Consider the following 72,089-nt stretch of genomic DNA (forward strand, 5'->3'; position numbering starts at 1 on the left):
AACTTTGAATAGTTACGGGTCTCTGTAAAGAACTCACTATAGACGGCGCCACGGTTCGCTTAAACCGAAAATAAAAATCATCATATCAAAAATTTCGCTCTAGCGGGTACATCGTTCCATAGCTTAATTGGCTAGAGCGCCGACACGGTCAGTCAGAGACGCAGGTTCGAATCCCGCTGGAGCGGTCAATTTTTGATATGATATTCAAAAATGTTTAGAATTCCTAATGTGAGGGTAACACAAAAATAAAATCGTACATAATAAATTTATTGTTATTGTTTTTTGAATCTTTTAATGGTGTACACTAAAGAATATTAATATGATTGTTATTTTATTACCCAAAATAACGTTTAATGCGGCGTTTGTAAATTTCTAGTAATTTAGATCGTAGTTGGTCTAAACTTTCCTTACTAAGCTAAATAAATCAATAATTGCGCTTCATTCATTGTGAAAGGTTTTGTACAAAAATAAATTTTGAGCCCTAACCATAACCATTGACCATATGTATTAAAAATATACAGTCACATTATATTACAAGCTCTTTATGACGTTCAGAAACATAGTCCCATTTGCTTCAACCAATAAACTATACGCAAATATTTGAAATGCACGAAAGTTTATTAGATTTTAGCCACACCACGTCACTATAACTTTTTGTGATTATGTTAGTTTGGAGGTTAGAGGCAGCGTGTATTTTTTTTTTTTTTACTCATTTCACTAAAAGTTAGATCCTTTTACCTCAGTGATGCAGTATAACTAAAATCTTTTATATCTTCAACCATTCATTTGTCTTTAACAAGGGTCTTCTTATTGTTCTAGTCTGGATCTGACAGGTTACTCATTTCTACACAGAGCATGATAGCAATCTATTATACCGATAACTCATTCTGGCAAGCCTTTAGACTCTAATAAATTTACTATCAGGTAATTCTTAGATTGATTGATTACTATTTATTATCAATTGTTTGCGTTAATAGTGGAAACAGTTAGTTTACGTGTTTAGTTGAGACAGAAGTACACATACGCATATCTAACAACATTGTTTATGTATATAAATACAATCATCCTCTTAAAATGTAAATCAATCCCTTAGTGATAAAACAATTTTCGTTACTATTGTATTGAGAGCCCCTTATACTAAACTATATATAAACCCTCTACAATATTGACAATCCTTCTGGTGAACTGATCTGGTGGAATATAGCAACCACATTAATGTGTCTGCCTAATAAATATTAATAGGCAGGCATCTTTATTGTATTAATGAGATCTGCGTGGCGTTAATACTGAGTGTATTAAATTTACCGTCGAGCAAAAGAAGGGCAGAAATGTTAATTTGTTGATAGAGAAAAAAATATTCAGTTGGTTTAAAAAAAATAGTTTCAAGTGTGAAATTAAAATTTAAAAATTTCAATTTTTTAAATAAATTTATTAAGTACTTACGTAGTGAATTTTTAAAGAAAAAATCGTCTTTACAACGCACTGAACTGTATTGTGACTAATGATGGTTAACTAACTATCGGGTAAAATATACAGTACACAATCATAATTTTTGAAAGTTAAGTTAATTGTTGTGATTTTTTGCAAACAAAAAAATCTACTTCAATGTTTTCTATGAAAATGACAACTTCAACGTAGTCAAAGTCAATAAAACAGGCATTTTTAGGTAAAACACAAAAATTACTAATAAAATCTTTCTCGAATTTGACGCCCAATATTCGGGACAGCATATACACTTCAGCCTATCGCAGTCCACTGCTGGACATAGGCCTCCACAAGTTCGCGCCAAAAATGCGTGAACTCATGTGTGTTTCTCATTGTCACCACGCTGGGCAGGCAGGTTGGTGACCACAGGGCTTTGTCGCACCGAAGACGCTGCTGCCCGTCTTCGGCCTGTGTATTTCAAAGCCAGCTTTTGGATGGTTATCCCGCCATCAGTTGACTGTATAAGTTGCAAGGTCGTAGTGAAACTGAGGTATCCCTTAGTCGCTTCTTACGACACCCACGGGAAGAGAGGGGGTGGCTATATTCTGTACTGCCGTGTGGTTACACACCCGAGACAGCATGACAGGTATCGATTATGAGGTAATTTGTACAACATACATATACAAAATTAATAAATATAACGTCATATTCAGAACCTTCTCCTTTTCTGAAATTGGTTCGTAAAATTATTCAAGTTATTTGTAACCGAATAGCAGAACTATAACCATGATAATGGTTCTGTCGGGACCCAACTACTACAAGTAAGTAGAATTTCGGTAAGTCTGTTTACTTAGTAAAATAAATATCATTGTCGTATATAAGATCAGGGACTCGTTTCTCGTAATCAAGATCATAAAAACAATATTTCGATACATTTTCGGCATTACCTGTAATGTATATTCACATGATATATGTCTGTTGCAAATTATTTATCAAGCAATTTACCAATACCGCGACATCTATAGCATCGCACCCAAGCTTTGCTCTATCGACAACAGTATTTTATATTCTAAAATGTTGATAACCACATATGTTTGATTTGCTCGTCGATTCGAAACAGTCAATAGACTTAGATGATGTAATAAAACTAGTTATTTTCAAAATATTTTTTCTTAGTTAGACGACATGTTACAATATGATCACAGGCTCACAGAGACGTATAAAAACATAGATAATTGGAACCTTAGCACATCCACAGATAACACATACATAGAAAACCTTCCCCTTAAAATATACACCATAGAACAAAAAAAAAAAACCATACATACAATATACAAAATTTATAAACAATAATATTTTTACGGTTTGGCAGTACTACCACTGCACTGCAATTATTTCGCTTCTTAAAATGTTTAAATATTAGTTTTATTCTAGTTAAAAATTATAAATACGAATTCTGAATCGTCTCCAATATTAAGTTCTAAGAGAGGTTTTTAAATATTGACAATAGTTTTACTTCTTTTGTACGAAATTGGTAGACATTCCACTTCTACTCTTTCCTGGACAATAATGAACCTACTAAAAAATTAAGTCTCCACAGGTAACTTGAGAATAAGTTCTTAATGATCTTAATAAGAAAAGTCCCCAAGAAATGGAAGTTTATCATTTAAACGGGACGAAGACTTTGGAATTAAATAAAATTCATTATTACAAATATACCTATTCGAGTATCAACAAAATGAGAACATAACTATGTTTCTTAACAAATAAAAAGAACGAGCGTGCTTTAGACCACACGACCACCGACTTTAACTTCTACAGTAATACACGAAACGTAACTCTCTCTCTCTCTATCTTTACTAACTTACACCTCCCTCTCAACTTCCGTTCGTCTCGTCCGAACACACTTTTCGTAACGCTCCCGTCACGTGTTCACCAGCTTTCTTCCCAAGTCAAGCGCCCGTAAAGAAGTTTTACTTCAAAAACCGACTTCGACTTACATTGACAACATCATCGACGTATGTAGTCGAAAAATAGACAATTAAATAAATACTTATTATTGACAATAAGTCAAAAAATACTGACACTGACACTAGACAAGCACCAACTTCGAATACATATTTTATTTTTAAAGCAACTAAGCATTAAGTTGCTTACTTTAAGAACAGACGACCGTTTGTGTATTGTGTAGATATTTATTTATATTATTTATTTATTATATTGAGTCAGTCACTTTACAGAGTGCTTCTGGGTAATATGACGTATTTGTGCTCGTATGAGGTGATACACATAGAAATTATTGTCAAATTCAGAACCTACATTTTTGGCTTGTCTAGTGATAGTAACACAAAGGTTATAGTTATTTCAGTATATTTTAATAATTAATAGTGAGAATAAAATACAAAGAAATAAAATTCATTAATGTTTGTATCGAACATTCAAGCTAAATTTGTCCGTACAGACGTGAATTAATTTAAATGTAATCGCCACAGTTTATTCTATCTAGATCGTAGAACGGCATCCGACCGACAAGAAAGCGCCTCAAGACTCATTTACAATTCCAATTAAGGACAATTCTCATTTACTTTTGTCTTTAAAGCCTAACAAATCAAAGAGTAACCTCCTAAATGCAACCCCATTAAATACCTACTAAAATTTTAACCATGATTTTAAAAAGTCTTTTATTTTTCTAATAAAATTTTCTATGTGTGTACATAAGTAGATATTGTCAATTTATATGAAAAGGAATATCAAGCTCAACAACTAAGTGTGAAGTATATGCAGTGCACCGTGTATTATATTCCTTGCGATACTTTCGTAAACCACAGATATTTTAATATAGTAATAATCATATAGTTCAAATTATTACTCGCGCGAACAAAAAAAAAGAAGCTACTATCAATTGATTTTTTGGGGTCATTCGTTTGTCATTATGGGGCAGTCTGGTAAATATGAAAAGACTTGCTGAGAGTAACTCGAAAAATAAAGTGCCGTAACTCCAAATCCAATATGGCAGACTTCTAAGCATGGTATACTAAGTTTTTTTATGCTTTCCTACATTAGGCTATCAAATGAAAGATTTGCTGAGAATACCATATAGAATAGGAAAAGCAAAAGTTTATTTTATTCTTTTTAGCACATTTAAAATAAAAACATTTTCTTTTACTTTTAATTTATCGATTTTGATTTTTACAGTAATGCAGCAATCGTCGTCCAAGCAAGCCGAATATCCTCTAACCTATAATAATAAAGAAATCGGAAATAGTCGAAAACTGGATATCGAAATTATTTGATAACATTGATTGCTTTCGATAAAAAGCAAATTTGTCAAACGCAATGACATATACATTACTTTTTTCCAGAGTAACGCGTATTAGTGCGCACTAAGGGCTTTATCAATACTTATTTTCTTTTGCTATTCCAATTTGATTCACGTTGTCGATGTGACAATTTTCCATCACTCAATATGATTGATTTACCATCACCTATTTATTTATTTTTATTTGCATAAAATGAAACTATATTTGGTTATTAAATAAAAACTTATATAAAAATATTATTCACTGTAAAGTTGTTGACTCTTATAACAAATCATTTTTATTTATAATTATATTATTTATTACCTTGTATAGATAGATAGATCGATTGATTGATAAAGATCGTACCATCCCATAGGCCTCTTTTTTTAACTTGAAGTTAATCCACCACTCTGCTCCATTGCTTCTCCACTGTGGATTGGCGAATATAATCCGACCATTAGTAACGATTGCTATTTGGTGTCTATGGTAACAACCGGGACAGACAACTTAACGGTCTCATTGAAGCACAGTGGACGGAAACACATAAATAGAAACCCGCGACGTTTGATTTGTACAAATGCAAATATCAATCCCGAACGGGAATCGAACTCGCAACTCCATCACTACACCAGGGCGGTGTTACCTTGTGAGCGACAGAAGCTAAAAACTATTATGCCCTTTCTGAATATAACAGACATGCAAATATAAAATCACCAAGTACCCGTTGGTCTACCGTTTTTTAAGAAAGTTTTCAGGGCTATCATCTGTGATGTCATGCAACAGGATAAACGGGTTAATCAACATAATTATGTATTCGCTTACTCAGTATGAATGCAAAAAGCTACCTTAGTGGGTAGATTACGTTAGTAGTTAGATTTAGATTACAATAAAACTGAGAAGTTGTTTTCAAACTTAAACTCACTTATACATACACTATCACACATGCTTCATATACATATACTAACACACACAATCACTTATATTGGTTACATATTTGTAATAGTTTTTCAGAACTACTCTTTTCCGCGTACCATTTAAATACTAAATTCAAATTTTTGTACCTAATTTACATACGGTCCGGATGTGGAGAGACTGGAAATCTCTAATACAAGTCTCCTAATATAGTCGCCAGTCTCTCAAACAGACTTTGCTTATATTAACATTGTAAAATTTGTACTTTGTATCTGTTTTGTGTGAGAGAGGAAAAAAATTTTCTTTAATAATATTTTTATGCTCCTTGCAACTGAAACGGTGCAAGTACTCGGACTCGTCGTACCTCGTTGACACCTATGTGACAAACATGTCCACCATTATTATTACTACGATATTAACAGATACGATATTATAGATAAGAAGACTTACCTGACTTACCTGACTTACCTAACCCCAGCCTTTTCAGCCTTCCGGTATCGACATTTCCATTCGTCAAGCGAGCGCAAACGAATGCATCGTTTGACGAACATAATCGGGCATTTCTCATAGTCAAAACGCTTTTTGGACTTCGTCGCTTCTTTGGAAAGATACTCAGTCATCTTCGCGCTCGTTGCTCTCCAAACTCACATGGGCTTTAATCCCAAACCAACTCACACATTTGTTTTGGAGTAAAGCCTTCCCCAGGTATCCCCGGGCTTGGATAGATAGCCTAGATCTGCAGTGGCGACAAGGAGATAAAATAAATTCCGACCTATCTAGTAGTATCTTCAAATCAAGAGTGAAAAGGCATCTTCCAGGGAAGCGCGCACCATCTTAGGCTGCATCTTCACTGACCATCAGGTGAGATTGCAGTCGAGCGCTAGTCTATATATTAAAAAAAAACATTTGAAACACAGTATTATCCTTTTTATAACTACAAACTCTCTAAAGACTAACGGGCTAAAATAAAAGTTTTTGGAGTAGTAATAATATAATATCACTTATTTCTAATGCTCCTAGAAATATATAAACGTTGAGAAAGTTACGTTTATGGTACTTTATGGAAAATATGGGTAGAAAGCTAAATAATATTTTCCATTAATGTCATGAAAAGGCTGTTTTTTGAAATAATCGAGGCACGACCTGTATCCACGTGTGAAAATGCGCAGTAACATTTTATAAGGGATCTAAATGTGAGCAGATGGCACAATGTGAATCGTTGATACCTCCCGCCCGGCCGCAATCTGCTATAACATTTTATGCAAACACCGTGGGATGATTTCGATTATATTATATCCGACAGCGAGTAAGCCGCGTCGATATTGTAAATAAGTACTTTGACGTTTCAGAATCACGTTCGTACTTTAACTGTAATAAATGTAACATTTAGTTTTAGTCTACCTACAATAAAAGCTCACATTTTTCGAAATAGATAATCACATTTTGTATTTACTTCGAAATAACATTATAGCTCTATATATGTCTAGCAGATGTTCACAACTTTGTCTGCGTAAGGTTAAAACAAAAATGTATGATTAACTTATCATTGATACATGATATGATATGATATGATGTGATATGATATGATATGATATGATATGATATGATATGATATGATATGATATGATATGATATGATATGATATGATATGATATTTTTTATTTATTTTTATTTTTTATTCATTTATTTATATATACATACATATTTTTATTTCAACAGTAACAATGCCATTAAACCCATAATGGGTTTGTCTTGGCATATAATTATATGATGTGATATATGATATATATATATATATATATATATATATGATATTATATTATATTATATGATATGATATGATATGATATGGTATGGTATGGTATGGTATGATATGATATGATAAACTTATTATTACTTTTATTATGAACTATGTGTTACAAGACTTCCGTAAATGTCAGTTTAATGGTAAAAAGTTTATAAGCTGTAATTAGTAAACTGTTACTTGTTAAGTGTGGATATGTATTCTATTAAATCTCGAGAAAGAAAAACATGCTAACTTTCTAAGATATGTGTCACCGAATTGATTTAAACAAAATTCAACGTGAAATTTTAAAGTGTTGTAAGTCGAAGTTTAATTACACGCAATACGCCCACCATCTACAATTAAAAGTTATAAAAAGGTCAAATACCATATCATGTAATAAATAAGGAACAAGTAAGCGTGTATGTATAATTGCTTTGGCGTGGCAGTATAGGTTTGGCTACACGCAAAAGAACACATTTTACTTTGCGCGATTTAAAAGCATAGTAAAACTTTTAGCAACGGCACTACGTCTAAAACGAGCACAAGTTCGTACAAATACTTACTGTGCGAGTTTACATTTCATAAATTACCCATATGCAACTAACGCAAATTTGTTTACATTGATATGATATGGTAGAGTATAAAATTTCAAACACGCTATTAAATTTCCTTTAACATTAAACCTAATTGAAAATAACACTCATTTAACTAGCCCGTTGCCCAAACTGCGCGTTTGTAGTTTCCCTGCTTTCTGTGGCGCGGTTTGCGGGTTCGATTCCCGCCTGAGTCTGGGTGTAATATTTGTATTTATATATTTATATATGTATTATTTCTATCTATATTTATAAATAAAGAAATAGTTATAACAGTCGGCTGTTACCTGTAACACGAGCATTAAGTTGCTTTACATAGGAACACACGACCGTGTGTGTATGTTATAAGATATTTATTTATTTATAACTAGCCTAAATACATTAATATTTTATTTAGACAGAAAATTCTCTTAATATTATGATATTAAGAATTCAGTATAAAGAAGAAAGAAAATTTGTAAATTACAAAAATAATCACTTTTAACATATATATACATAATGACAATAGAAAGAATCTTTCCCAAAGATTATTAACTAGCATTAAATAACATTTAACCGTATGAAAATTATGGACCTACAATATTTCTTTCAACAATTCATAAAGAAATGGATAAATATAATTTACCAACATCTTCAAAATGTTTATAAAGCAAAATGTACCTACTACATAGTAATCAATTCGGTTGTCAGCCAAAAGAATTACTACACAATTTTTATCCATTATTTTCCAGTTTATTCAATAAACATGGAAAGATAGAAATAACATTTTGATTAATTTTATTAATTATAATAAAGGATTTGAAGGATTATAAGACATAATAATTGTCTTAAAAAATTAGAAGATAACAGAATCAGGGTCCCTCTTTTAAATATTTCTCATAATAACTTGTCGAACAAAACGCCGTGTTAAAATTACAGACACATTCAGTGATAAAATACCGCTTCAGCCTGTAATATCCTACTACTGGGCATAGGCCTTTTTCCCCATGTAGGAGAAGGATCAGAGTTTAATCCACCACGCTGCTCCAATGCGGGTTGGCGGATATATTCCCTACTATGAGTAACGATCGCTATCAGGTGTACATGATAACAACCAGGACTGACGGCTTAACGTGCTCTCCGAGGCACGATGGGGAGACCCACTAGGACAGCACAAACATCCAGACCACGGCAAACACCTGTATGGCCAATACAAATGTTTGTCATATGCAGGGATCGAATTGTGACAAAATACACGTAACAGAAATAAAAGCACAGGATTGTTTTAAAGTCTTCCGTGAAATGGACCAATATCCGTATGATACATATCTTCTATCAACCTATCGCAGTAAAAAAAAACAAGCAGTGAATACTTCAATACGAACATTTCAATCAACTATCGAAATGGTCACATGATGTTAGTCTGGTAATAAATCGAAAAAAAAAAACCAAAAACATCTTTATAATTAAGCTCAACCCAGAATACAGTCTTTGGAGATATACAAACAACTGCACATATCCATCAATGTTTTCACAATCCTTTTATTGATACCTGTGGCTTTAGCACTATCAACATTGTTAAAACTGAGCGTTACCTGTTATTGTAGTTAGTAACCTAAGTTGGAAAGATCATATAAACAGTGTGTTCGACAAACTACATGTTCTCATATCAAAATTAACCATAGGTAGATTCCAAATTTGTTTCTCAATACTTTTTCAATTTTATAAAACTTTGGATGAATCCTATACATCCTACGAATTAAACACCTACGGTCTTACTTTTAAATCACATATCGATCTTGTCTACATCTTCAATGGATAATATTAAATCAATTGTACCTATACATAAGAGATAAAAACAAAAGCCAAGACCCGATGTTGTTTGACTACAGCAAAATTATATCAATATATATGAAAATAAAATATATATTATTAAAATAGATCAATATGTTAATTTAAACATTTAAATAAACACAAGTCAATAAATTAGCAAGAAATATTAAAAGCAAACATTACAAATCCTTAGACATACGAATAAAAAAAAAACACTACGTACGCACGGGAATTTTGTTTTATACCTCTATGCAAACAAGCGTACGATCCACCTGATAGTAAATTGTTACCGTAGTCTATATTTCTTTGCAACACCAAGCGCTTTGCCGACCCTACCCTCAGGTGGTACCCCTGACCCTTCTCTAGAGCTGACCTTAAATAAATATTTTTTAATTTTGTCACTTACACTTACGGATCGCTCTTGGAATGTAATAATTATCGATTTTCTAAAAATTATAAAGTGAACCCTAATTTCCGCAATATACATACTTTAATTACGACAATAACTATTGGAACTCAAAAAAGAAAATCATATATTATCATAGAACAGCAAAATTCAATTTTCTTTAAAATAAAGCCATCAATTAGTATCTAAAATTGAAATCGGTATTGAAACACGTTGTTTTAATTTCCGAGCCTCAGAGGCTCACAAATTTCAGATATATTTTTCCCCTGGAACAGATGTAATCGAATGTCATACGCGGTGGCCCGACAGAACTATTCACAAACTGCCAGCTGCCGCGCTCCTAGCTTTGATTTATGTGCCAGTTCTGTCCAACTTTCTGCACCTTGTTCCTGTAACATTTGTACATGACGTTCTAAATATACGGCAATAGACCAAGAAAGAGAAACCAATAAGAACAAGACAAATTGTTTGGAATGTCTTCAAAAGAAATGCTTTTAGCCATTTTTATTACTAAGCTTGGACAAATGTGGCCTGTAGTAGTTAAACTATAAATTTTAGTAATAATTTAGAAGCGAATTAATAATAACTAACGCCAAGAAGGTACTAATAAAGGCAAGACTTTGTATACTTGATATTCTCGTTCGCAAGTTATAAACTTAAATAAGACGTTCGAGAATATCTTTTATCATCCCAAGCATAGGTAGCGGCGCATGGGATACTCATAAACTCATTAAAAGTTAGACACCACATCCTAAGCCGTAGCTATCCATATAGACGGCAGTTTTAATCGGGACCGCTCTATGGCCCATTAAGTTCCACGACTAGATTATAGCCAACCTGGGATTGCTAAATGAAATTCTAGATACCGGCCGGTAAGTCCCCAGTTTAATATAACTAATTCAAACATAAAGTTTTAGCTTAATTGTGTGTCTATTAAAAACTATTTGTTTCTAAATATTTACACTTACTCTAATACTTTTATATTTTACGCTTATTTGACTTCATTTATAAACGTTTAATTGAAAATATGTTTGACTAGCTGACTATGCGAACTTCGTACCGTTTTTTTTTCCTATTTGCACGGTATGAAAAAAAATGCGTAGTGAAATAGTCTGAAAGAACAAAACAGCGGCGATGCTGAGAATGACGCTTTACAGCGCTATTAAATGTTTATGCTAGACATAGGTGTAATAGCATCATCACTCATCACTTCAGCCTATCACAGTCCACTGCCGGGCATAGACCGCTACAAGTTCGCGCCAATAATGGCGTGAACTCATGTGCGTTGCCCGTAATAGGTGTAATAGCATTCCAGCATTCATTATACCAATACCAATAGCAAGCATCAATTTATGTTTTGATTTTAGAGTTTAATTATTTTATTTTATTATTATTTGATTAATTCAATTCAATTTTAATTTTTAAATTTCGCGGTAATCATTCATAAGGAGTAAGCTCAGTGTGTCACAGAAGTCACGCGTTGGAGATAAGACATTCCCTTTTTTGTGATTATATTTTCGATTAGGTGTAACGTAAAATAACGAACGCGAAGAGAAAAAAATTATTCAGTTCGGTGCAGTGGTTCGGAAACTACACGAAGATTTTGGTGATTAATTCGAAAATTCGAATCTTACTTAAAAGACATTATGATTTGGTACAAATGTTATAAAACCTTTTTGTATCATTACCCCTCTAGTTCTAGTGTATAAATATATTTAGCTCCTACATCATAATCAAATTACTTCGTTACGTTTTTAACTTTTTATAAGAATATTTAATTCAATTCGTTGTTCTCTAAAAATGTTCCTTCAAAGCTATGACTGTGTAAAAATACTCAATAGATACGAGGAGAGAGAAAAAAAACGAAATAATTAATCTTATTAAATATTATATCAGCACTAGCCGATTTTATCTCCAATGCTAATGTATTGAAGCTTCTAACACTAATTTTGGCCTTTACATTATTTTACCATGCTAAGATCCAGAAAGAAGACTTTAAAAATTCTACCACTTAAAGGGTAAAATAGAGCCTGAAAGTTTCTTTGAAAGTGAGTAATTTTTATTGCGGTTATATTTGAAATTATTTTGTAGTAAAAAAATAAAGAATTTGTTATTTGGCCCTTTGATGCTACTATAAGTCTAATTTTAACGTTGCTGAGAATTTTTAATAAAATAAAAATTCCATAATTTGGTTTAATTTAAAGCTATCTACATGATATCGGAAAAGCCACAGGTGAAACTAATATATATACGTTTGAGATGACGCAAAATTTATTTTATAAAACACTAAGAAATTTTCACTAATAAGAAAGTAAAAAAAAATCACTAATAAGAATGTAATAAAAAAGTAAAAAAATGACGCTGTCATTTTTTTACTTTTTTATTACATTATAACACAACCCTGACCACTCGAACATTCGAAATATAAACTTTAATCAATAGATTGAACGACTAGAAAAGAAAAAGAATGCACTCGAACGAGGTTAATAGGAATGCTCGTTCCGTTGTTTATTTTTTTTGTTTCCTTTTTTTGTTTTTTTATTAGGTTGATATTTTTTAATTTGTATTGTTAAATTGACTACAAAAATTATATCCATGTATGTATACGTATATGTATTAGAATACATGTTGCAGTTTTCTCCGTAACCATTTCTAGATAACATACAAATTCTTTCTTTGAACTTTGCATCTTCATCGCTAACAGCTTAGTAACAAAAATATATGGAGAGATCTTTATAATTTTACATTCACACTGCACAATTTTTATGTAAAAAAAATATCACAAATATCACATATATACAAATATTTATTTCTAGTCTGGTTGTTAATACATACACTATGCGCTGCGCGCATAACATTGCATTTTAACTTTATAAGGCGTAAAGTTTATCTAGCTGGAGATAAAAGAGATTTAAATTTAATAATAACTAGTATTTTTGACTCGTGTTTTTACAAAATATTATTGATCATCAAAATAGTTTTTACAGAATAAATATCAACAATAACATGAATATATCCAATCTTAGGGATAACGTTTTCTTATTCTTTTTAGCTTTCTTTATTTTAGTTACTTGAGCGAAGTTAGTAACTATTTTCTGCCTTGTGGGGACAATTAATTGTCAATTTTCGTAGACTTTACCGCTCCCATTACGCGCATATGGATAAAGGGGAGGCTAGCATACCAGTTCAATAATTTATTCATCGTGTAAAGCGTTAAGGGGCGCTACGTTAATGTAACTTAATATAAAATCCCCTTGAGAATTCACTTCAAAAGGAAAAATTAGGAAGCAAATTCAGTTATAATCGTTAACATCATCATCATCATCTTAATTTTTTATTATACATTTTAATTTCTTTACAAACTCTGTATCTACACTTGTATATATTATTAGTCACATTTAACAATTGTTTACAGAAAGTATACGAGTAAAATTTTGATGTTTAGATACAAATAAAGATTTATTTCATTGTAAATGCGAGAAGTCTAGAAATCTTAATATTAATTTTTTGCTTCTTCAAGTAAGCATTAAAACCCGTTTGGAGCTATGCTTTTTCATATAAGTATGTACATATTAAAGCAATACTAGGACTACAACTAGATTCCTAATGTATATTTTATTGTTAAAAAACTCAACAGTATTTTTTTTTCTTTATTTATCATTGTATATCTTTATAATTATAAATTTTGCGTAACAATTTTTTAGTGAACAATCTAATAATGAGGAGACAGCAGTGGACTAGCATAGCCTTTAAGTTTATAGACTTTCACGTCGACAATTTTTAATGAATTATTTCTTTAAGAGCGTTTGTGAAATCGTATCTTTTGATTTTATTAGTTTTTAGATTGGATGTTGTTAACGTAATACAAAAAAATCAAAATCATAAATTAGATAATTCAAGTAGGTGTGAAAACATGTTTGTTCCAATATTCAAATCAAGTTTACTTAAATTTTTAGTAAATCAATTATAGTGAATGTAAACCTACCCTCTAACTGGAATTTGAATTCTGCAGAGTAGAAGCAATAAACTCCGCTCGTACTCTTTAAAAAACGGGTGTGCTTTAGACCACACGACGGAAGTAAAACTTACGAAACCTAACTCTCTCTCTTTTTATCTTCACCAACTTATATCTCCCTCTCAATTTCCGTTCGCTTCGTCTGTTTACACTTTTTGTAACGCTCTCGTTACGCATTCACCAGCTTATTCCCTAAGTCAAGCGTGCGTAAAGAAGTTTTCAAAAACTGTGAATCATTAAGTCAAGTCTTGTCTGACATATAGCGCCACTAAACCCACACACCTTTATTTATTATTATAACCTTGAACCTAGTAATATACTTTTATTATCATTTTTAAATATTACATTTATTAATTTGATACAAAATAGAAGAGTTAGCAATGTTATTAGTATACGTGAAGTTTTGTGATGGCCTACCTCGCATAGCAGTGGTCACGCAAAACTCGTCGTACCAGCATCCATGAGGCGAGGAGAACTGTACAACTATGTTAAATTAAACGTAGCAAAAGCCAGCGATATCAAACCGCAGCGCGCTTGTTTTCCGTTGTAGCAATTCTTGTTTACACTCAACTTTAATATCGTAGATTTTTCTATTTGAAATTTGATTTTTTACGAAATTTGAATTTCGATACTAATTTTCATTGTATTATTATTATATATTTATTTCATTAATTGTTTGTTTACACTTTTAACTGGCTTCTAGTTTCTATTCGAATTTATTCTGCCCCGTTCTTAACAATATTTGTTTCCAAATTGTATTGTTGTAGTGTTTGTAAATTCAGATCATAAAAGAAAAATTGACCTTGTATTAAGAATAAAGTAAAGCCTTAATTATGACGTGAATAAAGTACAAGTGTCTTAAAGGTTATCAAACCATCAAAAACAAACATATTTAATAAGGACAATTAGGGTATGATTGAGTCTGAGTAAGGTCTACTCTTATCTAAAATAGCTATAAACGAAAAAATCTGCATAAACGAATACAGTGCCTTGTCCATGAAAAGAGCAACGAGTTCCTCCCGGCGCCGATTTCTCAGTTTAAAGGTGCGCCGTTGACTAAATGGAACTGTATAAACTCATCACCTCCTCAGCACCGCCTCTTTCATGTAGAGGGATTTTGCTCGTTCATTCACCTTAAATTGGCGTCATTGCGAAAGGCAAAATAGAGTACTCTGAAAAAGATTTTCCGACAAAGAGATGCTATAAAATTTTTTCAATATCCATTTAGTAGAAATAAGAAGGGATTATATTCACAAGGAAACCTTTTAATATAGATAAAATTCACGAAAACAGCATGAAATGGTTGTGGTTAAAACCGAATTGTTATAATTCCTACCGATATTTTTGATTTCTGTAAGCTTTTTGTAACTCGTTCGACGAATACTCATATCGATATTCATACTTTTTTACGTGCAGTGCATAACATAAAAGTTAAATTGAAAAGATGATATTATCTATAATTACACTAAATTTGTATTAATTAATCATCTTAGTTTGAAATGGATTTCGTGTCTCAAAAAGATACACGATAATGTTTCATACTATGATCGATACTTTTATTACAGGCGAATCAAAATATAATTCACGTTAGACCGCTAAGGGATAATATCACAACGCAAACTAACTTGGGTCTCGCTAATTCCACTGAACTACTTAAACATGTTACACAGGACTAATATTAGAGCCTTTTCTGCCTATGTATTTCAATACGGTCGCGTACGTGGCATGAGCGGACTAAACCGGAACCGAGAAATAAGCCTTCGGGCGCGACTCACTCAATTATGATTTAGATAATTCTATGTATGCAATTAACAAAGTTTTTTTTCTCTAACAACTTTGTGAAATATATTTCTCTCGTACCGTAACATATCCTGATGATTTATAGCAATAGGTACTTAAGACGTTACCAATATATATCATTTTTATTTCTGTTTTTAATATCACATCTCCACGTCCTTGTATTGTTTACAATAATTTTTAAACTTCTGACCGCTTATTACTTTACGTAGTTATAAATTTAGATTGACTTTGTTACGTCATTAATATAGCACTCTAAACTTTTTTAATTAAAATATTTTCTCCCAAAAACGTAAAATTTAAAACAAAATGCCGCTGTACAAAAATGGAAGTAAAAATTGTAATAGATAGGAAAATGATGCGGAACGGTTACTGTACCGACCCCAAGAGCCACGTAAACTAAAGGGGTGTCGACAGTTTCCGAAATCAAACATCGTATGTCCCCGAAGAACAAACAGTCAACCAACCTATCATTCAGTTTCAACTTGCCTGTACCTTAGAGACTGCTTTGTAGTTTCTGACTTTCTATGAAGTTATTTGTAATTGAAGTATAACTCGGAAGTTTTGTTTGTTTTTCTTTATCTATATCAACGATATGTATATAAAAACGATAAAATAACTTTTATTGAAAGTTATAATACAGCACAATCATCATCATTACAGCCTATACAGTCCAGTGTTGGACATAGGACTCCACAAGTTTACGTCAAAAATAACGTGAACTCATGTGTTATGCCCATAGTCACCACGCTGGGCAGGCGGGTTGGTGACCGCAGTACTGGCTTTGTCGCACCAAAGACGCTGCTGCCCGTCTTCGGCCTGTGTATTTCAAAGCCAGCAGTTGGATGTCTATCCCGCCATCGGTCGGCTTCTTAAGTTCCAAGATGGTTGTGGAACCTTGTTATCCCTTAGTCGCCTCTTACGACACCCACGGGAAGACAAGGGGTGGCTAAATTCTTTAGTGCCGTAGCCACACAGCACAAGATATAATTTAATTCTAATCACATTTACATTTAACTTAACGTTTAACTTTGTTCACAATTACTTAAAACACGAGCAATATTAAGTTCAAGTTTCCTTATTACGTTTGCTAGCGGTTTTTTGCTTCAGCAAATAAAGATTAAATTGGTGCACAGTAGTCAGTCGAAGCGCAATTGAAAAAGTCGTAAAGTCGAAATTAAAGAACCGTAGTTGATGCAAAAGTTACCACTAACTTTAGTCGTCAGTCTATTTTCTGCATCAAGAATTGTTAGCGCGCGTTCGGATAACAATTAATTTATTTCAAGGTTGATTCAACTCCTTTATGTCTCTTCATTTAATTTATCAATTTCGGAAAAAAAATTAAACATATAGATATTTTTTTTTATTTTTTTATTATTTAGTGCATTATTTTAAACAAAAGAAACAAAGACCAAATTCCTCAAATGCTGTTATTTCCCATCAATCTCTTTTGCTCAATTGTGTTTGCTGGCAAACGAAAAAAAAACAACTTTAATTACATCAACAAGTAATACAACGTACGTACATGCAAACCTACCCAGTGAAAAGTAACATACTTAAAAAATACAATCGAATTGAGAATCTCCTTCTTTTTTGAAGTCCGTTAAAAGCTGCCTCACTCAGAGACGACTTCATTCCTGTAACCGTTATTTAATAATAATAATAATATTTTGTATCGAACAAACTTAATAATTACTACATTAAATACACACCGCGCGATAAAAAGTAATGTTTGCTAGCGGTTCATAAACACATAACACAAAAGCTTCTTTACCTACTTAGTAGAAGGATGCGGAGTGTAATTAACCACGCTACTTCATTGCGGAGTTGCGGATATACTCGTACATTCATGTAAAACCTAATTTTCGTCTAAATCATGCAAATTTCGGAAGACGAGATTATTTGTATAATATTTTATAAACGTCTTTATATATTATTTTAGTACGCGATATAAATGTTTCACAACCTCCGGTATCTTATACAATTCATCAATAAAATCAAACACAATCGCTTAGTAAGCTTGACAAAAGTTAATAACCGCAGAACCGCAGTTGTTACCACAACGGCTAAAGATACTATACATACATATACATCTTTAACAGTATATTATAAACAATTACTCTAAAACTTACTAAACTCTTAGAAATGTTTTAAATCATTATGAAAAATAAAAATTACTTGTAAGAAAAATAACACTCAACTTTTGATCATCGGGAAAATGTTAAGGTAAATATTCAATTGATATTGATTTAAACACTCCTTACACAGCGCTACGAACAGTAAAATAAGAATAAAAGAGATAAACGAATAAATTTAGCTCAATCTTAAAAAGAAATGTAAATTTAAATTAAATTGTTTTTATGATGATATCAAATCGTCGATGTTTAAAGAGGAATTTGGGTCACGTCTCATGGATTACGTCTTATTTCCCGCCTCGCTTTTTCTTCATTTGGAGCTAATCCCGGCTTCGGAGTTTCGACTTCGCCTCAGCCTGAGATCCTCGCGTAGCGTCTCATAAATTTCAAGGTTAAAGATTATTTAACTTATTTTATTAAGTTTTTATATAAACAATATTGTTAAACTCGAATAAATTTGATAATTGTAAATCGACTCGTACACTTGGTATACCAGAAACCACAACGCATAGAAACCGCTTACACGCAGACTCACTTCTTATAATAATGAGTACGGAATCAGTTTTAGTAGTTCAATGTTGAATATGTACGTACATTTTCCGATTTTTTTTGCAGTATTCTAAATATAGTTGTTTAGTTTAGAGTTTAGTTGTTTTTATACAAACACTATAAAAATTAATGTATAAAAATGTAGGCTATGTTATGTATACAAATATAGAACGTCGAAATCTACCCGATGAGAATGTCGTCGTATCTCATAGTAAGCTTGGCGGACTAAGCTGCAAAAAGGGACTGATTTGCATAGGACAATAACAAATTAAAAGACAACGTATCTCTGATCTGAATTACCTCTTCGCGGTTAAGGCGGATAGCGGCCCAATTACGAGTAGATCTTCTGCTTTTAAAGAAATTATTTTAATTTCATAAAAAGAAACATTATACTAGTAAATAATTAGTCCTTACATACCAAATATTTAAACTAAATTTGTACAGAAAAGTGAAAATAAGAAATGACCCCGAATGAACCTGTAAATTAATTCAGAGAAACTAGGTGAGAAGTGAAAACTTTTTTCTACAAAACTTATCCTGATATTAACGGTAACAAAAAAAAAAACGCCTACATTCATTCTAGCGTCAAAAGCTTTGAAAGAATGACTCAAAAATGACGTCGCTCCTTCTCAACGTCTTATAAACAATCAATCACTCGATCAATCAAACTGCACTCTTTACGCATACACATATAACATTTTAAAATAATAATAATAATTAAACTAAAATGATTTTTGGATTATCGGATGACGGGACTTTATACTATACTAACTATAAAAAATTTTAGAAAATGATGTTAATTAACTGTTTTAAAAGGAAATGATATCGAGAGTTGTCTCCACAAAATAAATTCATAGTTATGCTTGCCTCGAACGGAAATCAATTGTCTCATTGCATAAAAAACGACTCCTTCCTTTGATACGCACTGCTGAGATTCGTAACGCCAGCCAGCCTTTTTCGCTTTATATAATATGGAAATAAAATATACTTGCGTATTCTACGCTGTAGCCATCGAAATATACATAACGATCTAAGATAAAATAATATTTGTTACATTGTGTTTATATGTGTGTGTGCGCGCGTGTGTTGTATATGTAAAAGACGACAAAACTAAAAACGTATTTCATATTATGATATAATCACGTAATATATTAATCCACTTACACACGAAATTCTCCAGAAACCTCGTAATTTCAGGATATGATTAGTATTCTCGTGTAACAAATTACGGCTAGTTGTATTTTAGTGCTAAAATGTTATCCGACATTCCTGGACCGCCAGAATCCTACTAAAATGCAATTAAAGCTGGGCATCGTGCTGGGTTCGTATGTGACAAGATAAGTATTATTAAAATTTATTTAGAGTATACAGATTCATACACGTATATTCTCGTACAAAAAAGTTACGTAACGTTTTAGTAAACTATGTTTCTTCCAATATTTAGACGCCTAAATTTACTTAGTGGTTGTTTGTAAAGGGCAGAATTCTAATATGATTTGGGTATTGGTTTTAGAAGTAAACAAATAAAGTAAATACCTCCTTTGTTTTCACCTTTGATCAACTTTGAATATCCATCCCCTAACATCAATTTAACTTTGTTTGTGTGTATCTCCTTCATTCATTGAATAATTGTGGATACACCCATTCATATGGAAACTTAAACAAAGTCTGTCTTCTGGGATTCTATTTTATCACACCATTTTTCGTCCTTTTTAATAAAAATATTATTAAATTCGAAAGAAAATACATTGCTAGAAAGTTTACTTTCAATTTATCTATATTTCTTGATTAATTTACTTTACATTATGCTGCCCCTGCTTACAAAGTTTGTTCTGCCTAAAATTAATTTTAAAATTGAATTCTATTCGATTACTACAAGAAGCCATTCCAAAGGAAAACAGTAAACCGTACTAGAATACAGCTACTCCTTGTTTACCTTATTAAATAACTACTTTTTTTACATATTTAAAATGGATGAAGCTGTTTTATTAATATTTTATTTATAAATGTTGCAGGAAAAATCGATATAAATAAAATTGTGTTTTATACTTGTTAACGTCTGAATTATTCAATATTATAATTTAAAATGTGCATTACGTTAGTTTTAAGTTTCTATCAGTTTACAATTTTCGGGTCAATATATTTTATTTATTGTTACTACAATATTACTAAACTCACGACGTAATAAAAATATAACTTAGACTTTAGAATATAAAACTATACTGTTGTATAATTTTAGTAAAACTTATAATTATATTGTTAAAACTTGTATACTGTCTAACTTCTACAATTAAGGCTTAATTCAGAATCTCAAAAGCTGTAGAATTTAATTTTAAATTACGTGAAGGACTGTTTACATGGGATGAAAGTAATGGTCGCCTTGAGCGTTATATTTAAACAAAAATAATGATGTGAAAGTTACATCTACACAAATATAAGTTGAGTCAGTAGTTTAAGCGTGCAATCGAAAATATTAGTATAAAAACAAAACTTCCCTCATCGTGATGAAGACAAACTTTTTCTTGTGACTTTGCTCGGGTGGACTCATATTTGCCCTGTTTCTTTCCTAATATAATGAAAACATGTTTCGTTACTTTTACTACTACAAACTTTTTGTTTATTAAGAAACTATACATCATTCTCTCTTAATAACTAGAGCGCTGAGATAGAGCTTATGTTCGCATGTTTACATACGATCTAGCATTAAATAATTCACAAACATACAAAAATATATAAACTCTAGTTCATGACCTATAAATCACTCGGCTGTATAAGAAAACTGCGTGACAAACTCATTTTTTAGAAAAACGTTCTGAGAAATGTATACCTACATGTCTGCGGTGGAACAGCATGACGGGTTGCGCTCCAAACGTTTTACAGCAAACGCAAAAGCAACAGTTAAAATGCAGCTACTATACAGTATATTTTAGTACCTACTTTATTTAAATTGACAAAGCTGTACACTCTTGTTCTCACTTTAAACTGATACATGGACTAGCTTAGGCACTTTCGCACACTCACTCACACACACACTAACATACATACACTTAAACTCACACATACACTAACTAACCCACATATACTTGATTTCTTATTCAGCATCTCATGCTTTATTACTTTTGTAAGATTGTATCTGTTGTAAATATGTCTATCCCTTCTTATAGAACTTGTGCCAAAATTATATATTGTAGCATAGGGGAGGTTGGCTGATCATCCTTAACACAGTTTATATCTATAATCCTTATAGGATAATCAGTCTGAACTGCATTTTTTTTGTGTAATTAAACTTCTACATAAGTGAATTTTTGTAATTGTTACAATTTGCTTAAAATGTTTATTTTTAAATAAAGTTATTATTATTTTATTTTTATGAAGTGTTAAAATAAAATATATACTATTTCTATAGTTTCTAGTGAAATCGCAACTTAAAGAGACTGACTTTTATTCAATCGCCTTAAAGGACATTATGTTGGAAACTCTCATATTTAGTAACTACTTAATGATTTTATTTATATAGGTATATAAATTAACTACTTAATGATTTTATATATGTGTGTGATTTACATAATGAATTTGATCATTTGACGATAGCAAAATGGTTTTGACTAAGGTATGGTAGAGTTTGTGAAGTTAGGACTTGTATAGTTAAGGCATGTAGTGATAGAAACTTGGCTCTACAACAGATCTGATAACGTTTTGTCAGAACGAGCCATATGGTGTCGTCTTGTCAACATTTTACATGAACATCTTTTGGGATATTATATTTACAATGAAAATAGATTTAAACTTTAGTAAAATAAAAACAGGTCAATAGTGATACCACGAGGAACGTAACATTTACTTAAGAAAACAAAAATATAAATAATGATGTCTTACACTCAACACACCCATCAGCTATCAGCTGAATCACTGCGCAGAAGCGTCGTCATAACTAAAATGTCCTAAATGTAGCTTTATACTCGTAATAATTACTCAATATCTCCATGAACCAAGGCCGTTAAACACGACTAATAGTTAGTAACTTTCTTAGATTTATTACTTACTCGATCAAACTTAAAATAAATCACAAGATTGTGATACATTCACATATTATGTGAAAAATAAATAAAAATAACTAGAGGCAATACGGTGACGCTACAATATGATCTACACATACCCGCCGGCTAATAGGCGTCTCATAAAGGGCGAACAAAGTGCTTTATGCAAAATCAGTTTTGTAAAACTTAAAACACACAAGTGTTATAGAGCGTAATCAATTACATTCAAAGTCATATATTTAATATAATAAAAGTCTCCATAATTTTTATTTAAGTTTCAGTCTTCAAAATATGTCGTTTAAGCTAGCTAAAATAAGAGCGTGAATGTCAAATATATTGTAATATTAGTACAATATATAAAAGCGAATATATGGGTGTCGTTTTTGAGAAAAATACAAAAAAAAAGGATTAATGGCTTTCACATTATATTGCCGCACAAACTGGGTTCGCTTATTTCTACCCTAAGCGATTTTTCATGAGCTATACCGCGTTAATGTGTACAAACGCTCTTGGCTTCGGCGGCATACTATACTCTTTAGCAGGAAATAAATTATGCTCACAGTTGCTACCGAGCGGGAGATCGTTACAGAATTCGTCTAGAGATAATTCCGTTATATTCGTTTCAGTTTTAAACGGGACTATAAGTTGCTTTTATATTATACAGCGAGGGAGGTAATATTCCAAACAGCGGGAAATACGTATCTACTTATTTTTATAAAAAGGAAAAATGTTTAGGTAAGGATTTTCTACAATATTTTCTTCACTAAGTGAGTAGGCACTTCTTGAATAAACTCATACTCATAAAAATATTAGCTACAAACATATTGGTATTCTATTCAAACGAAACATTCAGTTTAATGAAACGTATGTGCTATTTGTAACAACACTATATTAAACTCTGTATAAAATCATAATTATTACTAGATGTATATAATCAATATTGTTCCTTCAACTAATATTTCATTTCTATTACATGTAAATTGATATGGACTGTCCATTTCATTCTCTATTATTTATATTCTCTATTATTTAACTGTGTCTTCAAAGCATTTTTTTCAAATATGTCGATTTTAAACTCACCTTGTTTTGCACCTAGATCCTCAACATCGACTGACCGAAAGTCTACGACTATGAAGGAATTCCTTAGAGTTGGCTATGCAGGAAAATTATTTAGCCAAGAACTCCTCGAGTTAGGGCCAATAGGGCAAATGACTCCACCCAGGCTGAGACTGATGTCGAACCTGCAAGACCATGCTTTAAACGCTTAAAAATATGGCAGCATATGGTGGCACAGGCGGTTTGCAGGGACGTTTACTTTGAAACGATTTTTGCAGTCTCAATGTAAATACATTGAATTATGCAAAATAAATTTAGGACTGTTAATGAAATATATATGTTATCTATGTAACTAGTTAACGTGAATGGCCTACAAAACAAAATAAAATAAAAATTAAGCACTAACATTAATAAATTACTCTACTTTAAATATAGAAAGTTAGTCTTCCAGTGACATGAAAGCAATTATGTAATTTTTTCTATCCAGTTTCTGTAAACCAGCCGTCAATAACACATACATCATTATATTATCGTAATAACGAGATACACTGCGCTGAGGTTATCTTACAAGTAAGTATGTCTGTTACGTCAAAATTGACATTTTGCTCTTAGAATTTGTTGTATTCACTATTTCACAATAGTAATATTAATTTGATTAAATGTAGGCGATTCTATTTTACTTATATTCTCTTTTTTTATTATTTCACTCTTAACCTACTTAATATTAAAAATTATGTATATAATCTTTTGTAGAATATAATGTAACTATATAATCTATAATGTAACTTTGATTTTGAACAACTCGTGGCAAACTAATGAAAATTAAAAATTGTAGAATTCTTGGGAGGAAAATCGCTTCTCCTTAATAGAGATAGCTCAGCTACCTAGCTAGGAGAAGTAAAGATCATACTTAGTAATTACTTTCAAATTACACCTAGAAAATGATTGTTCCTTTTTTGTTATTAGTTACTTGAATATGTTGTGTAAATACGGAAATAAATAAATAAAACTTATATTCTCTTGCCCGCTTAAATACTATTATCAATCACTTAAGTGATATTTATAATCAATTTTATATAAATTATTTAGGCAGATATATAATTAATTTTTAGCCAATGAAATGCACTTCGGTTTATTGCATTCCTATGACCGCGTAAGATTGCATTCCTAAAACATCTCAAATGGGAAAGAGTAGTAAATAGAGTTAAGTCCGGAAACAAATAGTCAATACTATTATTTATATAACAATGACTATTCATAAAACGTATTAAAATTTTCACTCGGCTAACAATACCTAAATTTAATTAACTCGACGTTTATTTTTGTATTATTGACTTAAATAATGAAAAACAGGAACAAAGTAACCCGAAAATTAAATTAACATGAAGAATACCTTTCCAAGAACATAATTTATAGAAACAAAGAACAAAATCTCTGTCTGTATTAACTGGCTTGGCGGATAAAACTCCAGCTCTTTTAGTTTCTAGATAACTTGTTTACTCAGCAATGTCCCATTTAAAGTTTGACATAGAACTTTTATCAAGCAATTCTTTTTACTTAATTTTTTACATAATTTAAATAAATAAAGATTCTAAAGTCTTTTATAAAACTATACTTACCTTATAACAAAGTTGTGATCGCTTGAGTAGTTTTTTCTGTTTTTTTTTTTTTTTTTTTTGTTGATAAATACGAATTATCGGAGAATTTTAGAAATGAAAGCAACAGAAAATAAAAAAAATATATATTTTATAGTTTTGTTTGTTTTTGTCAGGAGTCATCGGGATATCATGTCAAATCTGCTTGGGAACCAGTTTTTACATTTATGAACGTTTTATATTAAAGGTGACAAACAATCAACTGATGGTAAGTGGTTACCGTAGCCTATGGATGCCTGCAAAAAAGGGTCAATTTCTTGGGGGGGGTCTCTTTATTCTTCTGTGTGGTCGAGGCACTTTCCCAAATTTTTTTTCGGATATTTCCTGATACGCCATATCTCAATGAAGCTTTCCATAAAAATCTATTGTAGGTTTCATTTTTCTATTCATCCGTAACCAAAGGGCAAAAACGGAACCCTATTACTAAGACTTCGCTGTGTGTCCATCCTTCTGTCTGTCACCAGGCTGTATCTCAAGAACGGCGATAGTTGCGGCGTAGTGTAACGGCTAGACTGTTGAAATTTTCACAAATTATGGAAGTATTTCTGTTGCCGGTATAACAACAAATCTCTCTCCCCATCAGGCTCCAACAAACGCCATTTTTTTGCCCTTTTTTGCTCGACATCAATAATGGCAACAGGTAGGCCCTTGAAATATTCATAAAATACTCAGTTGTATTTTTACTTTAATAATAAATAATAAAATTAAAATAAAATGAATATTTAAGTGGGGCTCCCACACAAAAAAGAGATTTTTGCCTATTTTTGCTTGATATCAATAAATTGTACTGTTGTTTACCTAGTCAATGGTTCGGAACCCTTCGTGCGCGAGTCCGACTCGCACTTGGTCGATTTTTATAAACCTTTTAAAAGTGAAGTTATTAATCTGTAGACAATGTAGTGAAATAGCAAAAAAACATATTGTCCACCACACATGATATAATATTGTCTCTATGTAATAAAATTGTATGGTTGATTCTCAGTAAAATAAAATACAGGAGTATTTTTTTTTTTGTTTTTTAACATAAATAAATACAATTTAACTTTTGTATTAAAGTTATATGAAAAAAAGACATTCAAATATTAATTACAACAATACCCGAAGTTCTGCAGAAATATGTCCTACTAAAACAAAGAGCAACACGGAGGGGAGTAGCCATGTACAGACGTTCCCCTCTGTCAAGGTATAAGGCCAAATGGCCATATGCATACAATAAAACTAGTTGCAGCCGCACTGATTACTAGACTAAATCTAGTTGCGCGATTGAATCAACGTCCTTCAAAAAATGCCAAATTGTTCTGTTTTTTGCTGCAAAAAAAGATCTGCCACGTCAAATTTACTAAAACATGGCGTTACCTTTCATACGTAACTATTTTTCAATCACATTATTACTTGTATACCTCTTTTAAACCTTTTTTAAACTTAAAAATTACAAATATTATCGGTCGTGTTGACTCGATTTGTTTACCAACACAGGCCGCTCGCCCTCATACAATATGCGGATCGGTCGAGCGACTGATCGGAGTCTATTTCCGAGAAGTCACTGTTGCCGAGCGATAATGTTGTTACCGGTTTGTTTGTAGATAGTTATCGATAAAAACGGCAAAGGCAAAAGAGGAGACAGACATTTTTGAGATTTTGATTTATTTAAAATATTATATCGCTATCTTTTTTTAATAAACATAGTTGTATAATAAAATTGCATTAAATTAAATATAATACAGTACTCATGAGTATTAACACATTTTACTAGAATTCCTTAATGTGAACTTCGACCATAATGTTTTATATAAAAATTTGGCAGGTTTTCTAAAAATCCAAATTTAGGGGATACATGGAAAAAAATTGTAATAGCAGATTAACCTGGACGCCCACAAAAAATAGTGTAATTTGTTCAGATCATATCAATACCACTAACTTTCCAAGTGTTGGCGAACAATATAAGGATTAGTCCAGGGCACCAAACCAACACTAACGCCACACTGTTTTTGTCCCGTAAGTTTTTTTTGTCCCATGTACAAGGTAATGAAGATATGGTTCACCTTAGTCATAGTAGTGAAATGAAGCTTAGATTTACCAACTTTGAAAATTAACAATGTCCATCCTTACAGAGTCATCAACAAATCATTCAATCTAGCAGATGACAAGCTATCATCTTATGATGCCATTAGTGCTACGCTCCCTATTCCTGATTCATTGACATCACCGTGTACATGATGAACTCCTCAAAATGTGGGTTATCTTTAAATCGTTTATTGTAGACTGGCATTGTTTGGCACAACAACGTTGCACCAAACGTATTGTGACATAATTATAATAGTTAGACATATGCTGTCGCGACACTTTTTAACCGACATCCAAAAAGGGAGCAGGTTCTCAATTCGACTGTATTTTTTATGTATGTTACTTCAGAACTTTTGACTGGGTGGACCGATTTTGATGATTTTTAATTTAATAGAAAGCTGATATTTATATGTGGTTGCGTATAAATTTCATCGAGATCTGATAATAAATTTTTGAGTAACCTTTTGATAACGCGTATATATTACGTTTATTGTATTACATATTAATGTAATTGAAGTCGGTTTTTTTTTTCGTTTGCGAGCAAATACAATTATTGTAGATAATGATGTGTTTTATAAAGTCTTACTACATTATATATTTCTGTTATCATTAGTTTTTGCAGCGCACGCAATGTAAGGAATTTTTTAGGTTATTTTCTTATCCCTTGGGTTACATTATTGGAGTTTTAGTAAGGATCCCTAATATTTTTGAAAATATAGTGTAACCTATGTCGCTCAGGGATAGTGTAGTTTCTCAACGGTGAAATAATTTTTTGAATCGGTCCAGTAGTTTTGGAGCCTATTCAATGCTAACAAACAAACAATCAAATCTTTACTCTTTATAATCGTTTATTTTACATGAAGATGTTTGATTTGTAGTATATAATAAATTAAGTCTATTTTTATAATAACTACTACCTTTGTATCACTTTAAAAACCTTATTTCTCTAACCGAGTACTTGAATTTGTCGATAATGCATATCGACAGTTGTTACAACCATGGCTGTACGCAACTTGTCAGTGTAGTTGCGGCGTGTCATTATACTGTAATGACACAAAATGTATCTATGTGTGTGTGAAAAATGTAAGTGTGACTTTAATTTAGTATGTGTGAGTTTCGTAGTGACAGAGGATTATTTTTGTGTGGGAATTAGATAAAGTGTGCATGTGTGTAATTTCCCCCCGCAAAAAATAACAGACAGTTTTGTATCGGTAACAAACGCAATGGCTACTCCCCTCCGTGTTGCTCTGTGTACTAAAATTATAAATACTACAAATGTTTTAGATTCTGGATGTTTGATACTCTTTCACGAAAAACTACTCGATTAAAAAAATTATAATGAAGTTTGGTGGTTGGATTGTACCGTTGCGCTGGCGGTTGCGGGTTCGATCCCCGCACATGACAAACATTTGTATTGGTCATACAGGTGTTTGCTGTGGTCTGGGTGTTTGTGCAGTTCTTGTGGGTCTCCCGACCGTGCCTCAGAGAGCACGTTTAGCCATCGGTCCCGGTTGTTATCATGTACACCTGATAGCGATCGTTACTCATAGTAGGGTATAGGGTACTATATATCCGCCAACCCGCATTGGAGCAACGTGGTGGATTAAGCTCTGATCCTTCTCCTACATGGGGAAAGAGGCCTATGTCCAGTAGTGGGATGTTACAGATTGAAGCGTATAATGAAGTTTGGTACGTAGACAACCGGAGATCGAAAATTACGCGAGTGATAGCATGAGCCGCAGCTAGTTTCACTACAAAAATATCCTAAGAAATGTTTATCCTTCTCCACCTCACGCCCAAAGTATAATATATTAATGAATTTTCTAATAGTTACGTGGACAGAATAATATTACTGAATGTATCATATGTAATATTTTGCTTTATAAATAAACAAACAAAATTAATTTATTAAACAACAAAACTAACTAGAGGAATAAATTTATTTTAAAAATTAACGTACGATTGCACCGAATTAGAAAGCTATTTTTTTTGTGTTTGTTATTGTCAGGTACGAAAGAAAACTAAAAAAAACTTTTTTTATGAAAAATAAATGTCATTTTGAAGTTTACCAGATTAGGTAGTTTATAAGAACGGACATACATAGTTACGATTTACTTATATAACAGACTAACATAATATGTATGTTATGAATAGGAAGGAAACCTAAGTTTAGTACAAACTGAACCTTTTAATTATAAAGTTTAATCTTACAATCTCATTTTACAATCTTATCTTTTAATCTTATCTACCTTAATTACCTAAAAATAATCTATTTAAAGTTTGTGCACCAAAAATAATCCAATCTTTGCGATTATAAGGTATAAAATAGATCACAGCAAAAATACACGATACTTGAAATAGATTTTTCTCCTTGAGCTACACTCTATTGGTATTAATCGATAGATTTGAGGATATTAATACTTTTCCAATACATTGAACCTCCTTCAGGGAAGTACCGCAGGTACTGAGAACACACAAAGAATATTAATGTTCGCTGAACATTGATGTTGACCCTGTTAAACAATTTGATAAGTTTTTTCCGCTTACGCACAGTTTAGTGACAAACAGGTTTTAAGTGACCAACGCTGATGGAATGAGTTAATCAGTCCTCCAACGTACTTGTTTGAGATCATATGTACACACTAACTCTAACAATGAAGACTGTGTCACTCCTATTTATCGTTCTTGCGTCCTGCGTTTGCTTTAGCTATTGTAAAGATCTTATTGTGGGAACGAGTTTTAACCATAGATTGATATGGCAGGAAAAGGCGGAGTACAACGCTATCCCGCTTAAAAAACGAGTCAAGGAAGTATTCTTTGCTGATCCCGGACAACAAAAAATAATGGTAACTAACTATTTTAACATTAATAAATCGAATAACAATTATATCTTAACAAAATTATTTAAAACAAAAAAAATACTAATTGAAGTTAATTCAAAATAACAAATAACTTATTATCTTATACTATTAAACGAGCAATTATTGTATATATAGAATCTGAATCTCAGAAACGGCTTGGTTTAAATCCACGATCGATTATTATTTTTTCTAATTGCACTCGTTATTTTTCATTTAATAATGTATGTAAAATCGTAAAATATTATTTATATTTTATCATTATTATTATTATTTATTTATTTTTTTGATTTTTTATATTTATTTATATTTTTTGTCATTGTCGGTAAAAAAAATATTATTCATATTTTATAAATATGTAATTCGTATTTAAATATGATAACCAAAAAACGGGATTTACTAAAAATACCGAGCTAAGCTCGGTCACCCAGGTGCTATCATTTATTAATAACCAATAGTTAGTGCCACACTTAGATTATTATTTATTTTATAAAATCTGCAATATCAGACGGTGACCTCAATAGTTATTACTTTTTACAAATGATTGTCAATTGTTTTGTTTCTTGAACACGTTTTACGGAATACATAAGGAAAACAATGTTTATAAAATTGATTTCTTGTATGTTTGCAATAAAAATCGTGTTACACATTCATTATATGATACTTGTTTATGACGCAATTGTTGTAATATGTATCACCGTGTACATGTTGAAGACTAGCTGATGACCTCGTATATTTTTCCTCGGGATGTGGATCAAGATCGTAATTTAATTAAGATTCATTTATAGATAGACTATTTACATTTTATATTTTGCTTGCAGTGCATATGTTTTCGAAAACAGCCAAGGTCAAGGTAGTCGATCAGGTATATGTTAAGGACAAAAGTATACAACTTTAGTTTACGTAAACATATCAATTTCAAATTAATTATTACGAATTGAATATCTTTATACCATATTAAATAAAGTTTAGTTAGATTAAAATATTTATTGTTTACTATATTTTCTTTTAGGTAATTTGTTTTTTTAAGGGTTCCGTACCTCAAAAGGGAAAAACGGAACCCTTATAGGATCACTTTTTTGTCCCTCTGTCTGTAAAGACCCTTTTTCTCAGAAATGCGTGAAGGCGTCAAACTGAAATTTATATCAAGTACTTGAGTCTACTGTCCCTTAGAGCTGTGAAAAAATCAAACTTGTAAGCCAACGGAATCAATAGATACAGCCGTTTATGCTGCAAAATTTCGACACTCGCAAGGGAATCAAAACTACAGGGTACTTTCTGTGAACTCAAAATCTAAAAATTTGATACGAAGCAACGTCTTACAGCACAGATAAAGGAAAAATTGCGAAAAGCATAAATTTTTAGTTACATCATATAACAAAAATATTTTTAATAATTTTGTTTGTACGGAACCCTCGGTGCACGAGTCCGCACGCACTTAGCAGTTTTTTTCTAATTTTCTTTAATACAAACCTTGTCCTGTGAATAACTTAAACAAAAGTTGAGAATTATGTATTGCTTTAAATCAAATAGAACATGTTACCTAAATTGATTGGTAGAAATACATTCCCAAAATATGTATGTCTAAAAACTAAATAATAGGTACCTACATATATTCATAAATCGTCCGTTTTTGATACAAAAAATCGACAGACGTTTTATTAATTACGCTGAAATAAATGACCGAAACTGTATTTATATTGAATGTACAGTGATTAAATTAGAACCTTTGAACGCAATCTCAGTCAAATTTAATTTTATAATCAGTGAATCAAAATATCAAAATGTGAATGATTTTATTTTCTATCACAAAAATCAACATGAAATCGGACAATAAAGTCTAAGGATTTTTACGTGTGAGAAATCAATATTATCCCAATCGGTTTCTTAATTTACTACTGATAATTCCAAAGGTGGAAAATACTCTTTCTACAGATGCTGAAGGAACTTTCCTCTTCACTAAATGTATTTTTCTGTGACACCCAGCACTCTACTGGTGTCACGTTTTTTTCACTTCTTCAGCGAAAATCACGCTTTTCAATATGCAAAAATATAATTTGTACGATTTTATTTTTGTGTTACCCACACATTAGGAAATTCTAAACATTCCACCTTCCACCACCGCCACGTTCGCTTAGACCGAATATAAAATCATCGTATCTAAAATTTCGATCTAGCGGATACGTCGTTCCATAGCTTAATTGGCTAGAGCACCGACACGGTCAGTCGGAGATGCAGGTTCGATCCCCGCTGGAACGGTCAATTTTTGATATGATATTAAAAAATGCAAAAATATAGTTATGTCCTTTAGTGAAACTGTTGCGAGAATTGTATGGAGAGACGCTGACACTTCGATAATTTAATATTATTGTCAAAAACGTAATAACTCCGCTTTTAGAATTGACACCTGTACTATAAGATTTTAGTTAGATCTCCACAACTACTCACGCAGCATATTTTACATGATTTCATGCAGACAAATAGACAAAATCTCGTCGAACTTTCTAGTTGCTTCGGCTTCTTCTGCTCTCATAAGGCACAGAAGTAGGCTGGTTACAATTTTATGACACATGTAGATAATGGGTTGATTTTAAAATAATCTATGATATAATATAACTCTATTTGATAAACCTACCAAGTCAGGACAGACTTACACCACGGACGATCAAAAATATTAATTCGATATAAGTATATACCAGATAGCGTCTTCGGTGCGACAAAGCTAGCCCTGCGGTCACCAACCCGCCCAGCGTGGTGACTGGGCAACACACATTAGTTCACGCCATTTTTGGCGCGAACTTGTGGAGACCTATGTCCAACAGTGGACTGCGATAGGCTGAATTGATATACCAGATACCTAAACAGAGAATTACTTAGTACTAATGGTACTTATAATTAGAGCAGCAACAAACAACTTTTTTTAAATAACTCGTTGACATATCAAATACATTTCGCCTGCAGGAACCTTTGAGGTTAATTTGAAATTATAATATTCTAGCTTTCACCCGCGGCTTCGCTCGCATAGAACTTTTTTAAATAAAAAGTGTCCTTTGTTGCTTCTGATACCTCCAAAAATGTGTGTACAAAGATTCATGATGATCGGTTAAGTAGTTTTTGCGTGAAAGCGTAACAAACAAACTTACATTCACATATATAATTAGTAGGGATTCACATCGTATTAAAATATTAAAAATGTTCCAATGAGTTCTATAAGAGATAGGTTAAATAAATCTACTTATAAATTTCAAAATTTCAATCAAACTTTAGTTTTCATCATACTAGGTCAAGTTTTGAACTGTATTCTCGTACTAATTATCGCCCTTAACTTTACTACAGGAACTTTAGAAACTTTGATATAATATTTATTAAGAAAATAGATTGGTTGCTACGAAATTTACTTGATATAAAAGACACAGATTAGTTAACCTTTACTTAAACTTTATTTTCAGGGTATCATTGCAAGAGACTTAGACCATACCGATGCCATTGCTACCATCACTGCCGGTGGAGTCGGCGAGTCGTACGCAAACATTCGATTAAAAAGCGACAGAGGATCTGGTCTGAACTACCAAATCGAAATTTACGTATAAAATAACTGTATAATAATAGATGTGAGAAAATACTAACTATTTAACTTAGCTTTTTCCACATTAAATTATCTTCAATTTAAACATGAAACATATTTTTTAAAAGTAAGCCAAAAAATATGTAAGGGTATATTTGTAAGAAAACATAATATATAAATAAAAAATGTCAATTTAAAACGTGTCAATATTTATCATATTTAACTATTACCATAAACTAACTGACCCATCAGATATTTTTCTGGTTTCCAAACTGTAAAACACATGAAGTTTAAAAAGTTAGTTAAAATTTCTAAAATTATCTAATTGTCTTCAATTTTTTTTTTATATTTGAGGAGGTTTTCAATTCGACTGTTTCTTTGGGTATGTTAGTTACCTCGCAACTTTTTGCAAGGTAGGTGTACCGATTTTGATATAATTTATTTTTATTTGAAAGCAAATGCTTGTCATGTAGGTCCATTTAAATGAAAGCGAGATCTGATGAATAGTTTTTCAATTGTCCCTAAGAATGCGTATTTAATTGACTTCGATTGCCTTCGTTGATGATGTTATCATTTTACTACATGCCGATGTAAATTTAAGTCGTTTTTTTTTTTGTTTGAAAACAAACAATTATTTTGTTCCTGAAGCATGTTTCCGAAACTAGTAGAAAACAATAATATCTATATATTAATAACAAAATAAAAAAGACGTATAGAATCGGTAAACTCTCAAGTTGTGGCGTAATTACGGGAAATAGGGATTAGATTTTATATAGCTATAATATTGGAAACATATATTGTAACTAATCATTGACTTTGATAATATAATAAAGGGCTATATTTGGATACTCTTACTAATCTGAATGTAACCTTTTGTAATCAATCACCTTCAAAATCATCAAATAAAATATAATCCAGTTTAGTACCTACTGTATACTAATAACATAATACCGATATGTCTCTAGAAGTAATTTATCTATCAGAGAGCCTGTTTCTCACAGAAAGTTACTCATGCTTATTTTATAAGGAGTACTATTTCTGTCTATCTACCAGACAGGAAGCCGCCAGTTTGTTTATTACGATACACCGGTATCGCAACTAAGATGGACCGGGATATGGACTGAATTTCGCCACAAAATAATATTTAAATCTTACTAAAACGAGTAAATAAATATATATTTTTTTGAACTTGGTACTATTTTTTTTCTCATATTAGGTATATATTCATATATTTGATCAAATAGAAAAAGTGTTTACAATTTCCTTTAATATGATATTTCTAAACAGTACAAAAGGTAGCGATTTCAATAAAAGAAATAAGCTACTAAAAGAGATTAGTTAGATTAACTAAAACTAAGTCATGCTCATTACCTGGCAAACCACAAAAGTTGAAATGAAACTACGAACAACATTTAGTTGTTTGTCATCTTATAGTTTTTCTTCGATTGCGACTTACGTGACTTATAATTATCACAAATGTACTAATAACACGTTAAGTAATATTGCATAATTTAATATTATATTAATATAATGCATATTTTAAGATCAATTATTTTTATTACGTATTGTTCTGAATATGTTCATTTTTTTATGTATATATATTTTTTCGGAGACGATGCGGAAACATTGATCTTGAAACTCGAAGATATGCGATATATTGATTTTACAATTTTTATGCAATTTATATTATACATACAATCTTACTTTGTGCAAATCAAATGTATTATGTTTAAATATAAATTATTTTTAAATAAAAAATATATTTATTTTTATATTCAAAAATATTGTATTTAATATAAGGCACAGACGCATATCCCTATATATATAACCTATCATTTTGTAAAAAAAAACAAGAAACTGGTATTGTTGAAAGTTGGCTGATACAAATTGCTTTAAATTGCAAAACGAATACGAGTAATATATCACACTAACCTATGACTTATGAGTTCTACGTAAAGAAATCTGATAACTAATACGGTTTCATAAGCGCAATTAAGTCATTAAGTATATTAGTAACACTTCTCAGTAGCACTAAAGAACTCATGTTTTATTGATCAGGCGAACTCACCTTACGTAAATTTTAATTAAAACGATGCGAGTATTAGAGAGAGCTATGGAATAAAGTTGTACACAATAAATTAATAATAAGAATGACTAGTGCTTATCAAATAATAAATACAGTAGCTTCAGCTTTCGGAAAACTATTTTTTTTTATCGTAAACTATTTATTTATATGACAAGGTCTGCAAACAAGCGGCCCACATGATGGTAAGCGGTTAAAGTAGTCCAGACGCAAAATCAGAAGCATAGCAAGCATGTTGCTGACCCCGCCCCCGACCCTCCCAGGAGCACCAAGGGAACATAACACTTTATGAGAGCAGTATTATTTAGCTGTGATATTCGTAAGGACGAGGTTCTTCCCCAGACGGGTTGCTCCAAATTTTGAGTTAGATATACCCTGGTGTCCCTTTTTGTCAAATCGTTCGCTCGCTGGAGAAGCTTCTTCAAGCTCGCGCCAATTCAGTTACCCGCAATCCTAAACCAGACTCTGCCGGTGATTTTACGAAGAAGTGACAAAATTGATTGAAAGGACTAAAAAAAATCTGAATAATGTTTCCTATAGTAAGTAAATCGATATATGTACGTAAAATAAAACTTTTTCACAAATTTTAAATGTTAAATATTGTTTCGATATCATTTGTGTTTGAGTGCATCGAAGTAAATACATATCGTTTCGTAACACAAATATAATTGGATAGTATACAAATATCCACCAGCTCACAACAGTAGTCGGACTAGACTTAATAGTTCCGTGAATACACTATAGAACTGTTATCATAAACAAATAATTACAAAACATTAATAATATCACGATATTAACACAACAATTATTATTGTAATTTTCGATAGTATTATATGAACACAGTCATGTTAAATGCTATTAAACTAAAAGATTTGACTTGAAATGTCAATACTCTTTTAATTCTCCTTAGTTCTATATAGGTATATGTATTTTTCTATAGTGTTGTTCTATATTGTTGAATTTATCTCGCGTCAGCTAGGTAGATTCTGTAAAATAACTATAATAACGAAGATTGTAAGAGGATAAAACATTTTACGTTTAACCTTAAAATATCATTTCTTTTATTGTTCTGTTTTTTCTCAACAAACTTTGGGCAATGCAAACACTGTATTCTCGTTCAAAATATAAATCATAATCCCTCAGTCTTCCTTTATTTTACAAATAAGTTATTCCTAGATATTGCGTGATGTGTGATTATTTATTAGCAAACTCAGTCAAGGTTAATGGTACCAGCTCATTGATTTGGTTATAAATGAAAACTTCTAGTTAAATCTGTTGTAGGCTTTATGCAGCTTTTCTATTTCGAACACGTGTCAATAAATAAGGACGAGGAACATGCTAATCCTGAATATTGCATGTACTTGTAGTTATTCTAATATCTTCTTCAGATTTTGTCGTTTTTTCTGGTGTTTTGGTACGCTTAATACATCAATTTTCTTCAAAATACTTGAAATTCTCTCGTTCAGCTATGAAAACTTACGGATTGATTCATAAATATTAACTACTGTGTGTGTGTAAAAAATCTGCACTGGAAGCCTGAATTAAACATTTACTTTGTTAATACTTTCAGAAGTTATATTTATTGAAAACATATAAATAAAAGTCCAAAATATATGTATTGGATGTAATTATTAAAAATAAACACATTTATATTATTTTTCTTGAAAATTCTTTAAAATTTGGTAATTAATTGGTGACGGCACTTCTCTATAATTCTTTCATGTACTGGTTAGTTAATACTGATAGGTGTTTGGATTTCACGTACTTTAAAGTGGAATAAAATGATTCACATAGATACGTAAATATACATTTGTACATAATTAAGGAAATGAAATATTTTGGATTTTATTAATTTTAATTTTTAAAATTTCCAAACTAAGTAAATACGCTATAAATCTAGCTACAAGTTTTTATATCATAAATAAATGACGATATGTGTTGATAGTAAAAGTTTATTTTATTCTTTTAGCGGATTTAAAGTAAAAGCTTGCTTTTGACGTGACGACGTCTAATAAATTGATGAACGCCGGCTGCATGCACGAAAAAGGATGACTTATTGTCCCATTACGCTCATTGTACGCTTGCGCTGCATCTATCTCTCTTCCACTCGATTAGCCTATGCGTCCGAAAAGATGTTTTGTTATGACGTTGTCACGTTAAATTATCGCCCGTAAACTAACTTTTACAGACAATCAACTTTTTATACTTTTTATTTACTAACAATAAGACAAAATAAAATTAGAGCCAAATTGCCACCCCTAAAATTTGCTGCCCTTTGATCTAATCTACTCATCCTACTGGTAAATCGGCGACTACTAGGACTACTTCTTGTATTTCGACAGTTAGCTTTGTTATACATTATTAGATTTATTAAGTCATTGGCTATCGAGCTAAAAAAATACTTATGGTGTCTTTAAAAAAATGATAATACAGAACAATCTAGTATTGGTCAACTTATCTGTAATTACCAGCTTAGTAAATTAATCCTGAGAACTTAAAAACTGCATACTTAGCTCATAATATGATGATGTACTGCCAGTTTGAATGAATAAAAATCTGGCCGATTCTATTAAATTCTGAGAACAAGACTAGCGTATCGCTGATATAGTGATAGAGATTAATCTGAACATGTGCGTGTTGATTGTAACGATTGTATTAAAGTTTTTACTAATTACTACTAATGGGAACGTAGTTTGCTCAACTTAGGTGGGGCTTTTACTGAGGTAGAGCACAGCATGATATTTCCTGCTCAAAATATGGAGCAGCCCGACTGGGCTAGCACCTTGACCTTACAGAAGATCACAGCTAAATAATACTTCTTTTAAGCAGAGTTGTGTTCCTGTTGGTGAATAAGGTGACCAGAGCTCCTGGGGGGAATTGGGGATTGGGTTAGCAACGTACTTACGATGCTTCTGGTATTATAGGAGCCTATAGGCTACGAAATCGCTTACTATCAGGTGAGTCGTACGCTTGTTTGCCGGCCTAGTTGTATAATAAAAATTGTGGTGAATTTGCCCTTTCATGTGCCGCCCGGGACCATGCCCCTCCCCCACTCTACGTTCAACGAAGCGTACGAGCAAATCCCCAAACATAATGCGGTTGGTTTCAATATCCGATACATGGGCAATCAACCAAATTTAACCTATTAATTCGGTTTATATACCTAGTACTAATCAGAGTGTTAATTAAAGCTGTAGCTGTACACTGATATATAAGTAACCTGATATTTAATATTAAAGGAATAAAATTTATGATATAAAATGCAAAAGAATATTTGTAACTGTATCTATTGTATTGCATTGCACGATGATGTCATCGTGTATATTTAAAATTAAAAAAAAAACAAAAAAACATATCCATGTATAAAGCATGTAAATTACTTAATTTATTACTTACTTCTAAGTCCAAAAGAAAAAAAGTTTACGTAAGATTAGCAAATTTCATATTTTATGAAATTAAAATACTTTTCGTAAATTTCTTATTAGTGAAAGCAATTAGTGAAGGTAAAAAATTAGATGTCTGGTTTACGGACGATAGTTTAACGTGACAACGTCATAACAAAACATCTCCTTGGACGCATAGGCAATCGAGTGGAAGAGAGATAGATGCGACGCAAGCGTACAATGAGCGTAACGGGATAATGAGAGTAACGGGACAATAAGCGTAACGGTACAATGAGTCATCCTTTTTCGTACATGCAGCCGGCATTACTCGATTTCTTGGTCGTTGTCATGTCAAAAGTGGTGTCTCGCTTTCCATTGTAAGTAAATATATTTCTTATCTATACTTAGAACATAGACAAAATCTTTCAGTTAAAAAATAATATAAAAGACATAAAATTCAAAAGTGTACGAATAAACCTTAAGATACAAAATCTTGACCTAAAAGTAAAAGAATCGAACAAAGATGAAAAGAAATAATCTCCTCAAAAGGATACTTCAATAATCTTAACTGTTTTAAGAATCACGTTCAGGGAAAAGAAAAATGCTCTGATCTTTATTTGTTAAATTTAATGCTTATCGGAATATTCTATCATATCTTGGTATAGATTTTGTTTTCGTAAAAAATTTCATTATTGTGATATGAAATTCAAACAAAAAAAAAAGCTATTACTATATACACTACTCGCGTAGTTTCTTGAAAGAATGACAGAAAGTTCTCAATAAGCTCAATATTTCCGTCAAATTTTCCGTCGTTTCGTACATTTTAAAAACAGAAAAACGATTAGTGCTTATAACGACACTGTGTACGGCTCGAGCAAAACTCATAATGGATAGCAGCCGTCTTCAGATCGCTACTTTCAACTGTAGGAGTGTTAAGCGCTCCGTAGATGATGTCAGGAGCCTGTGTAGGACGTGTGGTGTGGTATGTCTCCAGGAAACCTGGCTACTGCCACATGATATTCCATACCTCGGAACTCTAGACGGTGGCTTTGGGTACACAGCGACATCAGCAGTGGATACGTCTGTGAATATTTTACGAGGTCGTGCACACGGGGGTGTCGCAATTTTATATAGATACAGTGCGTTTCAAGAAGTGTCAGTGATACAATGTGATAACCCACGTATTTGTGCTATTAAGATTAGATTGTGTGAGAGACCGATTTTAATAATTTGTGTTTCATCATTACAGCCTATACAGTCCACTGCTGGACATAGGCCTCCACAAGTTTACGCCAAAAATAACGTGAACTCATGTGTTTTGCCCATAGTCACCACGCTGGGCAGGCGGGTTGGTGACCGCAGTACTGGCTTTGTCGCACCGAAGACGCTGCTGCCCGTCTTCGGCCTGTGTATTTCAAAGCCAGCAGTTGGATGGTTATCCCGCCATCGGTCGGCTTCTTAAGTTCCAAGGTGGTTGTGGAACCTTGTTATCCCTTAGTCGCCTCTTACGACACCCACGGGAAGAGAGGGGGTGGCTAAATTCTTTAGTGCCGTAGCCACACAGCACAAATAATTTGTGTTTACATGCCTACAAATTCTGATGATAATCTGGACGAATTTATAAATTGTTTAAGTGTAATTAATGCCATTATTGACGAGCAGGGAATTGAATCGGTGTTTATAATGGGCGATTTCAATGCGGATCCGGGTAAGTTGTTTTATAATGAACTTACGAATATTTGTAACGAACAACAGTGGTCATGTTTGGACGTAGATATACTAGGTTTGGATTCGAATACGTTCACTTATATAAGTGACGTGCACGGAACTACTAGTTTGTTAGATCATTGTTGTTAAACAATGATCTAACTTACTCGGCTAAGCAATCTGTGATAAATGTAGACATTAAATATGACACTCGGTGGTCTGATCACTATCCACTTGTTATAACATGTAACTTAATATCACTTACCCCTACTGTTTTACCGGACATTGAACATATTAATACAAATATTTTATGGGGTGCTCGAGATAAGAAGCAAGTGAATATGTATACAAAAGAGTGCAACGATCGATTAAAAATGATTGACATTACTTCGGACATTTTAAATTGTAACTGTTTTTGTAAAAGCCATGATCACAGGCGTATTCTGAACGGTTTTTACTCGGACATTGTGTCTGCTTTGAGAGACGCGGCGTTGGTGAGTCGTGGGAGTAAGAGACGGTTCGGTGGTGGCTCGCGCGTGGTGGGATGGAACAAGCACGTCAGCGACGCTCACCGGGTGGCCAGGACTAGTTTCACGAAATGGGTGCTCTATGGTAAACCTAAATCTGGTCTTATTTATCACGAGATGGTTGAAAGTAGAAGAAAGTTTAAATCACAATTAAAATGGTGCCAAGATCACCAGGAGCAATTAAAAATGGATATTCTTGTTAAGAAACACTGTAATGGTGATTTTCGTGGATTCTGGCGCGAGACAAGTAAAACGAATTTTCGGCCTGGCCTACCGGTGAGCGTTGATGGCTCAAGCGCGCCCAAGGACATAGCTAACATCTTTAGGGCAAATTTTTGTGTTAAGTCACATGTGGGTCCTATGATGGAGGTGCACAATGCTGACATGAACGAGAAAGGTGATAGGATCTCATTCCTTCCCGAAGATATATATAAAGTTATACGGCAAATGGACAGAGGTAAGTCTCCAGGCCACGATGGACTCAGCATTGAGCATCTCCAGCACGCTGGACCTCTTATTTTTAAGCTATTGGCTCTGTTTTATTCACTCTGCGTCGTTCATTCCTACCTGCTGGATGATCTCATGAAAACGGTAGTAGTTCCTGTCGTGAAAAATAAAACTGGTAACCTTGCTGACAAACATAACTACAGGCCTATATCGCTTGCCACTATCATGGCCAAGGTGTTTGACGGATTGCTTAACGCGCAGTTGAGAAAACACATAAAGCTGCACGATAATCAATTCGGTTTTCGCCCTCACCTGTCTACAGAGAGTGCTATACTGTGCCTTAAGCACACCGTCAAATACTACACAAATCGCAAGACACCTGTGTACGCGTGCTTCCTCGATTTGTCTAAAGCTTTTGACCTGGTGGTATATGATTTACTTTGGAAGAAACTCTACTACTTACTTTGGAAAAACTTGGGTTACCGCAGGGAATTATAAATATATTTCGATATTGGTACGCGAACCAGACCAATAGCGTTCGATGGGCGGGGACAATGTCCGATCCGTATCGGCTCGAATGTGGAGTCAGGCAGGGGGGGGGGGGGTTAACATCTCCATCACTTTTTAACCTCTACATGGATGACCTGATCGTCGCGCTCAGCAGACAGCATGTCGGTTGTCATGTTGATGGAATATGCGTAAATAATATAAGTTATGCGGACGACATGGTACTGCTGAGTGCGTCAATCAGTGGAATGAGACAGCTGGTACAGACATGTGAGGATTACGCGTGTTATCATGGCTTAAAATATAACGTTTTAAAAAGCAAATGCATGGTCTTTGAGGCTATCGGAACAAAATGCCCCCCGAATAGCCCACCCGTGCTTCTCTCTGGTATACCCTTAAAAATGGTGGAGCAATTTAAGTATCTAGGGCATATAGTTACTACTTGTCTCAAGGATGATGCAGACATTGAGAGGGAGCGGAGGGCACTGTCAGTTAGAGCGAACATGTTAGCTCGAAGGTTTGCTCGTTGCTCAGCCCAAGTAAAGATAACACTTTTTAGAGCATATTGTACCTCATTTTATACGTGTAGCTTATGGGCTGACTACACAAAGAAAAGATACAGTGACCTCCGTGTCCTCTACAATAATGCATTCAGGATACTGTTGGGGCTGCCCCGATGCTGCAGCGCCTCAGGCATGTTTGCAGACGCAAGAACCGACTGCTTCCACACCACCATGCGTAAGCGATGCGCATCTTTTGTGCGTAGAGTAAGGGGTAGCCAAAACAGTGTGCTGAAGATGATCGCGGAGCGTTTTGACTGCTTCTACCTCCGGCATTGCTGCGATTGACACCTTGCGATACAAATGCCGGAGCGAAAGCTTTAAATATTAATTATTATTATTATTCATATTGGACATTGTGTGATTGTAATTAGTTTCATTTTATTATTGTAATTGTATTTTTCAAATTGTCGTGACATTTATTAATTTTATTTTATTTAAGTTGTACTTGCCTTAGATATCGAAGTGAACAATACATTAGATTTATATTATATGTTTTTATTGGGTACATGTTTTTATTTTTAAATAGTAAAATTTACGTGTCCGTTATATGTATGCAAATCTATTTTATTAAATATCATATTTGACATTGTGTTGTTGTAATTAGTTGTTTTAGTTTTAATATAATGAAATTATTGTTAAAATTATTTATTTGTATTAGGTATTGTTTATTATTAATGTGATTTTATTATTTTATTATTGTATTTTACAAATTGTCGTGACATTCATTAATTTTTCTAGTTGTTATAAGAATTGTTTAAGAGAAATTGTTTTATGGGTCAATTGTTACCTGAAATAAAGAAATTATTATTATTATTATAATATTACTGAAACAATTATAATTATTTTCTGTCTACCTTCCTTTCTCAGTATTTTCCACTGTTCCCTAATCCTTGAATGCTTAATTGATAGTCAGTAATATATAATTTTCATCTATAACTTACGAACTTTTAAATCTCTTTTTTTTTATCTACATATTAGATACAGTATTTCTGTTGAGTACATTACATTAAAGAAAGTAGACGCGAAAAAGTAAAGGCGAAATTCATTCTTTCTCTAAGCTACGACTACCTTAAACTACATTCTTCTTCTACAACTTCTTTAATTTCCTTTTTATTAAATCTTGTTTTTAAAGATTATTCATTCTTTGTTGTTGTCAGTACATTATTATAGAATAACTTATGTATCATAAGTATGTGATTTAAAAATAAGTTGCCTCTAAATAGTTTACATGCTAATTCCAATTGATATTTCAATTAAATTTTAATAAATAAATAAATAAATTTCTATATCTGCAAACACTGTTTATATCCGCCTTATAGTTTTTAATAGGTAAAAGGTATGTTGGTTTTTTCTTAAATATAGATTAAATATTTGTACATATATTATGAAAAAAATAAATTGGAAAATCCAAAAGTGCACGCCTCATAATCTGTTTTTTTTTTTAGTTTATTGCTAATTATAAATAAACTACATTACATTAGACCGTAATCTTTTAAAGAACATAGTTTTAAATCATACTGAACAGTTAAGTTTTCCGGCAGCTGTCATGAACACGCCATACATAAGCACATGACATAAAGAGCTAACTTCACAGAGACAACTTACCGTCGGCAGCGCAGACTGGTGGCTGAAAAATGAACTACAATTATGTACAAGTTTTTAGGGACAGGCGGGCTATGCTTTAGTACGTAGCGATCGTTCTCCTTTTCTCTATGCTCCATGACGCCATACATACATTTGACAGCCGGACGTCCTCGGAATCATTTTTTTAACATTTTTTTTTTATTAATTTAATGCAAAATGTCTTTTGAAAATGTCATAAATGTTGAAACTATTTTTTTTCACACGCATTTAAGTAACGGGTTAACTTAACGGGTAACTTTTAACAATTGAATATATTCAAAGCGATTATTATTTTAAACACTAGCGTTAATAATTGTTGGGCACACGTTTGGTAACTACGTAGAATCGTATTTAAAAAAGTTATATATTAACGTGAGATTAAACCACCTATCGATAAATCTAGTTTAAATCCATTAAGCAACTAAAAGAGCAATAAAGAGCGAGGAAAGTTCAAAGTTCATGACACAAATGTTTCATAAATTACACCTCAAATAAAGTTCTTATAATAGCCATTGGAGACAACGTATCTTTATACTTAAAATACTTAATTTATGTTGAAGAATATGATGTATCGTTTATTATTAATAAAAAGTTATTTTTATCTTGTATAAATAAAAATAAAGCAATGAAAAAATCAAGGATTCGAATACTATCAATCTATACATGAAAATCAAAACTGCACATTGAATATTTTTTTAAAAGAATACTTGGGGTGTGATCTACAATCGACACCGAAGCCAAAAATATAGTTTTTACAATTTTTGTCCGTTTGTCTGTTTTTCTGTCTGTCTGTATGTATGTCCGGGATAAACTCAAAAAGTACTGCATGGATTTACTTCAAATTTGGCACAAATATTATTAAGAAATCGGGTCAACATATAGGCTACATATTATCACGCTATCACCTATTGGGAACAAGCAGTGATCCTTTATCTCTTCAACGCATTCTGTAACAACGTGTAATCTAACGACGCATATTTGCTAGCTAGCTTCATACTATAAAAATCACGCAATATAAGTAACTTAGGCCGATAAACATAATTAAATGTATATAAGTAGTATCAAGACAATTCTAAAGCAATCTCAATCTTCAAAAACATCATTATCAATCCCCTTTTGGATATAAATAATTTAAAAATTGTATCGTTAATTCGTTTCAGAGATGAGCAAGACAAAAAATGTGTTTATATAAGTTTTAAGCTGCTTCATCTGTGTCTTATCTGCTTCAGTCACAACTTATGCCTTAATTCAGCAGAATCACCATAAAGTCATTTATTCAAAGCAGGCTGAAAATAAGCACTTTTTGAAGGTCAATTTTACAAAAGACAATCTTCCTCTGTGACCGCACTTTCTGTAGATATAAAATGTAAAGAAGAAACGGGTAAAAGAATATTATTTTAAAAGTTATAATCGTAGGTTATTTTTGGTACTGTATAGCGTTCACTTAGACGAAGTCGCGGGCAGCAGCTAGTTTAAAATAAAATAAATTGGCTACATACAAAAATAAAATAAAAGTCAAAATAAATTTTATATTTTAAACTAAATTTCATTTAAGAGCTATTTTAATAATACTGGGAATTAATCCATAATATTCTCACTTGCTATACGGAACAACGATACCGGAAAATAAATTCATTTATATGAGAATATTTATAGCCTCACACTAAGATAGAAAAAAAATCGCAATCATTTCAACATATACAAAAAGAAACAAAAATGATAAATATTACTCGCGCGAGAGGCGATTAATCGAGCATCATTTCCTGAATGACATCACTAGAAATATTGCTCACTTTACCTATTCTTCTTCACTTGTAACGGAAAAAATTATTTACGTACCTAAATATCATGAATTACTATTTGAAAATACGCCTTGATTAATGTATTGCAATGCTGTTGTATTCTACTTTGGGTGCCTGTTTCACCTTTTGCCGCTAACGCTATTTAACATATGACGGTATCTAACCGGTGAAAGCTAGTGCAGTTTTTTTTTTCACTATCGAAATCCATTTTATTAATGGGGTCTTTAACTTTCTTTCTCTAAAAATTTAAGGTTTTCAGAGGTGAAACAGACTTTAATGGCTCATTTTACCTCCGGCTGTCTATTCGTAACTTATGTGCAGGATAAACTTTTTCGATAACCGGTAAATCAACCATTTAATAAATAAAATATAAAAGGTGGAGTAGCTCTTTAGGGATATTTGATAGACAGATATGATTAAACCACACCATACTATAGCCCTAGGGACTGATTCAAATTATAAAATGTTTAAAGTTTTATTTAATGACCATTTTCGATGAGATATTATAGCTACAAGCAAGGATATTTAGGGCTGACCTAAAATCTACGGTATTTTATGACTTTATTTGTGAAGAAATAACTACCATCAATACTGATACACCCCTTAAAGCACCCGGCATAATAGCTTTTTACAAAAGTCTGTCAGATGTTTTTTTTATATTAGAGATGAGGCTTTATTACTTTTGAGCTACTGATCAAAAATGAGTAAATATTTTTATTTATTTATTTATTTATTACTTCTTGCATACATAATTATAATCAAACACTGTTACGTAGTAAAAAAAAAAAAAGAAAAAAAAAAACAACAGAACAGAAATGAAATTACACAAAAGGTAGTTACAATGACAGCATGCAAAGGCGGTCTTATTGCTTTAAGCAATCTCTTCCAGACAACCCCAGGTAAAAGGAGATTATTAGTAACAAAGTGCGGGATTGTGCAAAAGTAGATAATTATAAATAGAATTATAAATACATAAAAACATATACACTTACAGAAGGATAAGATAAACATACAAAATCATGAGAATAAATAAATTTACGTAAACCATACGTAAGAATATAGGTACACATATTAAATACTTACAACATACACAAAATACATACATACATACATACATACACTTACATAAATACATACACACACATACATACATACATACATACATACACATACATAAATACATACACACTCATACATACATAAATACATACACATACAACATAAGTACACAAATGCATATCACAAAATAATATTAAAAAAAAAACATTTAAAGCGATAGGTAATGTTTGTATAAGCGATTCTTAAAAATTGATAACGAATCAGAATGACGAACATTTCCAGGTAGGCTATTCCATAGTTTCGCAGCCTTAATCGTAAAAGAGTTGCTGTACACTTGCGATTGCGAAACAAACATCTTCAGCCGATTGTCTTTACGTGATCGAAGGTTTAGGTGAAGGTCAGAATTTGAGCCAAGAAATAAAAAACGTTCTTTTAAATAAGAGGGAGACAAGGGATTATAAAGAATGGAGTAAAGAAGGGAAAGCATGTGGAGATTACGGCGCAGTCTGATTGGTAGCCACTTGAGTCTAGTTCGGTATTCAGATATGAGATCAAACTTACGCAATCCATATACGAAACGTATACAAAGGTTTTGAAGTCGTTCAAGTTTGTTCAGCAATTCCTCTGAAAGATCGGGATAAGAGGAGTCTGCATAGTCTAAAAGCGGTAGAAGAAGTGAATGTGCTAATGATAATTTGGTCTTGACAGGAAGTAAACGCTTCCACCGTCGCAAACAGCCAATAGTCGCAAAAAATTTTCTGCTCATCTCATTCACCTGTGGAGCCCATGACATAGTACTGTCAATAATAATACCAAGATTCTTTACTGAGGTACCCACAACTAAGCTAGTATTATTTATTTTAATTAAAGGCAAACTATTAATATTAACTTTCGCAATCTGTTTTGCGCCACCTAACAAAGCCACCTGGGATTTATTGGGGTTTAACGCTATCCCAAAAGACTCACTCCACGAACTAATTTTATTCAAGTCAGAATTCAAGTCTTCGATTGCCTTGTTGATATTGTTAGCAGGGGCCGAAGTATAAACTTGCAAATCGTCAGCATATAGATGATAAGACGACGAAAGAGATTTGGCAACAGTGTTAATAAAGATAGAAAAAAGGAGAGGAGAAAGAACACCACCTTGTGGCACACCAGCAGTAAGTGAACAATAAGATGAAAGGCGGTCATTACTGCGAACACACTGTTCACGACCACGCAAATAACTGTCGAACCATTGGATGGCATCAGATGAAATATTAATGGACTTTAGGACGGCTAGAAGGATGTCAAAATCAACCGCATTAAAAGCGTTGCTGAAGTCTAGCAACGCTATGACTGTAATGCGCTTATTGTCCATATTAAGTCTTACGTCATCAGTTACCTTAACTAGAGCTGTTACTGTACTATGGCCAGACCGGAAGCCAGACTGAAAAGGACTAAGTATATCATTTTTAATTAGAAATAGATGAAGTTGATGATACACTATACGTTCAAGGACTTTAGAGAGAAAAGGGAGAATAGAAATCGGTCTGAAGTGAGAAAGCGAAGTTGGATTTTTAATCTTAGGGATCGGGATTATTTGAGCTTTACGCCAAGAACTAGGAAACTTATGACAGGTTAAAGAGCAACTAAAGATGTGAGATAGGATAGGAGCTATATGATCAAGTAGTAAAATAATCATTTTTCGATTTATTCCGTCGTAGCCAGCTGCATCCGATTTGACAGACAAAATGTGTTTTTTGACGTCATCTGGAGTAACTGGTTCTAACTGAAAAGAGGAAGGGATAGTAACAGGAATAGATTTGAGGTAATTAATAGTATTCTGTTTGATATCAAAATCCATGTGCGGAACGGAAGCGAAGTGCTTATTAAGCGCATCTATATCGACGCTAGAGGGGATACTCTCTCGTTGACGACCGATACCTAGCGTGTTGAGAAATCGCCAAACTTTAGTAGAATTACTGTTACGTATTGTTTCATTAATGTATGTACGTTGAGCATCTCTACAAGCAGTACTGCAACGGTTGCGTAATAATTTATATTTACAGAGATTTTCTTCAGTCGGTCTTATTTTGTATTTATTTTTGGCAGCATTCCGCCTCTCCATCAATGACCTGATATCGTTCGTCAACCATGGTGCTGGAAGATGCTTTAGTTTTGTCGGACGAAGAGGGGCGTGCTTGTCGAACAGTTCCTATATTATTGAGTTAAAAATTTCTATTTTGCTGTCAATATTTGACTCGTCGTTAATGGTATCCCATGCGATGTTATTTAAGTCGCTCGTAAAATGATCACTATCAATATTTTTAAAACACCGACGCATAGTTATCGTTGGTCGTACTTTAGGTGGTCGTACTTTATATGACAGAAAGAGAAGGTCGTGGTAGGAGAACGCATCGGCAGAAAATTGACCGTGTGTATCAACATGCTCCACAGAGGAAGTTATCATTAGGTCTAGTTGCGATGGGGTGCAGTTAGGGAAAAAATGAGTTGCGTTAGTAGGAAGTATGTTAAGATTAGAACTGTTAACTATACTAATAAGACGTTTAGCGCGTTGATCATTTTTTAATAAACATGTATTAAAATCTCCCATAATTATACTGTGATCCATAACCGGAACATACTCCTCAATAAGACTCTCGAACGCCTGAAAGTAATCTATATGGAGAGAGGGACAATAGAAAACGCCTAGAAGTACCCTCAAGCGCCCGAAAATAACCTCCACAAGAATATGCTCCAAAGATTCTGAGTATTGTGACCGGGATTTACTTAAAATAGTGAAAGATATATGGTCTCGCAAATAAATCGCTACTCCACCACCACCCTTACCAGTACGGTCATTACGAATTAAGTGAAAGTTAGGTAAACAGAAAGACTTTGAAGGTAAGCAAGGTTTTAAGAAAGTTTCAGAGACTAGGGCAGCGTGAATGTTATTATTGTTAAAAGAGGAGAGGAGGTCAGGAAAATGAGAAGGAACACTTTGTGCATTGATGTGAACAACATTGAAATTTTTAGGATAGGCAGAGAAGGCAGAATCAAGGAGAAAACTGAGAGGAATAGTTGAGCTATGGAAACTATCTCCAGAAGATGATGAAGCAGAAAAGAATACATTTTCATCATTAGAAAAACTACAATTGAGATCACTTAAACTCATATTGTAAAATATTTTTGAAAAAAAAAAAAAAAAAAAAAAAAAAAGAAAAGAAAAAACGCTATACAGTAAATTAATAAAATAATATGTGTAACCAGATATGTATAAATAAAATAAATATGTAATAATAAAATAAATATGTAATAATAAAATATATATACAGCAATTATTAACGGTGTTCATTTATACACCTACCAGCTGTGTAAAAGAGATTGCAACACTTAACACATACAAAAAAAAAAGAATACAAACTAAAGTAGAAAAATCAACAAATACAGTGGATCCGTATAACTATAAAAATGACTACAGATACAAACAACTATAACAATGACTATGGATACAAACGTGAAGCAAACGAATATGAAATGTATATAAAGAAAAGAGAGGGTAAAATAAGATAAAAAAATTAACATATAATTAAAGGTAATCTAAAAAAGTATCTAAATGTACCTATTTCTTGGCGGCTTTCTTGGATCTGAGCGTCATACCTGTCTTGATAGTGGAACTCGAGCTGTGAGAGGTGTTGGGAGCTGTGATGACCGAAATCGAGGCGGCAGATGATGCAAGAGAATTGATGTCGTTCATTGAATGTATATGATTATGTGTTCCATCAGGCCCCATAACAACAACTTGTCCATTTTGTGTCCAACATTTGGTGATTCCAAAACGATGACGAGCAGCAATGAAGACCTCATGTCTTTCTTTTGTCAAGAACTCAGAGAGTGTTATACCTGTATTTTTAAGAGTGCTTTTACTAGACCATAGTTTATTCCTCAATGATATATTACTGAACTTTATAAGAACTGCTCTGGGCTTGCTGTCAGCTCTGATCTTTCCTAAGCGATGACATCGACTAACATTATCCTCAGTAAATTCAGGAATTTTGAAGTGGTTGCCAAGTGTTTGGGTAATCAAAGATGTAATTTTTTCAGTTTTAGACTCTGGAATACCATGAACTAACAATATCTTTCTACGACTCCTCATCTCCAGATCATCATATTTCTTACTTAAAATCTGTACTTGCAATTGAAGTTCCTCAAGTGCAGTCAAAACAAAACTTCTGAAGGCGGTGAATTCTGCAGCAATATTTGCAATATTTGATGTTGGGCTACTAGCTGAAATGGAGCTTTGCAGACTGGTCTGGAATTCATTCATTCGACTGATGAAACGTTCATTCATTTCAGAAATATTTTGTTTGATAGTATCCATGACTCACAATTTTATATATCTCTTTTCTCCTAAGCAAGTGTGCTGGGTTAAAATTATTTATAGGAGTAGTCAGCTGGTTGGTAAAAAAAACTTTTAGCACATAATATGAGTAACTATACTATAATTGTATATAAATAATTAATTTTATTATAGCGAGCTGTGTCAATACGTGTTTACTTTATCACAACTACCCGCGAAAAAAAAAAAAAAAAATAAATAAATAAATAAATATCTGTTTAGCGTTAGAAATTGTTCCACTTAAGAGGCGTAATAGAAGTACACAATTCCTATACAGATCAGTGCTGTATTTTATGCAACATGTTACTAATTTTGTACTAAAAACACAGTTTATATATTATTTTTCAAAAGCGGAGTTTCTTGCCGATTCTTCTCTGCAGAATCTACATTCCGAATCGGTGGTAGCTTTACTTTATCAAAAATAATAATTTAGTTTTAAAGTTTTAATGACAATTCGAAAGTGTTTTCTGAATAAAGCTATTTTTGATTTGGCTATGGTGAAAGTCCGTCAGTCTCAGCCAAGAGTCTTTGCGGCGGGGACCGAGCAACACGGCACTGCAGATCCCATTACTGACCGACAACAATCTCGCCAAACCAAACACCTCACGGTAACAGACACCATTATCTACTCTTCCCCGGCATCCGCACTTGAAGGGACTGACACAGAGAAAGCAACCGCCCGCGCTGTGTTTTCCCTCCGTAGTTCCGCCATTTGACTCTTCAAATCGTCGAGATCTCTCCTCAGACAAGTGTTCTCCGCATGTAGCTTGCGGACCTCGTCCGAGGAGGAGCGATCTTTGAGAGTATCAAAGACCACGTTAACTAAGGCGGCCGTGTCCTTCAGGGCCCTAACAAAGGTATCCTTCAGGTTGGAGGACCTGGTCGCTACTACCTATCGACACGTCGACACACGTACACGTCGACTTCGCTCGACACCTGAAAAATATCCATTATTACTCTCACGAGTATGGAAGAAAAGGTGATCCACCCAAGGCAGAGCCTCTGTGCCTGTGAGTAGCCCTGGGTCGTGAAACCCCGTGACGCATTTCGGGTTTCAGCCAGTGCTACCGAGCCGGGGATTGCAGTAGAGACTAAACCATGCATTCCCTTGCGCTGAGCTAAAGCTTGAAATTGGGGTTAATTTTTTATAAAGATTTTCTTCCTCGAGGTCCAGCCGATTAAGACAAAACGCTCAGTCCCGTACTTGACTGTGATACATGACGACAACTATACAAAACGTGATAACGAGAAGGACGGTGAGCTCCTGCCCACTCTGTCCGACGGCGGGGTGAGCGCAAGCTGGACCCGTCTATCCTCCGCGGTGACACAGCGCGAGCGCTGCGCCACTGAAGAGTCGCCTCCCACCGTAAGAGCTTTTTTCTTTTTTGATTTTTATTCATGACCGCTGAACCATGGTCAAAGTAATCTTCAATCTGACGCCGAGAGCTTAAAATCTGCTCATGGTGATACTTATATTCGTAATCGATTTCCATATCACCCCACACTGTCCCATCTAGAGGTGTAATATAACGGACGCAATCGGTTAAACCTTTTTTTAATTGGAGACTATTGTTGCATATACAGTTTATAATTATTATCTGTAGAAAATAATTATTAATACGAAGTTTGTAGATATATATAAAAGTATCATGAATAAATTTAATTTTCACTATTTTCAACAACGCATTTGTAAAATGAATTGCTCAAGTAATTCACGGTAGACGAGATAATTTAAGGGTTAATAAAATGTTAATGTTTTATGATATTTTAGTTAAAGATAAGCTTTATTTTATTTACCCTATGATTCTATGCTCTCTGCTGTGAATTCCTCTTATAACTTCAGTTGTTGAAATACTGACATGTGAGTGAACATGTCGAAACGTTTTGTTAACAATTTTCTGAGAGCGTTTAATTTCCTGACCTGGAAATTACAGAACGTGATGAAAACGGAATCGTTAACATATTATCAAGAATTTAACATGACTGTTACAACCAAAATTATTTGCGTGTTTCGTTAAATTTAACTTAATAAAATAAGATATAACTATAAAGTGTTTTAAAATATTATTTTTAAATTAAAAAGAAGACTGGTTTTTACCTACCTTAATTAATTTTGGAATTGACAAATTAAAATCATACTAGGCGCAAAAAAAAAAAAAAAACCGTGCTATGGAAATCGCTCCGGTATCAGTAGTTTGGCGTGTGGGCGCTCATACGAGTACACTGGCGATTGCGCGTTCGACTCCCGCTCGGGATGGATACTTGTATTTGAACAAATAGTTCTTTCCGGTCTGGTTTTCTGTCTTTGTGGGTCTCCCCAGCATGTCTCGGAGAGAACGTTAAGTAGTTGGTATCATAGATACGCGATAGCAACCGCTAATCATAGTATCATATATTCGCCAACCAGCAATGGATCAGCGTGGTTGATTAAGCTCCGAACTTTCTCCTACAAGTAGTCAGAGGCCTATGTATCGTATAAATATGAAATATTTTTGTCCATTAAACAGATGAGCGAATGTTGTTTCTAATTTGGATCTTCTATAGTACTATCTACCCGTAGAACAACCTAATAAAATACTTTAAAAATGCAAAATATCCTAAACGCGCAGTATCAACGTCAGTTGTCTAACTTTCCTGACTCCATAAGCTGCAGAACTGAGTCTCGTTGTAGAGGATGACAAATGGAAATTCGACTAAAACTCCTAATCTGATGTTACTTCAAAATAACAAGTTTGACATTGTTTTATGTTGGACTAAAAACTTTATTGTTTGACTATACGTAAAGCAAACACTTTTTGTTTTCTTTTTTATGAGCATTTAAAACTATGTTATTCTATTTGAAGTAGACATATTATCATTTACATAATGAGTGATAATGGTCTGCTGACGGTGTCATAATTCGCTGTATTAAGAAATCTTTAAGTAAAATAGGTAATAGTATCAGAATTATGAAACGAATGTTTAGATATAATTATGATAATTACTTTTAGCGTTATATTGAACATTTTAAACATATTACTCGTATGTTAATTTTATTAAATTCCAGACATCCAAACAAGAAAACAAAGCTCTTCAAAAATTAGTTGTGTTTATTGTTAGTAACGTTTATCAGTCACAGTAATTTACTCAGAAATTATTACACCTGATTATTTCAGATTTAGCATTCTTACGATCATTTGAAACAGAAAAATGGTCGCGTGACATTAGAAAATTAAGAACTATAACTACGCGTAAGGCCCGTAGGGCCCGGCCCCGTGTCCACGGCACGGTGCCGGCACCGTAACGCGGCACGACGCTGTCACCGTTTTACAGCGACGGCGTCGTGCCGTAACATTTCACGGCGCCGTAAGATGCCGTAAGACGGTGCACCGCGCGCATCTATCTAATAAAGGTAAAGGTATAATAGTAATATTCGTTATTATACGCCACAGAATAAACAAACACAGAAATTATGATATAAAAAATGTGCAAAGGTGAGGCAAAAGATAGTAAACGTGATTTCTCCTACTTTAAATTGTAATATTTTATAGATTGGTCAAAAAAGCTTTCCAACAAAAAAAGATTTATATGGTACCAACAGATCACAAAGAGTTGGTAGAAACAATCGTTATTTACACTGATTAATTGTGTTCAAGTCGTTTTATACGCCGTTTTATGTTAAATAATTTTAACAAAAATATATTCCAACATTAGCAAAAGATATTGCATAACAAGCATGCAAGAAAAATAAATGGTACTAAGAAGTCTAATATAATACAATACAAACCGAGATATTTCTTAAGAACTATTTGTAGGTTGAAAAATGGGACATCTTTAGAGGCACTAAAGCATAAGCGTCGCTTGCTCCTCACAGATGGAGAGACTCGCGCGATCTGAAATTTATGAGGCAATTCATCAGACCTCTTAAACCTCCTACACCTCTATTATATATTTCTTACTCAAGTTATACTTGACATATTGATCGTACCATACCTAACATTTTATTTTATACCATGAATACTTTGTAGCTCAAACACAACTCTACTTCGAAGTAACCATGTTTAAAGTTTTGGTAAGCTAGTGAGCCGTTTGTTAAAATCGCATCGTTTTGTTACGGTCTGAGTGAAGTAGTGCTTAGTGGTACTAGTATTTGGACTGAGATGCGGAAGTTAAATGAAGTTCGCTGTAATTACTCTCAGAGAGGCGGTTAACTTGGCACGGTTATGGCAACAGACGTCGCCACATTCCACTCGCGCCTTAATTGAACACAATATTATTACGAGTGTAACATTTCGTACGGGATTCGCTAATATAAGTGAAACAATAGAATATAGATCATAAAAGTAGTTCGATTCTTTTATATATAAAAACTTATCTCCACGATTCGTCCAAAAGCATATTTACATTGACTCCTTTGAGCATCCTCTTTGATCAAGTCATTCAATTGTTCTTCTCGAGACGGGAATCTTAATTAAACTTTTGTTTAAAATTTTTTTATACACCAACTGATGTATATTTACTTACTTCTACTATATTATACGAGTAGTATTTAACGGGTTTTTATTTACATATACAACGGGAATTCTAACAATTAATTACTGCGGTTAAATAGATGTTTAAATAAAAAATACTTCATAAGGCTATAATATCTGTAAATGTCCTAAAAATTAAGAAAATTATAAGTAGACGGTTATGTTTGATAATTTATTTCTATGCCGATTTATAGTATATTTAAATGGACTTCAAAAATAGAAAAAAGTAAAATAATAATTTCTACGAAATATTTTTCAAAAGTACTAAAGGGTATAAGTGTGTGTAGCAGTGTAGGGTAATATAAATTTACAGGTATTGCAATGTTTCTTGCGAAATGATTACTTGAGAACGTCTATTGAGTTGAAATGATCATCAAAATGCGTTGCAAGGCGCGTCTTGTTTGGCGACTGAGTGAGCAAACGCACTCGCGCCGAATTTACAATTCGTTTGCGGACTACGAATTACTTCGTCCCCACCAAATCTTTTATGGATTTTCCAGTTAACGACCCAGACATTGCATATTTATGCAGTCTTCTCACATACAATTATTTAGCTAAGTGTACGAAATGTTTCATGCTTCTTGAAAATATCGAATTTCAAGTACGATAAGGTGATGGTAATCTAGCTACTAGCAACTAAACTAGATCTAAGAGGTGTTAAAAATATAGGTCTTATTAAAAGAATTTATTGGTTTCTCCAGTTTGATTGAAGTACTCAGCTGTAAAATCCCACTTTTGCGCATCAACCGTTTTCTCCATGTAAGAGAAGAGTCGCAGCTTAATAGCAGAATAACGTAGACTTTTCTTCCTAATAAAAATGACTGTTTCTTAACGAACAGGTATGAAAATAAATTACAGAAGTAGCGGTGCTTTTTCGAATTTGTGTCAAACATCATATGACATTAATTCAAATTAGTGGAAAAATATGAAATATATCTAATATATAAAATTCTCGTGTCACAGTTTTCGTTGCCATACTCCTCCGAAACGGCTTGACCGATTTTGATGAAATTTTTTGTGCTTATCCGGTATCTATGAGAATCGGCCAACATTTATTTTTCATCCCCCTAAATGTTAGGGGTAGTCCACCCCTAAATTTTTTTTTTATTTTTTAGACAAAATTTTTAATTTCTATTTTTTTATGATACAACATTAAAAAATACATACAACCCTAAATTTTCAACCCTCTACCATCAACCCCTATTTTTAATAGCGTTTAGCGGCAAGACAACGATTGCCGGGTCAGCTAGTGTGTATAATATAAGTATGTATTTATGAAAATTATTTTTTATTTTATAAAAGTTGAACAGCGTTAGCAATTACAAAATAGTGAAAAAATATAATTTTCGTGATATCTGAAATTACAGTACATACCTGGCACTGATATTGTTTCCATATTATTTTGTCTCTAATGTAGGGTAAAATACACATTTATTTTTGCTAAATCTATGCATTCAGTAATAAGTTATGCGGATTTTCGAGGGTTTCTCTCGATTTCTCTGGGATCCCATCATTAAATCTTGGTTTCCTTATCATGGTACCACACTTAGGATATCTCCTTTCCAACGAAGAAAGAATTATCAATCATAATCGGTTCATAAACGACGAAGTTATCCCCGAACATACATAATATGGTAAAACCGGGAGAGATGCCGCAGTGGGATAGATGCCTCATGTTCTAAAAACCTAACATCCCGAACTCACAAATAAAAATTAATCGCATAAGTAGGAGTCGAAGTCACCCCGTCCCTCAGATATCCACAGATATTCGTGTGGCAAGGACGCATTTGGATCGTGTGTGTAATTTTCTCCGTGGCGAAATTTACAAACACGTCAAAGTTTTAAAGGTTAGTATTTAAGGTTGTATAATTTTATAAATAGTAATAAATTCCGTTATATTTTTTATCACGTCTATATACTAGGTCATTGAGTGTGCATATAGTTGTAAATAGATGCTATTTTGTTTATAATTTATTTAAAAAATACGTAGGCATCTATCCCAATCACAAAGGATAGTTGCCCTGATTTTTTGAGGTATAGATGCCCTTAGCATCATTCACCATATACAGAGTAAGTTTATAATTATAATTTTTTTTTGTGTCTGTTATATTTTTAATGTATTTACGTATATTTATGTTTGGATGTTTTACTGATTCTAGCAGAACTATGCCACGAAAATATAGAAGAAAGGAAGAAATGCGACCTCGAGTATGTTCTTGGACTATAGAAAACCTACAGTCAGCTTTCGATGAGAAAGTATGATTGTGCAATGTGCATGTTGACACTTGATATGAATATTTTAGACCAACAATTAAGAATTTATACTTTTTTTGAATAAATGCTTGTAAAATTTAATTAAATATATATAAATAAATATATATATATATATATATATATATATATATATATATATATATATATCATGTTGAAACTTAAGAATTTATATTTTAGTTAAACAAAAGCTCTAAAAATTTAATTAGGTATTTTAATCTGTGTGATATAAAAATTATATTCTAATTATAACTTTCTAACTATAATTAAAAGATATAAAAAACACAAAATTTTTTCATTGCTATGGCCCATGTTTCTTGGAGACAATCGATGTTTTAGGCGTAGAACTAACCTAACCTAACCTAACATTTGGTTTGGGTTTTTCGTTTACACGGTTTAAAGAGCATCTATCCTACTTACTATTTTCATGGTGGGGGCAACTATCCATACGGGTAGGCATCTATCCTCAAAAAAAAGGGTTCACGAAAAGCTAATTTCTGCTTAATCTGCATTGGCTAGGTTGAAAAAAAATAGTCATAATTCAACATAAAGGATTGAGCTAGCTACATTTATAAAGATTATTCGTATAAAAATCATATTTTTAAAATTAGGTGGCTATTTCAAAAAGTGAGGCATCTATCCCGGTTTTACCCTATATATATACTGTCGAATTGAGTAACCTCCTTCTTTTTTGATGTCTTTTAAAAAAGAACATTTAAGCGAACGAGTAGTTACTGCATCGTACAACTAATTTACTGTAGATAAAATCACTTTGTCACACTCGTAAATATTGTTATATTTAATGATATAATAAGCCACATCGTCATATTTTTAATAGTTTAGCCATAATAAAATCAACTAACGATTTTATTCGCATACTAGCTGCTGCCCGCGATGCCGTCTGCGTGAACGCTATACAGCACCAAAAATACCTACGATTATACCTTTTAAAATAACATTCATTTACCCGTTTCTTCTTTACATTTCATATCTACAGAAAAATCTCATAGATGGCACTGCTTTAAAATTGTCTTGTCTACTTATATTCATTTAATTATGTTTATCGGCTTAGTTACTTATATTGCGTGATTTTTATAGTGTGAAGCTAACTTATATAGCATGGTTATTAACATAATAACAACAACATTCAAATATGCCTACCTACCATTTTATTATATGTATAGATACGATATCATTCCACTATTTTAAGTGTCAAAACACAAGCCTATCAATTATTGGCCTATATATCTTAAGACTGTCAAAACTTGCAAGAGGGTACACCCGTTTGAATTGAATTCGCTCGCTACAACATTACTCAATTTTAGCAAAAATTACAATAAAATAACAAAAAGTAGTAAGATGTTTTAAATTTTTTTATTTTTATTATTTTTTTATTTTATTTTTTTGTTATAAATGTCGTTATTTACATGTTTAATTCAGAACTGCCTCTTGATCTCTGTCAGATTGCTGATAGCTTTTATCGTGTACTACAAACGACCTTGAATTTCAAACTTTGTTGTATATATTATTAGTATTATAATAGTTTAAAAATTATGCAGTTAATATCTTAAGATCTAAGTAGACAAGACTGAGAGAGGACTCGCCTCCGGAACTTTGAATAACATTCATAATTTTTCCAGAGATCTCCGCCTAGCTCTCCTACGCGAGCGAATATAAGATTAACAATTGCCCTAAGCCGGGAACGAGAAAATTAACTTTTGAATGTAAATTTTACGAGGAAGTCATAACGTGAAAGCTGCCGCGGTTAGCTCTGATTTATTGCAGTTGGAATTGAAAGTGTTAAAGAAGTTGCAATCTGAAAAAAGTTTTAATAGGTACCTCTTTAAAGAAATATAAATCAAGAGTATAAAACCCGTTTAACTTTGCAAAGTTGTTCAACATTAAGGATCATCTACTCGAGTGTCTATTTAATGACGACGCTTAATTTCGTTAATCAAGCAGCCATTCATTTGCTCCGAGGTGAAAGCCGAATCGTTATATTTGTCAACTTCACTGACTTTGCTCTGATTAAATTTCATACAATGCTCTTAAATTAAAATTACATTTTTTATTTTCAAATTAGCTTTAATAGGCGATATTTTTAAGAAAATAAAATGCAAAGAGATTTTTGTTAACAACAAAATAACATGATATTAGATGATACAAAAAAAGGTTTGTTTAATTAAGTTGAGGTTACATAAAATAATTACTGCAGATTCGATTAGTGAAAGCTCATCTAGCGGTAATGCGATTGCGGGCTTCACATTATTCTTGTCTTGACCACTTCCCACAGATGAGCCCAGCTATTGACCATAGAGCTACTTACAGTGCATAAAGTTATGTATAATACCATAACAGTATTGCTAGTATGTAACCAAATCATCTGCTATAAATGATGTTCATCAACATTAAAGCTTCTATACTAAAATCGTTTACATACACTTGACATTAGCTAGATTTGAACGCTATTTGCTGATTACTAAATCTGTAAATAATACACTTTAAAATAAATATTGTTTCAAGTCTTTTTTGATTTTACTTTTCTAGATACGTTCATGTTGTAAAATAACATGTCAATACTATATAAAAATACCAAAACAAAGTTATTACTACTTATACGGACTAATTTTACTATTAAGCTACATAAAATATTCATCTAATTTATACTAAGCAGGGCAATTGAATGCAGCTCTTGTGTTAGCGGCTGATAGAACTTCGAAACTACACTTACGGGAAATGTTAGTAAATTGGTGCATATATGAGAGGGCTTCTATACTCACCACCAACTTCTTATAGCCTACTATCATTAAAGTAAAAAACAACACACAGAAACTCGTTTATTAGCGAATTCCTTAAAATAATCAATTATTATTAACCGTATTATTAGTTCAAACCCTGAGAACAAATAAAAATTACATATTATAATGAATAAATAAATATTATATGAGGATTTTTGCTGTTTAAGTTCAGACAATTCACATATTTATTATTGAAGTAGGATGCAGCACGAAATATCCTGCTCAAAATCTGGAGTACCCCGACTGGGAAAGTACTTAAACTCTGCAAAGGATAACAGTTAAATAATATAGCTCTCAGATGTGTGACAAGTATTGTGTTCCTGTGGTGAGTAAGGTGGCCAGAGCTCCTGGGGTCGGTTGGGGGTAAAGTCTGCAACACGCTTGCGATGTTGCGTGTTACAGGCGTGGCAGGCTACGGTAACTGCTTACCATTGTGTATCTGTGGGTGGGCCGTACGCTTGTTTGCCAACCTAGTAGTATAAGAGAAAAAATCTTACTTTTTTGTAAATTTGATTTGAAATATGCCCCAATGCCCCCGGGCTACCTGCCAGTCCTGTATTAAAACTTTTTAGAACAAAATCGGGTTTTTTCGAATCACACTGAGACTAGCTATATATGGCTTTGATGTACACGTCAAGGAGGACATCATAACAAAAAAACAATAGTTTTTTATGAATTTGGTTTCAAATATATATATACACTCATAGGTACTGTACCTAATTTACACTTATCACAATTAAGTGAAGAATAACTGCTGAGTGTCGATTATATGACGTTTTTTGTAAATTGCTTTCTACATTTTTTTTTTGTAATTGTTTACTTCTGATACCGGCTACTTAATCTTCAAATACCGTCGTGCGGTCATACAGACTGCTGTTTTCGAAGCTTGTAGATTACAGTGCTCTCCTAATCCCCCCATCGTGAGAGCCTCAATACCGTTGAGTTTAGTAGCACTGATGTCGTAACGGATAGTAGTTATGAATCAGCATGCAGTTGACCTAAGTCAAACAGTGGTCACAGTGACTGCACCTCACATGGCACGTCGTATCATCGATTCCAGACAAAAATAAGAAAAGTAGAAGATTTCATCCAAAAAAATGTGCATAGTAAGGTACTTTCTGCGTCGGACCCGCCAATAAGTGGTAACCCACCAATAACTTCCTTTTCACCAATAAGTGGTTATTAGTGAACATCACATCATAATAGTTGGAGATCGAAACTAGATTATTTTATATTTATATTACTATATTAAAAAAAACGCAAAAGGTTTCCTGAATAATTCCTGGCCAAGCTATATATGTATTTACTTCAAAATTAAAATTTTTATTGTTATTAAACATGCACGACCATGTGTGTTTAAAGAATAAATTTAAAACCTATCGACAACATGAAGCCAGCAGAGAATGCAAATGTTGTGTTATCTATTATTTTCCTGGCATAACTACTGGGTTGGTACAAGGTAGTAGGTATAATCAAACATATTTGTATGTGTATATTGATAGTACTTATTTTCATCTAAATGTTTAATAAATAAATCTTACATCAAAACAAGCCCCATTTCATTGCAAAGACGGTGACATAGCGTTGGCTGCTAAAACCTGGTTTGAATGGCGTTTGGCGAATATTCAGTAATTTACCAGCCCTTTTGCTATTTACCTTTAACAAACATGATATAAAATAAATTTTATCCATTAACCAGGTGGGTGAAGATCATGACTAGTTGGGATCTTAGACTATAACATTTTATTATGTTCAACGTGGAAATTTTAAATTTATAGTATTTATCAACATAAGTTTTCATTAATCCGTGAAGAAAACAAATAATAATAATAAAAACAAGTCTTACACTCTTGTGTATGTTTGTAGGACCTTATTTTTCGAAATGTTACCAAATAATTCAGTACTTCTTAATAATTTTGATTTGTTCCACTTTCATGCGGGAATTATTACATAAGGTTTCAAGTAAAATTCGAGATATTATAGATACTATACGTCAATATCATTTGTATTGACCGCGTCGCATATTTTGATATCCGTAATAGAAAGCACAATACAATAGAATAATAGAGTATATACTTTATTGTACAGTAAAGTAATAAGTTCGATAAAGTCAGGTTCGAACCATATTTCGATGGGAATCACAAATGATTATAGTTACTATAACAGTAGCAGTTATACTAGTACATTCTATGTGTTTGGTACAATTGATCGAAGTACTAGTAGGTTCAGGGTCGAACATGGATTGTAGGCATATTAAAATTTTAAGGGTCGTCTATTTCATACTCAGCCTTAGCTATTAGTTTTAGGTGTTTATGAGAAGCTACGATGCTATTAGTTGTCAGATAACATACATTGTTAATATTAAATTATGTAAATTTCTGCTCCTTACAGGAACTCTGACATACACACTTTTTTATCCCGAAAAATCTACAGCATTTGCTACAGCAGTGCAAAATCATTATATTACAGTTATTTAAATTGATCCCATAGTTCACAAATTGAAAATGTCCAAACAAACAAAATGCACTATGCTACATTTCTGATTTTGCTTTTTTGTTTAAATCTAATTGTGATCAAACTATTTTACAGTAAAATGTAAGCCTGGTACGTCTGAAGCCGACGTGTTCTAGCAATAACCAATATGTTTTAAGTATTCTATTAAGCTATTAGCAAAATCCGTATTTGGGCAACTTTAGTATGTACGTAAACCTCACAACTACATATTATTTACATACATACATATTGATCATAACACAATGTCATTCTACGAGTACTAGTAGTCGCCCAGAGGTCGAAATTCGAACATAGTTAAAAAATTTAAATTAAAGAAAACTAAAAAATTATGAAAATAAAGAACCTTTTTTTTATTTTTTTCTTTTTGACTACAGACTGACAATCAACAAAAGAGTTATGATATGCGTGTGTGTGTCAGATACATGATAGTGTGTGTAATGTTTTTTTTTTATTGATTTAATATATTTGTATGCATAATTAAAAAAATATTAGCATTTTGCACCCCTTCTCTATATAAACTTCGTCCGCGCAATTATCGTAAAAAGGGGTAGGTACAACGTTTTTGCTTCACGTATTAATATATAGATAGTATATAATGACATAAATTCGGTCTAAACTTAAACAAAAATATAATTTGTTAGAGTATGCTTTTAAAAACGTTTTCAAAGCGTCCGAAGCATTTTAAAATAGTTATTTCAAAATTATACTACTACAAGCTTGGATTACAGAACGTGAAATTAGAATGATACCTATACATATAAATTTAACTGAAGTGTCTGTCTGTTATTTCAAAATAAATGTATTGTATCAAATGCATATAATTAATTACACGATAATGAAACATTACCAAACAATTTTAAAATTATTGTTTGTCTGTCTTTTTGTTTGACTGGGCTAATCTTCGGAACGGCTGAGCCGAATTTAACGAAACTTTCACTCAAAGATAAAGGTTTTTGTCAATAAAAAACATCAAAAAATCTTATAATTCCCATGGGATCAGAATCATACCGCCAAAAAATAATTAGTATCCAGATAGAATCTCCCACTCCAATGAAGTCGCTGGTACAGTTAGTATTATTTTGTAAATCAATTTATATAAAAAAAATTCAAACAACAGTCACTCTAAAGGCTCTTTATAGAAAACTCAGTACGTCAGTAGTCTCAAACGATTACTGTATTTATACATTAGTGTGTATGTAAATGTTTTTATTTATTTATTTTTTATTGCGTACGTATGTGTATAATGTATATGCATATATAATTGTTATATATTCTATTTTTTTTTCTTTTACTTATTTAAATCTGTATACCACCTGCCCATCTGAAAACCAATATCCCTTTCATTATCAGGTTGTCTGGAAGAGATTGCTTTTTAGCAATAAGATCGCCTGGTTGTACAATTTGTTACTATAATTGCTTGTAATTTTAATTTTGTTCTTTATTTAAATGTGCAATAAAGTATATTATTATTATTATTATTATTACTTATTAGACGTTATGTCTAACTACAACGGGTCAAGACTCTCCATTGAAAGTATTTTGCTATTATTGGTTTGTTTGTATTCTATTATCAATAACTCTGTATGACATGACAACTCTCAATGACAACATAACTCTGTATACATGGACAAACGTGAATACTTATTTTATTGCCTTCCACAACATGTAATTAAAAGTCCGTCTTTCATTATTGCTTCTACGTTATAACCAATAAATGTTTGACATAGATGAATATATTTCAATAGATACTTTTAATTAGTTGGCATTGAAATAATTATTATTCATCATCATCATTACAGCCTATACAGTCCACTGCTGGACATAGGTCTCCACAAGTTTACGCCAAAAATAACGTGAACTCATGTGTTTTGCCCATAGTCACCACGCTGGGCAGGCGGGTTGGTGACCGCAGTACTGGCTTTGTCGCACCGAAGACGCTGCTGCCCGTCTTCGGCCTGTGTATTTCAAAGCCAGCAGTTGGATGGTTATCCCGCCATCGGTCGGCTTCTTAAGTTCCAAGGTGGTTGTGGAACCGTGTTATCCCTTAGTCGCCTCTTACGACACCCACGGGAAGAGAGAGGGTGGCTAAATTCTTTAGTACCGTAGCCACACAGCAATTATTATTAGTTGCTGTTAACTTACACTACAGTGTATGTTTCACTTTAATATATGATACTCGTCGCAAACGAAAGATATTAACATTGAAAATCAGTGTTGGGTTTCTTCAACCCAACGTAGAACTGAGATACAACCTTTTTGGTGGACAGAACACAGTTGCAGATATCTTTGGTATGTTACATTTTGTCTTCTTTTATGTGCCCTTAAGATATTTTAAATTTGATGTCTGTGGTGTCTTTCTTTCTTTTATTCTTTAATTGTATAAATTCTAACGGTAAGCGTCTGTGCTCTTTCCTTTAAAAAATCTAGAAATGGTGCTTATTGATACACAAGTATGTGTATTGAGGACTTGATTTTATTTAACATTTATAACAATTTAAAAATATCTAAATAAGCGTGTTATGGTAGATAAATAAATAATAAATTGTTTATCAATCATATCACAAAATTGACGTATTCAAATATAAAATCTGACACATTCATCCACTTGATGATATTAATGTAGATTAACGGAAACTGGCAAGTAGAAAATGACATGATAAAATTAACAACTTTTAAACTTTCGCGTTTCATTATTATATTTTAATGTTCATACGGGGATTAACGCGAACAAAATTTTTTAAGGTAAAATATATTACCTTGAGGCCTGACGTTTCGGCCAGGTTACACCAGCCGTGGTCGCAGGCGGACTGATCCAGCGATGTCACGACTCCGCTGTCAGGGTAGATGTTTCTTCATCCACCCTCAACTCGTGATTATTGTCATTTGTACCGCGACACACAACACTTATTATGTCCCTATTCTGTAAGTCAACCGGAAGGTGCCTATTCTGATATTTAACCGACTGCGAACTAAAACGAGGTTGTGTAATTTTAATCACTGGGTTCCATGTCGGGGATAGTTTGAATGATATATAGTTTGATTGATAGTTTGGGGATTGTTTCTTACATAGGCCAGACTAAGCGGACGATAGCTGAAAGGGTCAAAGAACATATCGCCGCTGTAAAAAACCGACAAACGAATAAATCAGCGATAGCCGAACATATATTACAACCGGGCATTAATCACTGGATCGAATTCCATCGCACGGAAATCCTCTCCACAGATCGCCACTTTTACTCAAGACTAGTTCGAGAAGCAATTGAAATTATGAAACACAAAACATTCAATCGCGAAGACGGTTTCAAACTATCCCCGACATGGAACCCAGTGATTAAAATTACACAACCTCGTTTTAGTTCGCAGTCGGTTAAATATCAGAATAGGCACCTTCCGGTTGACTTACAGAATAGGGACATAATAAGTGTTGTGTGTCGCGGTACAAATGACAATAATCACGAGTTGAGGGTGGATAAAGAAACATCTACCCTGACAGCGGAGTCGTGACATCGCTGGATCAGTCCGCCTGCGACCACGGCTGGTGTAACCTGGCCGAAACGTCAGGCCTCAAGGTAATATATTTTACCTTAAAAAATTTTGTTCGCGTTAATCCCCGTATGAACATTAAAATATAATGATAAAATTAGTACGCATTAATTTACGTATAGACCTCAAGGATGAAAAGAAAAATGAATAATCCACTTTTGTGACGTCCCGACCTCTGAAGATCCTGTAGTTGACTCGTTATTCGTCTTTATAAAATGTATCTCTAAGCACTAAGGACTACTAGAAATATCGTAGTAAATATTTAGTCAGTGGATTTGAATAGACACTGAATGTTAGACATTGTTTGTCCTTTTTTGGCGACCCAGATTACGATTATGGGCTCGCCTGATATTATTCCCTTTCACATTTATTTTTTTAAAGTAAAACTGTTTATGTCACAAGCGTTCTGGTTTAGTGTTGTGAGCAATCAGTTTCGGATCTTCGATTTTTACTTAGAGAGCTATAATTGTATAAATATTTGTTCCTATTTATTTATTAGTTCCTGGTCTGGATATACGATTAGGTCGTTGAAGGTCTCCTTACCTTCTCTCAGAACATACATAAACCCATTGCGTCCTGGTAGTCATCATAGATACCTGATAGCAATGATAGTTATGAATTAGTAGTTAGTTGTAGCATGTTTACAGTTTAAGCCTTCGCCAGTAGTAGCTTAATTACGAAAAATTATTCGACTGCCTTAATCTTAACTTTTATTTATTTGTAGATAAAAATGCTTATTAAATAATTGAATTGAACTTAACAGTCCTAACCTACTGATTTTAAATTGAATTTAAGTTTTGTATAGTAGACTAGCTGTACCCGCCTCTTTGTCCGCGTGGAATTTCACGAAAAAGATATTGTTCAGTTCGTAGAGTTATAAAATAAATAAATTTCAAAAATAAAAGTTGCCGAAGTTACTCTTTATTACATCTGCTATTCGCCAGTGAGTTTCGTCAAAATCGGTCCAGCAGTTTTAGAGATTAGCCAGAACAAACAGACAGATACAGAAATACAGGCCAAAATTATAAAAAATGTTATTTTAGTTTTTTTAATATAGACACAAACTGCGCCAACAGACTAGTCAATATATATATATATATATATATATATATTAGTGAGCTTCGAGTTCCTTTGTTGTGGACGGATTTTTGATCTAATATATGAAATTCTCGTGTCACAGTGTTTGAGGCCAAAATCCTCCGAAACGGTTTTACTGAATCTTATTAAAAATTTTGTCCATATTTAGTATGTTTGAGAATCGGTCGTAAAGAATTTTTTTAATGTATCAGTACTAGAAGACCCGGAAAACAACGTTTGCCGGGTCAGCTAGTATTGATACATTCTTCTGATACATATACCAATACACTCAACTGTTTCTAAAGTAAACAATTGATGGTGTACATAGAAGGTACACTAACTTGTAAGTAAGGGATAAGTATGTAAGAGAGTGAGTATATGCATACATTAAAAAAAATTCGTCAGCGTCGGACCACGTCCTAGTTTTATTAAGCAGTAACAGGACTGTCGATTTAAATATAATAACAAAAGGCGTGGGAATTTTAGAGCCCGTGGATCTTAACTTTGTTTTTTTTTTTTTAAAGTACATGATGTCTATAATCGGTCTATGTTATAGGTTATAACTAACTGATATGCGTATGTTTAATATGGAACCTGGTCAAATATAATCAGGTTTATATTTTCGATCCATCGACTGCAGTAAACGTAATTAGAATAATTTTTTTTTAATTTCACGCAGAATTACCCGAAAGCAGTGTTTCTGCCAACTACGATAGCGGGTCAGTCCAATTAATTAACTTAATTTTTAATACTAATAGAGCGGTTAGCAGAAAAAAATCTTACCATGGTGTATGTCAGTTAAGTTAATTTAACATTGCAAACTGTAGCAACCAATCCAGCCTAATCTAGGGTGAGAGACCTTCGAAAATCAGTGGTTTAAAATGTCATATGTTTAAGCGTCGCCTCAGAGATTTTATTGATTTACAAGAGATTGACTCTATGGTAGAACTTTTATCAACCTGTGCAAATACAAGAAGACATTTCTAAAATAGTGTTTTGGAAATGTTAAAAAAAAAAGTTAGTTTAACAGTACAATGAAAAACTTCACAAACAGTATAATGAAATGACAGCGAGATTTTAATACTTACCAAAAAATCAAGCGAGGGTTTTATTACCTGATAACATATAGAGAGGTTAGTCTATATTGTTAATATTTTTCTTTCTTTGCTATGTATTATTTCTGTTTTTGGTTTACAATAAAGTGTGTTATTATTATTATTATTATATTATAACAAACGTAAGCCAGTGATTGGACGTCGATAGTACATAAGATGCAAAGCTATATTGTAAATCATGCACTTAATATCATCACCTTAAGTCTAGGTGCGATCTTGTTAGGGCGACCTTACAACGAACATTGTTGTGAGTCCTCTTGAGATGTTCACTTTTTCATGACTCGGCACCCTTGCACCAAACTAATAACGCTGTAAAAACCACTAGCGCTAACTATATTTGAAAATTTCATTATTACCAACCAAATACATGTTTCAAAATTGTTGCGAATTCCAGTCTGAAATGAGTGACATCTTATTCATTATAATGATCATCATTTCAGCCGAATAATAATATTATTAATAATCTTATTGCTCTTAATTAAAACAATAACGTTTAGTCGTGTTTTTTAATCTCTTAGGAAATTAAATAAAGAAGAAAAAATGTTTTGTACAAAATCAGTGCCTTAAATTAAAATTCGACAATTGTATCAAATTAGGAAAAAAGTTTATAGGCTGTTCTTTCGTATTCATATTACTCCTCTCTAATTCATAAACGCTGCCAGTATCTTCGGAACCTTGCCTAAAGGGACTCCTTTTAATAATATTTTTTAATTATTATATTATGTATATATATATACTTAAGGTTTTTTAGTTTAATGTTATTTATCTAATTATTATTATTATATTATAAGTTGCTAATAAACTTTGCTTAAAAAAAAATTCATAAATATTTTATGATATTAATATAAATTGTAGAAAACTGTATTATAGAAAGCACAAGATGATAATATATAAAGAAATATAATAGCAAAGACACAACATTGGAGAACACTTTTCAGATATTCAACATTTCACTTATTAAACGCGAGCCTGTACAGCTTATTTCACTGTAAAATACGAATCGTGTAGTGATTCTCTATATTTACGTGTGAAAAATATTTTCACTTCAAAATATTTTATCTCGTGTTAATATCGCGAGGAAACATTTTATGTATTTCCATCGATTGTACCATCGTAACAGAGGAGTTTTATTGCGCTCAGTGCTTATTATTGTCCCAGTTTTCGCAGATACGAGTAAACTTCGCTCCACGGCCCCGATGAACTTTTGCTTCTTTAAAGCAAAAATGTTTCGCTCGTAAAAATCAGTAAAGACGAATATTTTCAGAAATTGTTTGATAAAATTTCTTCGTTATTGGAAAATAAGCGATATTTTACAACGTAAAAAGTAATACTCGTGAACTGACGATTCTTATCAAAGAAGTAATTACTTTAATGTACTATATTAGGCCCGCCTGCCCAGCGTGGTGACTATGGGCAAAACACATGAGTTCACGTTATTTTTGGCGTAAACTTGTGGAGGCCTATGTCCAGCAGTGGACTGTAAGTCTGTAATGATGACTATATTAGGATTTTTTGACTCAACGAATATTATTAAAACATTATTTAACAATCGATGATAAAGAACAATTAATCGAAGTAAATAGATTAAATGCTTGATATATCGATCTTCTTGATATATGGATTCCGTTTCCGGCACTAGAACTGTCAATACCATTGTGATAATATCCGATAAAATTAGTGAAATAAATATAGTTCGAACACTCTCTGGATACTGGATTCGAGTCAAGGGATCAGCAGAAACAATGTAAAGTACGTAGTAACGTACGTGATTACTGGAATTTGCTGCATAAATAGAAGTACAAGTTTGTTAATATTTAACTGAGGGTAGAACTTAAAATTGTTGTTCCAAGCGGATTGACAGCAACGTCAACAGAACTGACAACGGACGTTACAGACAGTGTTGCCATTCTGAATAAAATAATTTCCACCATTATTTACGTTCCTTTACACGCATACTAACAACGGAAAGTGTCAACGTCAAGTGTTGCTAGTAAGTTATATTGGATTCCCCAGATAATAAATACGTTCCGTTACACATAAAAATGGAAGGTCAATTTCAAATTTTATTTGATAAAATGAAAATAGAAATGCAAAACCAAACAAAAGAGGTAACCAATACGATAATGGAAAAAATTGATGAAAAATTAAAACCGATTTTGGAGGAAAATAAAATATTAAAAAATAAAATAGAAAACTTGGAAAAAAAGGTAGAAT

At 32.7% G+C, this 72,089-nt stretch overlaps 4 protein-coding genes and 1 long non-coding RNA gene across 5 annotated transcripts in view; all 5 read left to right on the plus strand.

Annotated features, from left to right (window-relative positions):
- Positions 1 to 30,099: 30,099 nt before the first annotated feature.
- Positions 30,100 to 35,506, plus strand: LOC123655649 (probable salivary secreted peptide). Its single transcript, XM_045591410.1, has 2 exons — positions 30,100 to 30,387; positions 33,849 to 35,506. The coding sequence occupies exons 1-2, from the start codon at positions 30,175 to 30,177 to the stop codon at positions 33,987 to 33,989; spliced, it is 354 nt and encodes a 117-aa protein (XP_045447366.1). The 5' UTR covers positions 30,100 to 30,174; the 3' UTR covers positions 33,990 to 35,506.
- Positions 35,507 to 41,511: 6,005 nt separating this feature from the next.
- LOC123656007 lies at positions 41,512 to 42,609 on the plus strand. Its single transcript, XM_045591730.1, has one exon. It carries the CDS (start codon positions 41,512 to 41,514, stop codon positions 42,607 to 42,609), a length of 1,098 nt encoding a protein of 365 aa, XP_045447686.1.
- A 137-nt stretch (positions 42,610 to 42,746) lies between these two features.
- LOC123656008 lies at positions 42,747 to 43,466 on the plus strand. The gene has a single exon (XM_045591731.1). It carries the CDS (start codon positions 42,747 to 42,749, stop codon positions 43,464 to 43,466), a length of 720 nt encoding a protein of 239 aa, XP_045447687.1.
- Positions 43,467 to 44,281: 815 nt separating this feature from the next.
- LOC123655979 lies at positions 44,282 to 44,477 on the plus strand. Its single transcript, XR_006743482.1, has 2 exons — positions 44,282 to 44,370; positions 44,405 to 44,477. It is a non-coding gene; the product is annotated as an uncharacterized LOC123655979 (long non-coding RNA).
- Positions 44,478 to 71,683: 27,206 nt separating this feature from the next.
- The window catches only part of LOC123655645, a 1,000-nt gene continuing 594 nt past the window's right edge, over positions 71,684 to 72,089 (plus strand). The window contains exon 1 of the mRNA XM_045591406.1: positions 71,684 to 72,089. This exon is cut by the window's right edge and continues 594 nt beyond it. Within this exon, the coding sequence (XP_045447362.1) occupies positions 71,918 to 72,089 (172 nt within the window). The 5' untranslated portion in view covers positions 71,684 to 71,917.

Source organism: Melitaea cinxia, chromosome 8, assembly GCF_905220565.1.
Source record: "Melitaea cinxia chromosome 8, ilMelCinx1.1, whole genome shotgun sequence".
Classification (NCBI taxonomy): domain Eukaryota; kingdom Metazoa; phylum Arthropoda; class Insecta; order Lepidoptera; family Nymphalidae; genus Melitaea; species Melitaea cinxia.

What these genes read in the sequence shown, in the direction of transcription:
- LOC123655649 (XM_045591410.1), top strand. Translation starts at nt 30,175, where the DNA reads ATGTACACACTAACTCTAACAATGAAGACTGTGTCACTCCTATTTATC. An exon ending in CCGGACAACAAAAAATAATG is followed by an intron (nt 30,388 to 33,848) that starts GTAACTAACTAT and finishes CTTTATTTTCAG; the next exon opens with GGTATCATTGCAAGAGACTT.
- LOC123656007 (XM_045591730.1), top strand. Translation starts at nt 41,512, where the DNA reads ATGATTGACATTACTTCGGACATTTTAAATTGTAACTGTTTTTGTAAA.
- LOC123656008 (XM_045591731.1), top strand. Translation starts at nt 42,747, where the DNA reads ATGGATGACCTGATCGTCGCGCTCAGCAGACAGCATGTCGGTTGTCAT.